General features: G+C 40.2%; 1 protein-coding gene across 1 annotated transcript; it reads right to left on the reverse strand.

The window, feature by feature from the left end:
- Window positions 1–3,845: 3,845 nt before the first annotated feature.
- Window positions 3,846–37,912, reverse strand: GAD1 (glutamate decarboxylase 1). The gene is made up of 17 exons (XM_068138612.1): window positions 37,789–37,912; window positions 36,434–36,569; window positions 34,504–34,566; window positions 29,164–29,322; window positions 28,246–28,488; window positions 25,662–25,752; window positions 20,798–20,910; window positions 19,280–19,395; window positions 19,098–19,177; window positions 18,839–18,893; window positions 17,697–17,813; window positions 17,486–17,550; window positions 14,231–14,309; window positions 12,687–12,836; window positions 10,348–10,455; window positions 9,518–9,607; window positions 3,846–7,927 (listed from the first exon to the last, which is right to left on the reverse strand). Exons 2-17 carry the CDS (start codon window positions 36,501–36,503, stop codon window positions 7,754–7,756), a joined length of 1,773 nt encoding a protein of 590 aa, XP_067994713.1. The 5' UTR covers window positions 36,504–36,569; window positions 37,789–37,912; the 3' UTR covers window positions 3,846–7,753.
- Between the last annotated feature and the right edge of the window lie 15,137 nt (window positions 37,913–53,049).

Here is a 53,049-nt window from a genome sequence, read left to right on the forward strand (position 1 = left end):
TCTGTGGTGTAATCTAGTGATTTCAATTCCTTTTTTTAACCACTTTGCTTAATGGAAACAGTCCTGGACTGAGATACAGAGTAAATGAAAAAGTCTTCAAATTCCCCTGAGAACCTCCATATCACCTCTGGACCACTTCCAGTACACTAGTGATTGTACACTTAGCAGCATTATGTATAGAAAATCAACATGGGTTCTGAAGTCATTCAACAACAGCTTAGCATAATTATTTACATTACAGTCACAGAATTTCTGGAAGAAGAAACAAAACAAAACACCACCAACCTAAAATTAAGCCTTTGGGAGAGGAAAAATGTAGCAATTACAGGTCTAGTAGCTTTTTGTAACTGACGCATTCAAAAGGAAAAGGTTTTGTTGGTCTCTGAACTGCAACATTAGCTCTAATGCTGCAATCAAGCTGTGTGTACTCACTTAAGAAAGCAGAGGGAGCTGTCTGACGGCAATTCTCACTGCTTAGGAACCAGGTCACAAATTAGCAATCTGTGACTTATACCTTGCACAAAGATAGGCCTTATATCCTTGGCAAGACAAGACAATATGCATTACATTATACTAGAAGATAATGCTGGTAATTATATTTTACTTACAGAACAATTATATTTCACCAACAAGGAGTATTTTACAGCAGAGAAACTAAACCTTGTTCCTCTGTAGTGGGAAAAAAACCCAACCCTCATCTTAAAAAATATGTAAAATAATTGAAGAACCATTATGATGCAAACAGTATAAAGAAATATATTAGCACCGAAACATAACATAATCAGGTAAAAGTAATATACTTATTAAAAGTGTGACCAAGAGAAGTGAATGCACAAAATTATTGCAGCTGCACTACCGGCAAATTAAAACAGTGAGTTATTAAGTCATAGTTACAATACATTTTCCCCAAAAATAGGAAATCCTCCTGTAATCAAAATAAGTATGATTCTTTGGTTCACCACTGGTAAACCCAGGACATGGAGATCTCACCCCACTGTCTCACATAGCTGTACTCTTTGAAATAATTAGGGTCTATGCCAGTGTGTTTAATGGTCACCCGTACTGTGTGTGTGGCAGAAGAATGAACCAGCCAAAGAGACAGTAAGAGAAATAGTACTTCGTGTATAATCTCACCTTACGTCCACAAGCACAAATGTCAGTCTTACTTTGCAGGAAGCCTTCCTGAAAGTAAAGGAAGAAGCTTAATTGAGATTAATGGCCTTTTTTGCTGGGGCCTGTGGAAAGTCCTAGTTGATAAGACAAGGCTTTGAATGGTGAACATCATTTATAATGCATGTGATCTTTAGAAGACATAAGAAGCACTGACCAACTTAACACTTACATGAGAAATCTTATGCCTTTCTCACTCTGATTTTTAGAGACACTTTCACCTGCTTAGTTTAAGTTATCACTCAAGTTTTTATTTTTCTGAAGGGAAATATGCTTGTTTCATACATCTGCATTATCCAAACTTTTGTTGATGCCACACAAAGCAAATGCAGCCTCAAATCAGCTTACATTGTGGCCATAGACAACAGCTTCTGTAAATCTAAGTTAAAGTAATTATAATTACATTTGTTGGGTTTGCTTGTCATAACATTTTCTACACTTTCTTGAAATATTAAACTTAGGTTTTCTCTGTTTCCTACCACCTTCATGATCTTAGGCGTTTTTGCTCATGTTGTCATAGCACACTCCTTCCTATTTAAAATAGGCCAAAAATTTTCACACAGTAATTTCTGCCTCAAACGAACTGTTCTCATACGAACTAAACTAGTATCCTGTTAAAACAGTATGTAATTTAAGAATGCTTAGTTTGCTACATAAAATTCTTCACCTTGGAAAGAAAAATGTTCTTAAGAAAACTCATCCTGCTCAAAGGGTTCTCATTCTATCCTACAGCAATCAAACTCAAATTTGTTACATACTGTTAAAATCAGAGATCGTTCTATGGATAAAGCATAAAGTGGTATACCAAAAAAAAAGAAAAACAAAATGTAACTCACAGAATAGAATGGCAGGCTACCCCATGATCTGGTATTGAGTAGAAAATTTTTAATCACCTTCTCCATGTTATACATAATACCTACCAAGTATGTATCACGCATAGATATATAAAGACATATGTGCTAAAAGCTTTACTGTATTTACACTGCAAAGGCTTGCATTTTGTAATTACTATGTTTCACCTAAATCCTTGAAGATATGGCATTCTTATAGATTTTATATTTCAATGTTCAACTTCAGCTTCTGGTGTATTTTAAAACATCTGTGATTCTGTATTAAATACATTGAATTTGTTTAATGTTGCTGCATTATACATAGGCTCATTTTAGAGAATACATGAATTTCAGTGGTTTTTCCTACCTCAGACTTAGAATCTCATTTTACCGTTTTATTAGGAGATGGTCTTTCATTTCCAAGAATGGGAAGTGTTGATTCATGCAATCAACATCAAGGATTAGGTTCCTCTTGTACACCTTTATAAAATAATTCTTATGAAATATGTTTACTTAAATCACAAAATAAAGACTCCAATCTCTCATTTATTTCTGTTTCAAGGAAACATTTTTAATGTAAAAGACTGTGCTTAATGCAAAAGTGGCTGAACAAAGAAACCCAGTTCTAACTGACTCTGATAAGAATATTCACAGAATTTTTGCTATGTAAACTTTAAATGCTTTTGCAGTCAGGCACCAAATATTCCATGGTACTGATTCCATCGTCATTGGAAGGGGTTGCCCAGGGAGGTGGTTGAGTCATCGACCCTGGAGGCGTTTAAGGGGAGATTGGACGTGGCACTTGGTGCCATGGTCTAGTCATGGGGTCTGTGTTGACAGGTTGGACTCGATGATCCTCGAGGTCCTTTCCAACCTAAGTGATACTGTGATACTGTGATCTCTCTATCATTTCTTGCCTGACAAGCACCAAAATGCTGAAACATACACAATGCTATTCAATACACCTTTAGGCCTGGTCTCACTCCACTTTTTTTCCTTTTTTTTTAAACAGGAAAACATTTTTTCAGTCAAGTGGAATTCTAATTCAACAAAAATATCCTAGTACTGATTATGTGCAGATTTAAATACGCTTAACGAACACTGAGATGAACCTGTACCGTTGTAAAGTGTGCAAAGTTAAGCATCCCTAGAAATAAGACCTGCATTACAAGAAATAAGTTTTATAAATATATCCACAGGTCCAATAGCAAAGCTTTTTATCACAAGAGCTCGATCTTACTCATTGTACCCATTCCAAAGTTCCAGTTTACTTTCTTGAGCAGGAAGTTGTAGTGAAGCTGGTGTTGGTCTCTTCTCCCAAGTAGCTAGCAATAGGACAAGAGGAAATTAGTTTAATTTGTGCTAGGGGAGGTTTAGATTGGACATTAGGAAAAACTTCTTTACTGAGAGTGGTGAGGCATTGGAACAGGCTACTTCAGGATATAGTTTAGTGGTCATGGTAGTTGGGTTATGGTTGGACTTTATGATCTTAAAGCTTTTTTTTCCCAACCTTAATGATTCTATGATTCTTGGGTACTCTGTATAAGCTGGATGAGAATTTCAGAAACTACATAAAACATGACACAGAAAGACGTTTGGATTATCTATTTTTTAGCATTTCTACACAGTACCAGTGCCTCGACAGCCCTATTCAAACTGATCAAGGTTCAGAGCTTGCAGTTCTTCATAAGTTGGGACAAGCTCACATTCAATTCACACTTAAAACTAAAGAGCAGCCTTAACATTTGCCCTATTATTTTTGATGAGTGGAATAACATTGTATGGCTATTGTCTCATATACTTAAGGAAACAAAAGAACTCACAAAAATCATGTGAAGCAAATCAGACAGTTTTAAGATCGACTTTTATTGAAAAATTACAACTGCATTGCATATCTTCTTAATAACTTCAACATTTCTCAAACCACAAAACAGAGATTCTGTTTAGAAAATCCCTTCACATGTTACCATTCAAAAAACAGATTATTAAGTCAATTATGATTTTAAAATCCTTTGTTATTCCCAAGGCCCCTGGTTCTGTCTGAATGGTATAATTTCTCTCTATATACATATATAGATATCTAACAATACAATCAGATTTTTTTTTTTCATTCAAAATCAACAGCTGCTGTTGATTTTTATTCTGTGGTCATTCTTTTCCAAATAAGTTACATCAGTGAATAAGCACTGCAGCCACACCTTGCCTGTTGTTTGTTTGACCTGCATTCAGCCCCACAAAATTACAGCGACTGTGTGATTTTAAAGGCAAAATTGCTACCTTAGAGTATATTTTAAACCTCAGGAAAACAAAGCAACTCACCTGGAACTGCAATGCTTCGAATTAGTCAACATCTCTATACATCTTGATCTCTCACAGTCAATAGTGTGTATATTGAAAAGCAGGAAAATCCCAGGCAAGCTTTTGTCTGAGAAGCTGTAACATATTACTCAGATGAAAAATACCTACTGTGGGGAAAACACAGATGAGTTTTCTTACTGATGGCCATAACTGCTCTGTTAAAACCCTACCAACTCAGAAATTTGAGTCCTGTGCCTGTGAAAGCAGGTATATGTAACAGGGAAACACTCCAGAGTGTGATATTAGAATTAAAAGCTTTACAAAAATCAAATTGTAGGTATCATCTGTGTCAAGGCACAGCACTGCAGAAAGGCAAGATAAAATGCAGCCAGTAGGAAGATTAACTCCCTGTCTTTGGAGAAAACACCTCTGTGTTAACTGTCTCACCTCTGAAACAGGCAGGAGGAGCTCCATCATTTCCATCCAGCTGCAAACCATCAATGGCACTAGATAGAACCTCTGATGCTTTTGACAGCCAAAACACAAGATACTCTATTAACTGAAGAAACAGAAGTTTTAGTGAGCAAAACATTGCATATGTCCTGAAGAGATCTAGATCCACTTCTGACTTCATCAGAGGACTGTCCAAGGCTTACTGTATGAATTACACTAAACTGAATTACAATCTTTCCTAAATTTTGTGATCAGTTACATAAGGATGACTCTCTTTACCTTGCTTTGAGATCTGTGACGTTGAAATATCAAGGTTAGAGATTAAGGATAAATTGAAATCTTTACAACTAGTTGCTGAAATATCCTGACTAGGGAGGTGGAGTAAGTCAGAAATTCCTACTTAAGAACTGAAGAAATCACAAGGACTATAGTGCTGCTGTTGTGGAAGACATAAATCCCTAGTGAAGCTAGGTCAGCAGTTATGCATCTTTGCATTGATTACACCTGTTCTTATTGTTTCTCATACATAGCAAGAACTTAGGGAAATCTTTCAACCTTCTGTAGCTGCCCTTTGAATAATGTAAAACTGTGACAAAGACCAAATTTCAAATAGAAGCCTCTACATAGAAATATCATATGTGCTCCCTCTTCAAAACAAACTTACTCCTGTGCTCTAAAAACAGCTCCCAATGAGAGGCTGTTTAGTTGCGATGAATAGCTGATATCTATAAAGAGTAGCATTTAATATTATGGAAGTTGGTACTGAAGTCAAATGTTCACACTGATTACTTCTGTATTGCAGGCCTCAGGTCATACAGAGTGGATGTTTACATCAATAATGTTAAGTATTGAAGACATGGTAAGATACCAGGGAAATAAGGTATTAAGGAAGATTGAGGTTTAAGATCAAGAAGGCAAAAAACTAACTACACTGTCTTGAAGAAAATAACAATAACAGAAATACTGTGCTAGTGAGATTACTGGGGATTTTCATCACATAAAACAATGTAGATAGAATTCTTAGAAGCCATAGTCATAAATCCAAAAGACAGTGATATATTTATAGTAAGTTTTAGATTCAACTCAAATAATCCCAGGGAAAAAATTTATAGAAGAGGGATAAGGAATGATTCTATGAAAAGCTGGAAAGGTGTTATATGATATCACAGAATATGGCATTTACCATGGCAGCTTCTTCCTTCTCCCTGCTCTGATGCAGCCAAGGGTATAAAACAGCATCCTTAGAAGATTGCCAGTGGAACATGCAGGATGGAAAGCACTCCTGGCTGTAGCTGTCCTTCCACAGAACTGAAGGGGACCAGAGAGGCTGCAAAAACTGCATAGCATGACTGCATTTCCCTGAATTACTTTAGAAACATTTAATTTTATTACTGACTGGGGGGGGGAACACCAATTAATTACTGATTTTCATAGAAGATAGCAATGGAATCATATATTAAAATATTTTAAATTAGCATATTCCATTTATCAACATGACAGGAACTCAGTAGACAGAGGATTATTGAATCATCATTTTGTTCCACTATTCCTCTTCCAGTATGGAGTTTTTCACACAGTGGTATTGATGATCTAAGGATTGAAACTGAAGAAGCTGCAGATGGCTCTCATTTTTATACTTTGAAAAGTCCAGCCAGTTCAAATTGTTATGACAAACCAGCTGCATTTCAATATTCTGAGATAACTTTTGGTTTTATTACCTTTATGAACTCCAAACACCTAGTGAATTCCTTTTCACTAAAAGAATGTTGCTGATTAAAACTCCCACAGAGTTTAGTTAAAACTCATTGAACTTAGCCCTGAAATGCAACACAAAAACAGGGGCCTTGGTTAGCAAACAATGTTCACTAGAAAAGCATCCAGAACACTGAACAGACAGTCTGACATTACAATAAATAAAACTGAGAATTCTAGTAGATTAAAGGGATCTCATTATTTGTCAATCTATACACAGTGTTAGAATTCCTTATATTCAGTAAAATCATCTGTAAGTTATTATTTTAAGGGCACTAGGATTTAAATGAAAGTGTCAACTAATATTTTTTGTATTTTTTTTCTTTGGCTCACAAAGACACTAATATACCATAAACATTATTTAGAACTTCAATAATATATAAATAGGATACATTACAAATGGAAGAAAATACAAGACAACTCTTCAGCATGGTAAATCTCTGCATATAAATAAGCAAATATTTCATATACCTACAATTCAACAGTTATCTTGATGTAAAACTATTACATTTAAATCCTTTTACACAAAGTCATTTAACAATAATATACACAATCTACACAAATTAACCTCTAAAAATACAGCAATAATATACCTGTTACAACAACTGCTACTATTATCCCCTGATGTGACACTAAAGGGGAAATGCAACTATTTTACTTGAAGGTGCTGTTAGATTGCTGTTTCGTACGTGAGAGAAGCACCAACAATAAGATTTAATACTGTTATACTTTTTCTTTAGCTCCTAAGAATCTACATTTTAGGAATGTTTCTATATGTCTATTTTTACCTGCCATAAAACATCTGTAGCACATTATCCACATCATTAGTTGAAGGAAAAGTTAATTCTCTTAAAGTGGAAAACATGCTGTGGCTTAGATCTAAGTTTATAACCGCTCTGTGTGTGTGTGTGTATATATATGTATGTATATATATATATATATAATTATATATATTTATTTATACTGTACATATATACTGTGCAGTTATTAATTTGCTATTTTAGTACTTAATTATTTCCTGCTGACTACAATAAACAAGACCAATGTAAGAGTCAATAGTACTTCAACTTCAAGATAATACATTTTCCCTCAGTAGTATGATCTACCAATAAATGTTTCAGTAGCCTATAGTTGTTAAGGATGTTACAGAAAGAGAATTTCCTTAAAACATGTTCTGCAGAACTGGGTAAAACAAAATAGCCAGTGCTGGAAAACAGTGAATTAGAGAAATAAAAAATTCAACCACTGTACTACAGCTCCTGCCCCAATCTCTCAATTTCCTCAATGAGGAAGTCAATGTCAGACTTAGTTGCTGCTGGGTTTGAGATGACCATTCGGAAGAAGTTGACTTTATCACCCTGAGGCTGATATCCAACCATGGTAGTACCTGACTCCATCATCAGTGCTTTGATTTTGGGTGCCACCTTTAGCATTTTTGTTTTAAAGAGAGAAAAGGAGAGAGGGAGAGAGAAGAAAAATGTTATCCTTCCTTTGTATGTCACAACAGTTAATGATTCGGAAAAAATAAATAGATTATAAAAGCACTAGTTTTTATAAAAATACCTGTAACTGGAAAAGCTTGGAAAACCACCCATGCAGGATTAGATATTTAAAATTTACTAAAATAATATCCATCTTTTTTTATTAATAGACTAAAAGCACCCTACAGTATTCACTGTGCAATAATTTTATTGAATGTATACGCCATCTCCTTGTCCTGAAGAGTTTTTGTTGTGAAGAAATGCTCTCTGCCTTTTTATGAAAACCTACTCCAGAACTGCCTTTTTGAGGGTAATGGATGTTATCCATGATAATATTGTGGATTCTCAAAGTAATTTTCCAGGAGTGCAGGATGGGCAACAACAATGGAAAGATTTCCATAAGATCTTTGTCATAAAGTATATTTTCTGGAAACCTTCCTGTGGTTTTGCAGTGCTGTGCATTATTTACTGCAATCTCTCTTTCTCACTTTAATTTACAAGGAATAATGTTCTGTCTTAATATGTGGTATTGACTGAGTCCAGTTTTTCCATCCAGACCATCTTTCTCCTTCTCTGCTCTCTGCCAGTCAAGGTCAGACGTCTGGTTCTTTTACTGTTTTGTAGGATGCTTCATAATGGTCTCTAATACATAGCAGAGTCAAGTCAAATGTTTCATCCTCCTTAACAGTCTTATCTATCTTTCCCTTTTCTCCCTGCTTTGGCAGTATCTTTCTCTAACATGTCACTGGGTTGACCCAGGAATTTCTTTTCTCTCCTGTTCCTTTTTGCCAGTGTGATGCAGAGATAAATTCTTCTACAAAATGTCCCAAGTTTGCCCATTCTTCTCCTTTCCCAAAAATAATTAAAAACTAAACAGAAAATTGCAATTAATTTTCACTTCTATAAAGTCCTTCTTTTGTCTGCTGAACATATTTCATTTCAATTTTAAATGCTGCTACAAAGTGATTGTATTTCACTTCCCTCATAAGTAACACAATGCTTTTCCTGGTGGTGCCTTTATGATGCCTTTCCTCTACCATCTCTTCAAGTAAATTTATCCCAGAGTCTTCCAAAGGACACTCATTTCCACTGAAATGCACTAGTGCAAGAGTAGCCAAGCACACTTAAAAATCAAAATAAAGACTTGAGAAGGACTTAGAGGTTTCCATGTCTTTTACCTGCCCCAGCATTTCAAGTAATTACACTTCTGTTTCTCTTGTTGATATTCTCTCCTATTCAAAAAGCATTAGAATGTCTTGGTGCCTAGCTATGTTTTTCAGAGTAGAGAAGTGATACGAAACACAGAATAACTGAGTATGTTCTCTATTGGGTTTTATAGGGAAATGTGACTTCACACTCAGTACAAGCAGGAGACAAAGGTGAACAAATATCAAGGTCATAACAAGCAATTGGAGAACTGATATGCTAGAATTTGGAATATGTGTCAATGCACAGATACATTGTCTTTAATTAGAAGAATACTTTGAGTTGTAAGACATGACTACATGTTTTCATTTAATAAAGCCCACATACCCTGTGTAACTTTTCTCTTCTCTCTTCAGAGTCTGGCATGCCCCTGAGGCTCGGCGGAATATACCAAAAACATACATTTGTATGCTCTGGCTACAAAAACAAACACACACATACATCAATAAACAAAATAATACAGATCAATCACACAGTAAAAGCCACTCAGTAGCATATTTTAGCACAGACATGGAAACCAAAATATAGTATTAACTTTTCTAGTTCTGCATGTTAAAAATAAATGGATTACAGTAATGCTGGTTGCATCTGCTGCCTTACCTTCCCTATACATTGCCTATATAATGTCTCTATACAATTCCTATACAATGCTGTGGTGTTCTAGTGGAATGAAAATGCTTTTCACCTTCATGCATCTCTAAGAGAAACTGGTTTCTAGGATCACAGCAAGGGCAACCCAATTTTCCTTTTTTTTTTTTTTCTTTGTTTCTTTATTAGTAAATGGAGAGAGGAAAGGTATTTGTTAATCTATCAACCAGGAGCCTATGCAGTGGCACCAGCAACAGAACATACAGCAAAAATAGCAGATTCTTAGTTATGCATGTCACAATGTTGAATTTCAGCATGAGTCGGTTATATTGTTAGTCTTCATGTCCTAAACTGAGAAGCCATCTGCAGAAGAGAAGGAAATAAGTCTGCTATTTGGGGTACAAAACCGCATGCATTTGGCCAAAAAATGGCCCAGATGCCATGTAATTTTTTAGAAAATAAGTGTATTTTTCTAGATGGCTTGAAGAACTGTGAGAAGTATGAAGATTATTTTCAAAATTGCATGCAGACTTGGCTCCTACACACAGGATAAATGAAAGAAAACTTACCTCCCCTTCAAAAACCATCTCAAATTCTTCTCTGTTTTTTATTTTAGTGTAGAGATATTCTGCCAGCTCCAGGCATTTGTTGATCTGGTTTTCAAATCCTACTGTGCCCTATATTAAAAAGAAATCAAATATTAATTATATGGTCATTTTTACACCTCTGATGCAATTATCTTTTCAGACAGGCTTCACTCTTACATGCCTTCAGTCAGAAAATATTTAGCAGTATTATGTCTTGTAATCGAAAAGTAAACACAATCAGCTCTACAAAAGTGGCTACATGTGGCCTAACTGTAATCACTTGGGCTTGATCTTGTTTTAAGAAAATGTATTTTATAATAACCATGGCTTTTGATATTTGAGCTTTGGGGTTGGTTGGTTTCCAAAAATATTGTTAACATTAAATCTTGGCTATCCACCTCTTGCTGAAAGACTAGGAACAGAAAGACTGTTCAACTCGATCAAACAGGTAAGAGTTATGAAATGACTTATTTCCTCTGAACAGCTGGCTAGAAATTTGTATTAAAAGAAGTCAGCAAACAAAAGTCTTTACTAAGATTAATTTGCCTACCCACTGATCTTTGGTCATATCTGACTTGTGTTGAAAGATCATAATCCCATAAAAATTAAATTAATGCTGATAATAAATTATAAAAGAAAAAAAAAAAAGAGTTTTGGAGTTTGTTCATTTGGTTTTTTTAGGTATACTTTATACATGAACGAATAAAGAAAAGTACCTTCTTTAATTACTGTATATATTGAGTGAGTTCTTTGTACTGAATAAAATTACTGAAGCTAAAGTCACAAGAGTATTTCTGGACCTTGGCTACAGATTTCTACTATGAGTACAAGAGTATGATCTCTTATGGTGCCTAATGCTGAAGGAGAAATGTTCATAGTTCCTTATATTTTGTTTAATTAACCATTTTGTAATATAATGCAAATTGCTAGAAAGAGGTTTTATCCAATATTTCAGAATCCATCCAAGAAATCTGAATCCATCTGAAGACACAAACAGGAATCCAAAGTAACTAATCTCCAAAGAAACTTAGAAATTTTAATCTGTGTTATTGTTAAAGAGTAACATCCACAACTATCTTACTTTTGAATTTTACACATGACCTGTACCCATATTGGTTTCCACTCTTCTTTCTTTCTTTGTTGTGAAGTGCTCTACTTTATTAATGAAGTCAGTTTAACAGGTGAATTAACAGCAGAGGTAGGATCAGGATGCTAGTTTTAACAAATGTGTTCGGCTGGTATTTAGAAAAAATGTTCAGTCTCTGCTTTAACAGTCTGTAGTCAGCAGTTGGTAATTAGAACCATAAACAACACACTCCAAAGTTGCTAGTCACAGCCCTATTCTAATGCATCATAAGTATTTTCACATTATGAATTGCAGTACCAAAATTATTTATTTCAGAGGAAGAGCTGAGCCTGAACAGTAATTGTTACAAGTATTTTGTGTTGAAGTATTGTGTTTCTTTTCCTGACATACTTTAAAAATAAACAATCACATTTCTAGAATCACTTTAAAAGTAACTGCATGTAAAGTTCTATTACTTTCTTCACTCAGTCTTCAGTATTGAAAAAATCTGCATGAACTTTTATTATCATGGGTTATTTACTCTCTAACTCTAAAAGTCAAAGTTGTTTTATAATTGTACAGTTTGACATTAGTCACAGTTTATAAAAAGCTATCTGACTGAGGACAGGTTACCCAACTGCACTCCCATGTTGTCAGCAGAAGAGTAAGAATAGTAACAACATGACTGCAGGTAGAGAAATAAAAATGAAATGTGTTTTCTTGGCTACACGGAGCCTCATTCTGTGAACATATAAGTCAATACTTAAATTCAACCATCACAGGTATACCACAGTAGTACCAGGGAATCAACTCTTAAATCATCAGCTGGGCAGAGCTTCTTAAGAAAAATGTTTTGTTTTCAAAGCTGCTTTGTGGAATCTACACATTGAAACATGATGATCAAATGACGTGTAAGTCATGAAGTCTACTCTGCTTCTACCATAAGTAATCTGTCACAAAATGCTTATGTAAGTGTATATACACTGTTTCAGTGTCCTCCCCTCACTAGTTTTACTGCAGAACACATTAAATGACTTAAATCTTTCTTCTAATATCCAGATGAGTTTATTGATGACTAATGTTCTGCAATTGAAATGGCACTTTACTGATTTAATGCCCAGATACCCATGTATTTAAAGATTGTAATTAGACAAACATTTACGCTGCGTTCCATCACATGAGATTTAGAAATTAAATAATTACATTTCTGGGTGGTTTTTTTTTTTTTTTTTTGAGATGCACTTTTGTTGTTTACCTTCGCTTTCCACATCAACCAGAATTTGAAAATGTCCACATGTCGACCACACTGTATCGCCTTATCCCCAGTGTCATATGATACATCATACTGTTTGTCTGGCTGGAAGAGATAGCCTGCACACATCTGATTGCAGCCTTGAAGTATACCCTGGAATGAAAAACATGCTTAGTGGCATACAGACATATGAAACTATGTGTTAATAATAATATTTCAAATATATACAGAAGAGTTCATTAATGGGTCAAATTGTAAAATAGTGACTTTGTTTTGTAAACCTGAGGCACAAAAAACTCAGGGGCTTTTAAGAGAACCACCTCAGGTTATGGAATTATTTTTTGGGTTTTACGAACTCACACCTGAAAAAAAATTCTCACATTCATTTAGTTTTTCCTTAGCTTTCTTAGTTTTTGCTACTAACTTTGTTCACTTCACTTCAGACTACAATTTTTGATGTGTTAGATTATATACTGAAATAAAGCTGTGGTCTCTCAGTACAGCAAATAGCTGTACTGAAAAGTAATTGAAGGCTTCAACTTTACATATTGTCCAACTTTATTACCCTTGAGATTAGTGATATATAGAAGTACCAATTACCTAAACCAGATGTTTTTTTGCTTACTAATAACTATGGGCCACAGATCAGTAGGAACCTACAGATCGGTGGTAAACATCTCTGAAAGAAACAGAGAGGAACACAGTCCTGTATGTAACATGCAAGTCTTAAATGTGACCTTTCTGAAATGGTTTGCATGTCCTTTACAGTTTATTAGTGGTTCTTTGAAGAAGCTTGAAGACACTGGTCTATCTGATAAATACAAAAGCATCTAACAAAGTTCTCATATAGATAATAATAAAAAAAAATTGTCAAAATTCTGCAATAGTTATCATACGAACTATTGCACATGTGCCACATGTGCCACTAAACAACAGCTAGGTCTTCTCTCCAATAAATTCCAAAGTGTTTTATAAACAGAAATAAATGCTGCAGTCTTCAGTTCAGAGATGGGTCACCTGGAAGAGCAATGGCAAACCTAGGACTGGAACCCACAACTCCCTCATCCCAGTTCTATGCACAGGGACCACTTCTTCAGCAAACCTCTTCTACTAGCAATTGACATACCAGAAATTGTTGCACAACAGAATTTGTCCTACCCACAGATGATCTTACTTTTTTTTCTTTTATCATCTAAAGAAAATACACATTGCTTAAAATAATTAAGACACTAGTCTTGATTTCATTGACAACAATGAATAACCTAGGAGAAAGTCCTACAAATATATATGGTGTCATAACAAAAGAATAATGCTTTCTTTTTGACAGATTAAGGCAAAGAAAAGTTGCTTTTTATTTAAGCAGTTTAGACTGTGAGGTCAGGTGAAGTATATTAGCATGGCTGTGGTGTTAATAGAATATGCAGATTCAACAGCTAAAGATATGACCCACATTGTCTACAGATTTAACAATAACAAAACCAAAAACAACTTCCCAAACATAATGTAAATCCATAAATATTGTTAAATATTAGAAATATAAGGCAGACCTTCTCCCGGACAAGAATGGCAGAACATTGTAACAACACTCCCATCATTTTGTGTGGATTCCAAGTGACTGAATTGGCTCTACAAAAGAATTACATAGTCAGATATGTTTGGAAAACAGAAACTTAACCTAAAGCTGCCACATCTGTTTTCTACTTTCAGCTGGAAACATATGGAATTTTTATCATTATTCTTGATCAATAATCTTGCTATGGAGATTATTAGCATTTCAAGTGTCTTCTCTCCCAGCTATACTGTCCAAGAAAGGATTCTGTGTGTGTTAATATTGTAGTATCAGACTTCCAGTTTATATTGTTACTAATACCACCTAATTAGTGCCAGACTATGCTGATTAGCTGATATACAAACGTCATCCTCAGAAGATTCCACTTCTAGAAACAGATAATTAACAAAATTAACAGAAACAGTTTGACAAGTTATATCAGTTCAAGGTACTGACTGGGGGAAGGGGTTGTCAGAGAAATGAGACAGTAATATGAGTTCTGTGAGAAAACAGTTCTTTACTGAACAGCTGCTAGACAAGTGAAAAATAAGGAAAAAGATACTCTTCATGCTTATCTTCTTTTCCAGTTGCAGCCATAAGAGGCCTTTTCTGTAACAGCTTGCCAAGTCCATGGACTGTTAAAAGGCTATAAAAGTTTACATTACAATCTACCATTCCATATGTAAACCTTAGAACTATTTACATGTAAACACGGGTGGAGGCACAAGATCACCTGATTTACTAACCAAACAGATGAGATGTTCTGCATTTTCCACACACAATCCAGACAGCTTAATGGTGACACTAAAATGAATGTGCCAACACTATACACCCATTGACCTGTTCACCCTAAGTAATTAATTACCAAAGATCCCCTTGATTCATTGTGTGTTTCAGAGAGAAAAAAAAAAGTGCATAATCACATTTCATTGACTGTGCACGTGTTCTTGCAATGTGATTGGAAGAAAATTCAAATCTATTTCCTCCTCTTCTACACCCTTCTCTCAGAGGGTCTGTGCTGTACCTGGGGAGCTCACCAAACCTCTCAAATCTCCTGCTTAGGCAGTGCAAACCAGCAAGCATATAGCTCAGGAGGCAATTATCTTTTAAAAAACTTCATTGACTACTTCAGATGGAGTAGGCACAAAACAGGCATATATACAACAGTTCCTTTCCTTTTGAGAGCACTAGAGTTTCACTTTAGCATATTTATTTAACTTTCAGTGTTCCAAACAAAGACAATTTGAAGTAATTTTTTCCAATGAGCTTTAGGTTTATTTTAATATGAAAGCACCACTCTTTACCCTGAGTAGCCAGCCAGAGGCAACCCTACCTCGGGCAATCCCAGCTCTGTACCATGGCAGTATCCCACTCCTCCCATGCCCATGTCGCTGGGCAGGCAGAGTCCAGCTTTAGTGTTAAGCAACAGACCCCAGCTGAGGCCTGTGACAGGCAATTACACAGTTCATGTGAGCCCCATCCCATGTTTGAAGATCTGTATGGCTGAGTAGGAAATAAATAGTATCATGCTTTATGGCCTGCTGCTTTCTGTATTTGCTAATTAATTGAGGATGTTAATTAGCACCTCTGGGTTAACCTCGGGTCAAAAGAAGTGTGCCAAACTACTGTGACCAAACCTGTGTGCCTTAAGGAAATTACTTTGCAATGCTGACCTCATATTAGACACATTGCCATAACATGAGCCACTAGAAAATTGGACTGGGAAGAGCTTGATGCATTAGAGGCCTCCTGCCACACCACACTGCTGTCCCTGCAACAGAAGGATCTGCACAATATTCCTTGTACTTCACTTACTGCATGAGATGCCACCACTAGGAAAGTTTGCTTTCTGTAAGAAAGAGCATTTCTCACTGCTCTCATTCTATGCCTATACATAGTTTCTGCATCCAGTGTGGTTGACTCAAGGAAGCAATTTGGCACTAATTTGTAGAGTAGAGCTTGTTTCAAATCTTTTTTTGCTTCCCTGGAAGCTGACATCTGCATTTATAGGAAAGATCTTATGCTTCTGGTTCTGCGTTGCTTTCTTGATTTTTATTCAGACAGACAGCCTTTTGTGACAGAGCAGTTCTACTGGAAATCTAAAGGCAAACATGCCTACAGGGCCATGGGGCTGTAAACAGAGCATCTTCTACAGACTAGTCATCATTGGATATAGGAATAACTGTGCCAAAGACTACATGTGGGACCTCATTTTGAATTGTAAGGGCCACACTCTCGCTCTGCTATACTTCCAACATAAATGCTTTGCTTTTGTAAATTTGATTCAATTAACTGTGTAATAAAGGTTGGCTTCTGGTCTCATTGGGTATCTTGGTAACCTGCATTATGTGCTTGGGAGCACACACACACTGTTTTCTGCGGACATCCCTCTGGCCTGTACAAGAGCTTTCTGCTTGTATCATGTGACCTTCATATGGCATCAACTCCTAGGCTCTCTGTGTGGTGAATATCCATGACTCTTTGTGGACTTCCTGCAAGTTCCCTCGTCTTCAGTCTGGCACAGTAGAATTGTACCAGCTCTGTGCTATCACAGTTATTTCCAGCCTTATAGTACTGAAATTTGCCCCTAAAAAGTCTCTGCAAATTCAGCTTTTACCATGTGTTCCTCTTTTTGTTGTATATACAATTATATTTATGTGTGTTTATATCTAAGTGGAGTACAAACCCATGCATACATAAATATACACACACAGAGACATATAATCTAATTTCATTTACAAAACACCTATTTTTTGGCAGAGCATACATTTGATTTTCTGGAAATAACTGCAAACATCTTGCAGGAGAGAATCTACAAATGTTAACTATATCATGTTTTCCTATCATAGGTATTCATGCTGAAACACCTTCTCTGGATCCCTCATTTCTCACTGCTGTTCTCTAAGTCCTGAATTTCAGAGACTGACTAGCTCTCACACTTCGTTTTCTCCACAAATCAACCTGCACCCATTCTGAGACTATGCATTGGGCAATCTCCCTTTCCTTTTACCAAGTAATATCCTTTTCTTCCTTCAAATAGGCTGCAACATTTACCTTTCACTCAGCTGTACCTTGTTGTTTTCTTCTGTAGCATCGTTTCATTCTTCCTAGGGTGGACCTTTCCTATCTTGCTTTTAATTTAGTGTTTCAACTCCTTAATGCAGCAATTTCATCTTTTCATGAATTTGTGAAGGGTCATGTACCTTATGAAATTATTTTAGTAACAGTATTGCAAATAAATGCCATGTAGTACCTTTCTATTCCACTCAATTTATGACGATGTTTACGAGACATTAAGAGCCCACCTCCCCAGGCAGCCTGGATGAGATAGAGAAAAGAGAAGATTCATTGTTCTGTAAAAGCCTAACATATAGTAATCTAATAATAAACATTTTAATTCAAGATTAAATGCATAAACAAAAATCCTCTTTTGCCCAAATAAAATACTTTGTTTAGTTACTTACATCTACATGGAGCCAGAGATTATATTTTTCACATATATCTGCAATCTCCTGTATTGGATCAAAGGCTCCATATACTGTTGTGCCTGCAGTCGCATTTACAAAGAGAGGAATATATCCCTACAATAAAACCAGAATTATTAAATACAAAAAATCTAACCTCTTTCAGTGGAAAAAAAAAACAATATTAGAAATCTTACTATCTTGTTTTCTAGCCAAAAAAATGTGTTTCTTCTAAGTGAAAGCAAAACCAGAAACTAACAAGTTGTATACATGTTAGGAACAATGTCCATTTTTATTGTAGTGTAGCTTCACAAAATTAACTACTCAGAAGACAAAGAATATTCTTTTGTCTAATGTCTTTTAGTAAGGAACTTCAAATGTTCCAGTAGAAGGTTGGCAATAGTGAAGCAAAGTTGAGACTTTTACAGTGGTATAAAGGCAAATCAGTTAAATGTGATTTGAAGGTTTGAAATTGTTCTTTCAGTCTTTATCTACCAAGAAACAGAACAACGCAGAACAAAGCAATCCAAAACAAAAGCAATAAATGTGGACCTACCAGATCAAAGTAAGACAATTTTGGATTTTAAAAAATGTGAATTGCAATTTCATAGAGTGATGAAGTATAAAGAAGCTAACAAATAATTAATAATCTTCATGGCTCTAACTTTGGTGGGTTTATACAAAATTAATGGATTTTTCATTGCATTGATTCAACAAATAACAATGAATACCTCAAAAAATAAAACCTACTGGCTATATCTACTAGCCCTGCCGGTTCACACTTGAAATCTATGGGAATTTTTAGGAATTCCACAGAAATGTTTTTGGCTAAACTTTCAAGTCTTAATAAAAGCATGTTTACTTCCATGTTTTCATACATTTTCCTGTATATTTTGAAATACAAAGTTATTTTGGGGAGTCATAAAATACAGATGTGATTCAGAAATTAAAAATACTTTGGTTTTAAATAGTAAATGGAAACCATAGCAAGACATAAGCAGATCAATCAGTCAGCTATGAATCTTACTATAACATTTTTGTATCATTATAATGTTCTCTTTTAATGCTAGCCCTCAGCCTTCAAAGGAAGAAGTAATTTTACTAAGCCAAATAGTTAAGCACTCTTTTTTAAAAAGACAAACCTTTTGTTTTGCTTCCAGAATTTTTGCCTCCAAATCAGCTGGTATTATTTTGCCTCTGTAATTATTGTAGAAACAGAAAGACAAAGGAAATTAAAGAGTGCATGTGGCAACACTAGTTACAGTTCAAATAATTTAATAGGATATTCTCAACAGGCCATTAGCAACTTGACACACTGTACTGAACCAGTCCTTAAGCACAATACAACAAATTTAACAGATGAACACATTGAATATATCAAAACCTTAGCATTCATCCTACCTTTCATTGCATTTTATCAAAATCACGTTGTCTGTTCCAAATCCAAGTGCAGCCCCAGCTTTCTTTATTGAGTAGTGACTCTGCAGCAAAACATACACACATTTAATGGAGAAGTTGTTTAATGATAAAGCGTCTGCACAATATACATCAATAAATTAGATTTAGGAGTGTATTAAGCTCACATGTTCTGAGGTAAAGAGAACCAGTTTAGGGACTGCAGCCATGCCTTTGGTTTTGACTTCAGGGAAGTACTTGTACCGTGCAGCCATTATGCTGTACATGTTGGAGATAGCTCCTCCTGTGAATGGATAAATGAAGGAATATAAAATAGTGCTAATGAGAAAAAACACACATTAGAGCAAAGGCATACAAGTCTAATTTGCATTATGCAATGATAGTGGCAGTGAACTATGCAAATATAAATCTCCGAAATGCATGATCATCTATCTAAACAGCACAGGGACAGAACCTCTAGAAAGTCATAGTCACAGTCAGAATTTCCTATCCATCATCTCTCTCAACACATTCCTAAAAAGTTCAGTTATCACTGTGCTGGGATTGCATGACAACTTCTTGTAAGCAATCAGATTGTCTGAGATTGAAGAAATGTCACATACTGGATGGATTTATTACATCTCACTGTAGATATACAGGTAGATGCATTAAAGGTAGATTTCTACCCCGAGCCAGTTATTTTAGGCTTCCTTACAGTCAGTTAAGGGAAAGAGGCACTTTGGAGGCTACGATTCAATTAATCTATTTTGACATTTACTTTTGAAGAACTTGAATTGAGGGAAAGCACCTATTTCTCTTCGTTTACTGATAAAAAGACCCTGGAACAACTAGCTCAATTCTACAACGAACTTCAAGACTTAGTAAGATGAATCTCATCCATAACACCTCAGGTAATTTCTTCCTCTTATATTTCTTCAGCAACAAGAACATTGAAAAAGATCTGTATTTTTCTAGCAGATGGGACTGGAGACCGAGCAAATGTGTGTCCCTGGATATTACATGGGCTGTTGCAAAAGGAGGTGAAATTGTCTTTCATCCTCTTAAATAGGATGATGTTCCTCTGCACCAAACCAAGAAATCTGGAATACTGCTGGGCACCCATGTTGTTCACACCTGGGCCCAGGACCTCCACATGGTTTACAAGTCTTACTGCTGACAGCATTTGTATCACTTTCATGGGAAGACATTTTGTCTTGATCTTCATACTAGTGTGATATTTGTGAATCTAATCAGATTAATTCCCAGATAATATGTTCCAGAAAGTGACAGACAGTCACAATCTTTTGCTGACTGTAAGCCCAAATCCTAACTGATCATCACAGAAGTCAGTATTTGATTCTTGAGAGCTCTCAATCAGCAGGAATGGTGGTTCCTCAGCACTTCCAGAAATAAGCATAATATATAAGGGTGTTTAAATGACTAACTATATAGAAGAGCTTGTAGTCTAGTTTTGTAATGTTGATCAGCCATGATACATAGACATACTAAAAAAAAAAACCAAACAAAAACCCACCACCCACCACAATTTCCCAACTTTTTGTGGTATGTTTAAATAAAGCATTTCTACTTCTAAATATCTGGTGCACTGTTTTGTGTTGCAGATAATGTGGGCATTCAGACACATCTTATGCTTATTTAAACTTTTGAAGTTTTAGTCAAACCACCAAAACATAGGAAAAACTCACCAGGTGAGAATATTCCATCACCATCTTTATTTGACCATCCAATAATTTCTCTCATCTTTCGAAGTGTTATTTGTTCCATGAGGACAAAAACAGGGGCAATTTCATAGGTAAACCTATATGGATTTAAAAAAAAAAAAAAAAAAAAGACAACCAAAGAAAATCAAATATAGATTCTAAAAACACACAACAAATTCCTAGACTATGATTCCCTCTGAGAATGCTTAAGATTCTTGAAACCTTTCCTATAAATTGAGGTTCTGATATTGCAATCATTACCCAAGCAAAAAATCCTCAGGAAGACAATACTGGAAATGGCAGTTAATAAGAACTGCAGTATTAGCTCTTTTGCAACTTTACATATAACCAACACAAGATTTAACACTCATTCAGTGCTGCTGACTGCTGTACAAGATTTTACTTTAAAACATCTGTTTCCCAAAGTACCAGTTCCACACTTGTGGAATAACACTGTCAAATCCTTATGAAAACAGTGAACTTCACTGAGTTAAACACAACCATAATTAGAAGTATTGAGCTAGGGCTTCAAAGTCTAAATACAATTAATTATGTGGATTTATTCTGTTGATGATTTCCTAGGACAACTTATTTCTGCAATAACATGTAATCAATAACTGTCGAGACTAATTATAAATGATGATTTTTCTAATTACCAATTACCAAAACCAAGTCATCAGTCAACTACTGTATCCACTTAATGAGGGCAAAAATACATTGCATGGTCTGGTATACCCTGATGCCACAGAGAGATACTTGGATTGAAAGTGACAGCCATACAACCATTTTTTGGTGATCAAGGTCCATGGATAAATTGCTACTGCTGTAAACAAATTCTGTTTGCTCTGTATGTCACTCCTCCTCCTATTCCTGTCCCTACCCCACCCACCCCCCCAAAAAAAATTAAAAGCTAAAAAAAGTATAGGAGGGAAGGAAGCAGAGAGAAACCAAACAATCAACTTATTTGCAAAAGAATCTATAAGAATATGATGTTCTGACACTTTGGATCTGACTGATGTATTCCTCTTGAATAATTTCACCAAAATATGTGTGCAGCCTCTCTAATATTAAAATGACATTTTGAGAATAGGTACAACCACCCTCAAGGAGACATGATATGAAGTAGGGAATGTGTGTCTGGAAAGCTTGTCTTTTAATTACAGCTACATTGGTGAGGTTCAAACATTTTTTTTTATTTCAATCCATCAGAGAAACACTCCCACTATTTAAAATATATTCCTTTAAGCTCAAACAACATTTGAAACTTGTTTAATTGTTGTAATTGTTCTTTTCAGAGACCTACTTATTTGGGGTTTTTTATTGTTAGAACCACCAGAGACAGACAGCTGAATCTGAACTTTGGAGCTGCCAATATTTACAAAGATTAAATTAGTAAATCAGTATCTGCTAACATTGGGTTTTTCCTGGTTTGTTTTTAAGCATTGTAACTCTAGGATGCATTCAAATCTTTATTTAGGCAGAAGAAGCCTGGAGAAGAGGAGGCTCAGGGGTGACCTTATTGCCCTCTACAACTACCTGAAGGGTGGTTGTAGCCAGGAGGGAGTTGGCCTCTTCTCCCAGGCAACCAGCACCAGAACAAGGGGACACAGTCTCAAGCTGCGCCAGGGGAGGTTCAGACTCGAGGTGAGGAGGAAGTTCTTCACCGAGCGAGTCATTCGGCATTGGAATGGGTTGCCCAGGGAGGTGGTTGAGTCATCGACCCTGGAGGCGTTCAAGGGGAGATTGGACGTGGCACTTGGTGCCATGGTCTAGTCATGGGGTCTGCGGTGTCAGGTTGGACTCGATGATCCTCGAGGTCCTTTCCAACCTAAGTGATACTGTGATACTGTGAACCAACTGAATTCAATGGAAACTTGCCAGTTTAGAGATCACTGAAGTCTAATAAAAGATACAATGAAGACAATCTGTTTTTTTTTTCCCCACAAGTTTGAACATGTTTCAATTGTTGTCCAAACACCTTACACACTGATCCCTACATCCATTCCAGAACACTTAAAGGTTTGTCTACGTATACATATAACGTTAAGCAACTTTTTTAATATATATAAAATATCAAATACTTTCTGAGTCTCCAAAGACTGACAATGAAATAAAAGACTGCAGATTATTATAAATTGTAAAACCAATTCAGCTATATTAGAACACAGATATGATTTTAAAAATCACGTCTTGCTACAGTTCACTCTAACTTGCTTGTTTTGAACTTAAATGATTTTGAAATATTCAGTTAAATGCAGAAATGAGTTTGCCTTTTGTGTGACTGTAGAGCCAATCTCCTGACAAAAATATGGATCATAATTCTTGTGCAATTACAACGTACACAAGTATTTCTATGGACTAACTAGAACAGTCATAACTACCTGAATAAACAAATGGTGTTTTCTGATAGTGGCCAGTGCTGGATCAGTCCTGCTCTCACCTAAAAGCCAAATCAATTATCAGGCCAAATAATTCTAAGAACCTCTTCTCCTGTTTGTCAGTACATAAAAAGCATTCTGAGAATAAAGGTAAAGCATTTTACATTACTTTTCTGTTATATTTTCATAAGCGTAAGTGCATAATACTGAAAATATCAATGTTCTCATCTTGGCTAACAGCGGGCATGAAGAGAACTTCCAGGCAATGTTATTGCTTTCTAACCTCAACTGGTTGCTGCATGGTGAGCAAATGCCCTAGAGCTGGATAGATAATGGAAACTTCTGCCATTTCCACCCCGAAGGCTGTATGATTAGTGATTGAACTATGAATATCACATTAATACATTATTTCCAAATCAACATGGAAAGCTTATTATGTTTAATATATTATCTTCACAGTGACATTAAATTTTATAATGATAATGTTAAGACTACAGATGTTGTAATTACTCAAAACACATTTGCAAAACAAATTTTTTAATTGTTCACAAATATTTGAGCCATTCTATAATTCTATGATTTTAAGTATTGTTTATAGATAGAAAAGAAAAAATGTCAAATGGAAAGTATTCCCTACCATATTCCAGTGTTACTGTCACTTGTATGTTACATCTTATATAGCTGAAATAGGTTATATCAGTTTCTAGGTAAAGGTCAGAACCTTCTCTTCTGTGCTGGAACACTGATCAAAACACTCAGAGCTCACAGAAATTATATGGTTATTTTTAATAACCTTCTCTGGCAGTTCTTTGAATCATATTTTACAACCTCTTGCTTTAACCTTACTTTAATTAACTGTGTTGTTTGAAATGTCAACCTTTGGTTTGCTGGAGGGGAAGGGGGGAAAAAAAGGTGCACACAGAGTGATCTTGTGTTTGCTAAACCTCATACAAGCAAACAAATCCTCTATTTTCAGGCTCTCAGAGGAGTATTTTCAAATGTGTTCTTGTTTAAAGTATGAATAGATCAGAAATTCGCTTTACAGAACTATTTAAAAATAAAGAAAAACAGCTGCTCTTTTAAAACTGAGTGCAATACTCTTAATACTGTTGACAATATTTCATAACACTATCACAGTCTGACACAGAGCTGAATTCTGTTGTATCCTATCAGATTTGTACAATTTCACTGATTACAAAAGGATAACTAAGCTAGTGAAAGAACAAGGAATTTGCACTAAAAAGGCACTTTAAAGGACTTTGCAATACTTGGTTTACAATTTAAATATCTGTTGTTGGGCTTTCTTCCCAAACACCTTTTAAATCTGAATGTCTCATATCAATTTTTAGCAAACTGTGAACTCATTGAGAAAATGATTATTACAAAGAGCAGGCTGGTTTTGTCTGGAGTACCTCACATGTTTTTATTTATGTCTAATGTTTCAAAATAGGCACATCCCATAATCTACATATTGCTGCTTGCAATCAGCTATACTTAATGAACCCTATACTCATGGATAGGCAAATGAAAATATTGTTTATTTTGCAATCTGCAGTTATATTTCATGTGTTTTGCCTATTAGTACCAAACTATCCAAAACAGAGGTTAGGGTTAAAGTACATCCAGATCACTGCACTAAAACAGAGCAATTTGTTACCTGTCAAGTATTTGGTCTCCCATCACATTTTTGAGCATAAATATATTAAAAACAATCAAACAACCCAACCCACAACACCTAGAAGGTTTTCTAGTTTGCTGGGTTTGTTTTCATTAATCACACTCTTTGTTGAAAAAATTCAACATGATACCTTACATTTACATACAAGCTGCATTAATTTTGAGGTCAAGAAAATATGTTCTAGATGTAAAGTGTTACCCTTTTTTGTACTTACATTTATTTATGGACCACTTTGATGAATCCTAGATTAATCCCTTTGTTATCATCAAATTAATTTTCAATGTTACATTTTAAAGTCATTTTTAAGTGACCCAGAAGCCACTTCACTTCCAGCAAATGAACAGGAGGTGGTGCCCAAAGCCTGTTAACTCTGAAGTCTTCAGGAAAAAAAAGACAATAAACTTTTGTATTCTATGTATACATATTTTGTATTCTAGTTTTAATACATGGATAAGTGCAGAAGTAGTTTAGAGACAAAGCTTACCAAAAAAAATGGGGAAAATATAAAGAAGATCAGCCCAAAAGAAGAAACATCTGATGTTTTTATATTAGAATCATCACCTAGTTTACCGTGTGCTCTGGAATATTTCTGTTTATCGGGAAAGTAAAACTGTTCAGCTTTATGTAACTGTTTAGACTGTGCTACTGTTACAGTAAGAAATATAAAAGATTGTTTTATTGAAAATACAGTAGTTATCACTTAAAATTATACATATCCGTGACATGTCTACTATTATGGTAAGTAGCAGCCCCTGTAAGCACCAGTGACAGACGCTGACAAGACACTGCTTACATGTTTGTGTTAGCAGTTGATGTCAACCACTCTCCAGCCAAGCCAATAATGTCCAGTCCTGTGGACAGCTGATTGAAAAAGCGAGGATGACCTGGAAAGATAATTAAAAGCAATTTAAAACAACTCCACAGATATCTCTCGCATTTCCATTTTAAACCGTCCAGCTCCTCTGACACAGACGACAGGATTGCACTCATAACACACTTGCAGTATATAAAAAAAAAACGCTTTGGCAGTAGCGCCTGTATGGAACCATTAGCGCTAAAATTAAAAGAGAGCACCTCAGAACCGTCTGAGCCTGTAAATCACCTCCAGAATCTGTGCAAGGAATCGGACTAACCCATCTCCAGAGCCGGCCCTGACCACTACTGTGTTGTGAACTGGGAGGCCATGGGGAGATACTTGGCAGTAAGAACCTGCAGGTGATGGTACCATTTGCATTTGAATGGAGGAGAGGAAGGCTCATCCACTTGCAAAAAGGCTGTAGAGATAATTAGAGAGGGGAGAGGCTGCACGGCTCCACTTTGCGAGGTTCTGGCTGGAGACGTCCTCTCGCAGCAGGGCGCTGACGGCCCCCTAGAAGCTCCTTGGCATGGGCGTTTTCCCCACGTGGTTTAAAAGGTGGGATTCACCTCATGAACAAAGGCTTTGCTATCGGGCTGAAATCAGGCATATTCCTGTATTTTAGACAGATTTGCTTAAACAACTTCTATAAGCAATAAACTCGACTCTTGGGGATCTACTTTTGTAGCATGAAGATTTGAAATTCCTAAACAAAGATGATGGACTTGGGGGTGGGGATAAGGTGTCATGATTTACCACTCATCTCTGCTCCCTTGGGATAGGACACGCAGATAGCACGCTGGGGACAGCCCAGCCCGAGAGGGTGGGTCAGCGCTCGACGCTTGGAGGGACCCTGTCACGTCGCATTTGGCTCAATATTGGGAACATCAGCATCTTTTTGACATAAAGAAAGAAATGTGAATCCGCTCCGAGCGGTGTCAGCAAGGAGCCTTTGGAAGGCGCGAGCCTGCCGGCGCTGCCAGATCTCGGCACGTCCTGGCTGCCGCTGGAACTGACGGTACACAGGGACGAAGCGACAAGGCTGCTCCTGCCTCGGGGAGCCATAGCTTGGCTATTTGTTTTGCAAATCAGCACTTCGCTCCCTTGCCATGACACGCAGTTTGAAAAGTTATTTTAAGAGGCATTTCGCTGACCTCTCAAAGCTGTCATCTAGTTCAAGGTCTCCGGAAGCTGGGCTGCCTGGAGAGACAATATTAGCCTGGGAGACCGGGAAGACAGGGCGTATGTCCTGGTTTGTCACGCGGTCTGAGCAACTCTAAAGCTGCACCAGATGCTGCTTTGAACAGAGCTTGTATCTGATCGGATACCTGCATCCCAGCTCCTGGGGACAGGTCTTGCCGGTCCTGCGAAAGCTCCAGGGCACGTCCGGGTAAAAGGCTGGCGATAGTGGAATAACGGTGCAAGCAAACAGACCGCAGTGACTGGCTTTGCTGCTAGCCACCTGTTCCACAACCCACGGGGTTTGGGAGTAAAAGAGGCTCTCCTTTGATTAAGGGCACAACATCAAAACATGCCTCTGACGCTCGTGGATAAATCAAACCACCATGGGTAAATGGGAAAAGATACGAAGTCAACGGCCACATTTCTTGTCGAGATTTTGTTCCTTGAATGCGCTGCGTTGGGTTTTCACAGCTGCAGAGGGTAGCTCCTCTTCCCTCACCTGCCATAGTACGCAGATGCCCCAGACAGAGACCCTCAAACAAAAGCCTCGTCTACGAGCTCCCGCCGCTCCAGCTCCGCGGAGGGACCGCTGCCCTTCCTGTCAGCGGCGCTCGCCCTGTCCTCTCGTGCCGAGCCGTGACGCTGGCTCGGGACCGGGGAGGAGGAACACGGCTCTAACGCCGTTAACGCTACGCTTCCTGACCTGCCGAGGTACGTATAGCAGCCAGGGCTCGCTGCCAGCAGAGCTTTCTGGTGGTACAAATGTAAAACTTTCCATGCCAAACGTCCTGAGAGAACACAGACTTCTCTCTAGAGCTTGGCTACAGCTCACCCTGTAAATACTGTGATCATACAAGGGCATTTCTATCTGATTTAGAGGGATCTGGACAGGCCGGGGCCTCCTGGGTGAAATCCACAGGGTTCTTTTACTGATGATTCCTAGGATTTCAGTCTCTTTTTCATTAAACGTCTGTCGAACATAAAGAAGAAAAACTGCAAATTGTGTCATTTATGCTCACATTTACCTAATTATACTGCTCCCTGGAGATACAGGCAGCTCGCATTTCATCAAATAAAAGAGATTACATCTTAAAAACTTGTTTCTGGGCTCTGCAAACAGCCCTGCCCGCTAGGGACGGATAGAGCATCAGTAACTTAACTTTCTGAGCAGAGATACTTCCAGCGCTTGCCAACGGCGCTTGATTTGAGCCTCCAGGAAGGCAGAGAGGTGAATGTGGAGGGCGTGTGATCTTACCTCCATGGGCTCAAGCCTGATCCCTTCACCGAGACTAAGAAAAGCCCCAGGAGGGACTCTGCGGACGAGTGCGCAATAACCTACCTGTCCTCACGCCGTATTTCAGAGTGTCTCGACAGTCCACCAGGATCTGCTCCAGGGACTCGGGGTTGTCCGAGAGCTCCAGATTGAAGCCTTCCATACCCTCCAGGAGCTGGTGCGGATGATGGAAGTCCAGCACTTTGGTAGATCTGTCAAACGTCTTCCTCACATAGTTGAGGAGGATGTCCACGACCTCAAGCAGGAACTGCATGGTCTGCTCCTCGCCATTCTTGGCGGGCAGCAAATCTGCGGGGCAAAACGTCTGTCAGCTCTTGCTTTGGGAGGAAGAGGCGAAGATGACCCAGACTCGGCCGCCCGCAGCTCCCTCCAAGCCTCGAAGCCCTCGCCTCGGCGCAGCCTGGCTGTGAAGCCCGCCGCTGCCCCCAGGTCTCCCGGCCCCCTTTGCCCTGTGGGGAACGGTGAGCATAGCTTGCCCATGGCAACTACGAGGGCACCTCCGACGCACCCTACAACGCTGTGTAGTGAGTGGCACACACCTCGCGGGGGCTAAAAGCTCCTAAAACCCGCACCTGCCCTTCTTCCGCAACACTTCCTCCCACCCCGGGATTAATTTCCTTTCCCCACCCTCCTCGTCAAGGGCCCTGAACAAGGCGATTTCATTACTATTTTACTGAGAAGGACATAAAATATTAAATTACTCTCCTCCCGGAGGCTGGATCTGGAGTCACCCCCCGAGGAACTGCCGGGGCTGAACTTCAGAACATCAGCCCAAAGTACGTAAAACTGTATTTCAGGAAAATTGTACAAATCACCAGTGCGACCGTCAACAAATACACACAGCTTCCCACGCAAGTGGGAAAGCACGGCCTGAACGTGGCTGCACCTCCAAGGAAGGTGAGGGCAGACTGCTGAAGGACGTGCCCCGAGACGGAGCAAGCAGAAGCTGTAAAGAGCATTTACCTCTGGCATACAAATTGGAGAAGTCGGTCTCGGTACGCCGGAACCTGGACTCCTTCTCGCTGTTCTCGCATGCCAACAGGCTCTTAGAGGACTGCCTTTCCTTCAGGGAACTGACGATTCGTCCCTTGTCTTCCAGGCTGTTGGTCCTTTGCAGGAACCCTACATTGTTATTGCAAGGTGCACAGGTCAGAGTTTTCTCACTTCCCAACATGTTCAGAAATATCTAAAAGCAGTTCTCCAGACAACAGTTCAAAGCAGTGTTGGCTCTGGATCTGACTAATGAGGTCAGGAATAAGAGTATTTATGGGGATTATTTGCCTCCAGGAGGGAGAGCTCAAAATGCCATCAACTGCAAAAACTCAGCCATGCACAAAAAAAAATTTCGTCATTTAGTGCAGTAGTAAATTCTTATTAAGTCGATCAGACAGATTCCACTTCAGTAATCAGCCACTGGAAGAGAGTTCAGGATGAGTCAATGCTATTACAGCCTGTAGGCGAAGTTTATGGACCTAGCAGACAGGGGCAATGATGTGTGCCTAAAATCAGGGCCACTTTCAGTTCTCCTCATGGTGTCCTCACACACAAAAGGCATGAGAACAAGCAGGCATCTGGAAGCGCTGAAGCTCTTAAGAACATCAGCACTCATCAACCCTACCTTCCTATTATGAGTACGTAACAGTACATGTTCAGGAGATGCGGATTTTCCACATGGAAAAGATGCTTTCATACTAGCACTAATCACCCCCCGTGGTCCACAGAGCCCTGCTCTAACCGGAGACGCATCCCTGGCGCCCAACGCCTGGCCACAATTGGTGCTATCAGATGCAGCAGCAAGAATAAATCCCCTCACCTCACAATTACGGCGGTGAGCGCCAAGCATGGCCCGTGGAAAGTAACGAGACATGTCTATTGTAATAAGGCAGGGAGACCAATTAGTTTTCAGGATTTGACCCGTTACATCCATGCCCCCTAAAACACGCATGGTGTTGAGTTTTTCATTATTAAAGGCGGCAACGGATTTTGACCTCACAGGCTGTAGCTAGCAGCCTGCTCTGTTTGGAGCAGATAGTACAGCAGCACTGGCCTTTTTCCCCCTTTAATTTATTTTCAAACAAGTAATAATAGAAAGCTCATGGCGGCAGCGAATATCCACCAGAGAGAAGGAAAACCAACTCTGTAACTTCGCTCACGGACGTCCACTGACGCCACTTCTCTCCAGTGCACTCCACTTTCCAGCTATGTGCCCCCATTCCCCTGAGCCCCGACAGCGAGACGCTCACCCCCGGCCCACTCGGGGCTTCTGTGGCTGGGGCACACCCGGGGGCTGCACTTCCGTGTGAGTATAAGGCAGTGAGCCGGGATTCGCTGGGCGAATAGCTCACGATAGCCGTGCTTTGGACCCCGATGCCAGCCTGATGGTCCCGTAAGAGCTACCGAAAATTAAGGCTCCAGTCTCTTCTGCAGCAATCGGGCACCCAAACGAATCCCAAGAGGGTTCGTAGGCAGGTGTATTAAGCTCATCCTTTCAGAAAACACTTCACGTTTTGCCTTTTAGTATTGATATTCTATTTGTTAGTTTCTTTCTATGATGGTTTTAAGAACAGAACTTATATGATAAAAAAATAGTTGAGGGAAATTCTCGATGTGCTTAAGAGTAGCCGTGCTGGATCGATGACGTTTTATATTTCATATTACATTTGTTGTTACTGCTTTTAAAGGTCCTTGCCAGCTAGTGCTGTTCGTCTCCTCTTGAGGTGGAGCAGCTGATACCGAAGCAGTCTAGACTGAATTCCGGAGAGATTCCTTTTCCCCAGGTCTCGTGGCTTCATTTTGCTTCATTTTTTCCACCTGTCTTTTTTTCTTAGGCTTTCGGTGTTGAAGCTCAGTAGGAAGAGGTACGTGAAAAGAGGCGTTTGCAGCAACAGTGGCTCTCCTCCCGGCACAACTGGCCTCTTCTCGGCGTGACGGGCAGCGCTTCAGTAACAGAGACAGGCTCTGCAGTTACCTCCTGTTCGGCTCGTGTAAGGCTCAGTGAGGCTGAAGGGTCTGATCTAAGTAGATTTGAGACAGGGAGGGGGCGGTGACAGCACGCCAGGGTCAGCGAGCTCACCCCTTACCCCAATGACTTCAGAATGAGGGCTTCCGGGCCCGGTTACTGTGCATCGAAACCGGCGGCGGGGATCAGCTGAGTGCCGCACCGGCTTCGCACGGGGCCCAGCAGCGTGGAGGCTGAGCGGCCACGCGTGGACCGGCGGACCGGCTCGAGGGCGGAGATTAATTAAAAGAACAAATAAACACCACCACCAAAAATAAAAGAAAAACAACAAAAAAAGAAAACAGACATAAGGGAGGAACGCTCTGCCGACCGGCATCAGCCCATCTGCCTGTAGATAACCGTCGTTTGCCCAAGTCCTTCGGCCGCGGCAGAATCTAAGGGATTCGAAAGGCCTAGTACACGGGGGAGTCCAGAAGGGGCAGAGTCAGCCTCCTGATCGGAGCTGCCTGACCCTCTTGTTCTCCGAGCTCCTCCCCGGGAGTGTGCAGGGGGGCGCGGCAGCCTGCCCTCCATGACTCTTTCCACGCCCGAGGGGAAGCACATGACTGTAGGAAACCTTTCATCTGTATCCAATGTGAAAAGCAAGGTTGGTGTATGAGAGATTCAGCAAGCAGCAGCTCAAGAAATAGCGTCCGCGCTGCTTCTCCTGCAGCAGCAGAGAACGCAGCTTTCCCCAGCAGCAACGGCGGCTGCCTCCCGCAGGTACTCCACTGACCGGTATTTTCATCGACGTGCTGTAAGAGACTGTTTTCAAAAAGCCGAGTGAGCCCAGACTGGCGAGAGTCCCTCGGTCCACAGGGTGACGATAAGTCCGGCATGATTCCACATCAGATCCCGCAGAAGGCAGGTGTGTGACACCCTTCCCCAGCCCGGCCTCTCTGCCCTTCAGGGACAGACCTACCGGGCTGGGTCCGTGGCACGTCTGGGAAAATCCTGGCTCCTCCGCGACCAGGTTTCAGCACCGTCTGCGTGACTTGACAGCATAAATTCCACCGACTCCGGAGACAAAGTGAATTTCTCACTCCCGTGACTGCTTTTAAAATCCCACTCTTCTGCGCTGGGCTGGGCACCATCATCTTGCTGGGGCCAAGCAGCTGAAGACGCACCTGAGCAGTTTTACTACGTCGAGTATTTCCACTGATGCCAACCAAATGTTGGCAGGATAGGTCCCAACAGCAGCAATAATTGCTGAGGTGGGAGTGAAAAGAAGATGGGGAAGATCTGCCCATATTTAGCTCATGGTGACAGTTAATTAAACCGCTTTAAAATACGTTTGGTGGGTGTGTTTGGGTTTTTTGGTGGTTTGGTTGGTGGGTGGTTTGGGTTTTTTTTGGTTGTTGGTTTTGTTTGGTTGGGGCTTTTTTTTTTTTTTGTGTGTTTTGGTTTTTTTTTTAAGTGGATATGTGCAGAGGCAAGAGCGTGGGGGTGTGGCAGCAGCAAGGCTCTTTTCAGGAGGTGGCTTTCAAACATAAAGGAAAGGACCTAATCCTTAAATAGGTCAGTTGTTTGAGAAGAAATGACATACACCTTGGATACGTAATTACTGAAAATGTCAAACACATAATATACAACACAGGTGGAAGAACTGACTCATTGTTCAAGGCTTGAGGTCAAATAAAAGGCAAGTCTTATTTAAAGTTTGCATTCAGAATTAATCGATGCCTCCATGATGCACACAGAAAAAACAACTCCGAGCTCCCTGGTTTACTATAGCTTTATCACTGCACAATATTTAGGGTCTGGAATAATGTCTTGTGAAAGGACGAGGGTGATAGCACGCTTAATTAGGATTCTTGGCACCTTTAATACATCACATTATATGTTTACCAAAGGCAACCTTCCTTCCCTGTCTTTGTGAAGGTATTGGGAGTTAACCGGGAGAGTTCGTACAAGCAAAACTAGTGGTCACGTTCACATTCGATTGTTTCGAAATACCGTTGATATTGAGAGGCTGTTTTGGTGGTGGGTGTTGGTTTTTTTTTTCCCCGTGTAAAACAGAAAAGAGCCAGAAAGGGTAAAACAAGCACCAAAACCGAGCCAAAAATATAGCATCCCTGCTTGTTTTGAACTCCCGTCACAAAGCCTCTTCTACACTCTCTGTTGCCTTTATCAAATCCAAAATGGTGGGATATTTAATTTTCAGAGTATCTGATCTCGTGGAGAGAAGAGGCGATGTCCCTCTGTAACCCCGGTAGTCTAGCAACACGGAGCAAGCCTAACGGTGCGTTACTTTATCAGTTCTGCTTGCCGGGCTAAATTAAAATGATGATGAAAAAGCCCATCTCTCCAGCCACTGAAGGGACTGGTAGGGAACGGTCCATTAAACCCAGATCAGGAGCTATTTATAGAACTAAGCGACTACTCGTTAATATCTCCTGCGGGTGCCAATGAAATCTCTACTAGACACAGGGCTAAACATTCGCACCATGATCCTTTTCAGTTCAGACTTCCAGGCAATAAAACGCTTAGCAAATGAGATTCGACTTGGGCAAGTAGGGCAAGAGGTTTATATATATATTTACTTTGAAAAAAGGCACGTTTCTCAAAGGAAGTAATTTCCCATCCGCCCAAAAAGAGATAGTTGGAAAAAAATTGGGAAATAATTAATATTCATAAGGGCACGGACTAAACTGAATGATTCTCCCCATCAGAAAATGAAGATTTGACTGTTTCTCTCCGAAATCAAAGGTGCCGCTGAGAATCTGGAGAAGAAAGACAGCTTGTTATCTGCAAATTAATCTCTTGCTATAACGTTGCGATCTGATTGTGCATTTGTTTTCCTTCCTGCATTTCATGTGCCTGCAGCGCTATCTTACCAGAACAGCAAGCTGACGAATTGCTCTTTAATAAGGCTGTCGTTAATCTTTTTTTTTTTTTTTTTCCCCAGGAGATCCGTATTTTCTAGTCAGATAAGGTTGAAAAAATCCAGACAGTAAGAGGCGGCCAACCCCCCCGGCTCATTTTTCGCTGCCGGGCTTTGCCCTTCCCCCGCTGGGGGCTGCCGGCTCCTGCCCACGCCTGGTTTATCGCGGGAGGGGCGGCTAGGCTCTCAGCTGTCCGTCCCGCGGCGGACAAGGCCTCGGACAACGCAAATCCAGGGGAGGGCACGGCGGCCGGGGGGTCGTGGCCTGGACCGCGGAGCGGGGCCACTGTACGGCCGGCAGGGGGCAGTCGAGGTCGGCGCTGCCCCAGGGCTGGAGGGCCGCCGCCTGCAGAGGCAGGGCGCGGCGCGGCGCGCAGCACGGTGTGAAGCGTGTCGCACGGCGAGGAGCGGGCGGACTTACCGCATATCTTCAGCCCGATTTTCCTGGTGCACCCGTGAGCCACGCCGCACCAGGAGTCGTAAGCTGGAAGAGAGAAGAGAGTCGTTTCCCTAGGGCCCAGAGCCCGTCTGCCGTGCCGCCCACCTGGCTCCCTACACACACCCCAAAACCCTCTCGTGGGGAAAAACGGTGGCTTCCTGATCTCGGCGGCACAGCGGCGTGCCAGGAGCAGGTGACAGCGAGGTGACAAGCTGGCCCGCCGAAAGGAGAAGGAAAGGCACCTGGGACACAAACGTCTAATAATTTACTGGCTGGGCTCCAGGGAAGCGGCGTCTTAAAATAAAGTGGCGTGAAATAGGGTCACTAAAAAGCTCAGGAATTAATTGGGTGAAAAATGGTATTTGACTACACGATCAGACTTGCATGACTAAATCTCCGCCGGACTAATGAGCCGCCGACGGCCAAACTAGGGACCATCCCGGCCGGGCTCTTGCCCCGGAGCATTCCCCGTGCCCCGCGGTTCAGCTGGCGTGTGGAGGCCTACTACTACCTAGCGGCCTCGGGGCTGGCAGCCCTTCATTCGCCGGCCGTGCACGCCCCAGGAAACTCTGCCGAGATGCTGCTGAGCGCGGGCAGTGCCGGCACGCGCCCGTTCCTACGGAGGTGACGGGGTCCCTCCCAGCCCCCGCGAGACGCCGCCCGGTCACTCCCCGGTCAGCGGGTAGCGAAGCTCGGAGCATAGGTGCTGGGCACGTCGGCCTCGGCTCAGCTGAGTATCTCCGGACACTCGCCTGCAGCCCCTGAGCAGCCGAGGGCGACCGGGGAAGAGGGCGCTGACAGGGCCGAAGGGTCGTTGTGGTGTGAAGAAGAAAGGCGAGAGAGTGGCTGGGGCGGCTCACCTACGCGGGGAGGGCAGCACTCGGGCTCCCGTGGGGGAGAAGCTGGGGAAGAGCCCCCGGCGATGCTGATCAGGCGAAGAAGCCTTCTCGGCAGGGACGCTCCCCGCACGAGCAGGCGAGGAGCACCGGGCGGGCAGGGTGGGGTGCTGCTGTCAGAGCTTATTTCGTTTTCTTCCACGTTCCCGGTTAATTCGTTTTCTGCACGTAACCCCTCTGCCGAAGGCAGCAGTGCTTGTCACCCGCTCTTGGAATAAGACCCGATGCTGCTATTCGCCCCCTGCCCCATTCATTCCGGTTGCAGAATAATGACAACAGTGACTCTGAAGCTCGTGCCTCGTAGCCCTTTTAGGGTAAAAGCTATTTCCCGCTTTGCTGTGTCTGACAATCTTTCATTTCGCACTGCTGCCCGCTCTTTGTCTCTGATGCTTTATTGCATCGAGCCTCTTTTTTATCAGGCGACGGTCTGAATTGCCTGGCAGGGCTATCAACTGATTCTCTATCCACCTGCAGCAGCCTCTGCTTTCCACTCACTTCTCAATAACTCAAGGCGAATTCAAAGCAATTAGGAATACAAGGCTTTGAAAAGCTACAATTAGCATCCAAATTTCGCTTGATTACAGGCTTCAGCGCAGGCTGAAAGGAAGCTGCAACATTAGCATTTATAAAATGGGGGGAGGCACACCCGCTTTAAAGCCACTGGTGTAACTTCGTTCTTTAACTGTTCATTTTCTCTATGTTCTTTACAACATCTCGATTTTTGGGCCATCTGGGGGTTCAGTTTATTGTTTAAATAACACAAATGTGGCTGCAAGATAAAGGCAACGTTGGCCTCTAAAGCGGGATTTTCCTCTCAGTATTTTATTCGCCATGGCCAACCTTTTCTGCTCCCACCAGGAAGGAGGTTTCTTTGTGTAGAGCACTTTCCGCACCTTACTTAACGGTAAGGAAAAGGGCTTCACAGATTTATAGTTTCGTTTTAAAATTGGTCTTTCCAAACCTAGGTGGAGAAAGCCTCCCAAAACACGTTAAACGAGGAAAATAATAAAACCTACCTGTGGGTCGTAAATTAGTTGGGGTGGGGTCCGGAGCGTCGTTGGAGGACGAGGGAGCAGAGGAAGCCATCTCTTCAGAAGAGCCCCACTGCCCGGAGCCCGGTTTTCCTCTGAGGGGTGGGCAGCAAGGAATTTGCTGAAAAGAAGAAAAGGTTGGTTTAATAGTCCAGTCTCCTGGAGAACTGCACCGGAGTCCCGTCCGGAGGCCGGCGGGCAGCAGTCTGCTGCCCAGCGTGAGCCGCGCAGGTCCCGGGGAGGTGCCAGGACGGGCAGAGCCCGGCGGGCTGGAGCCAGCTGCGCCGGGGCCGGGCGCAAGGGGCGCGCCGCGGAAATGCCTCGACAGGCTGAGGAGAAAAATCGTCCTTTAGCTGGATGCCAAGGCGCTACCCCCCGCGCCTGAGTGGCGGGTTTAGCAGAGCATGAAGTCTATCGCAATTATATCGGTGGCCGCTGAGCAGAGCAATTATGTGGATCACGTCAAATGAAAAACCGCTTACAAAGCGGGCTTCGAAATTATCAGCCCAAAGGACCTACACTCCCACGCGGAGCCCGTTTCTGTTCGTTATCATCCGCGCCCCAAAACACACGCCAGGCTAAGCATTCAGGAAAGACTGACAGAAAGATCCCCGCCAGCACAAAGGTGCATTTTGCCCAGGTCCAATGACAGGCGACACACACGTGTATTTTCACACACATGTTTCAGTAGATCGGGACCAGTACGTGCTCCAGCACTAACCAGCGCTCTCCCGTGCCCGCGCTCTCTTCACCGGCACAAATGCAGGAAAAGGCATGTCTGGAGAGGGAAGGTGCTGGACCAGCCCTCGCTCCTCGCCAGATGTTCATCTCTTTCCTGACGGACGGCGGTCCGATAAGCAATACAGTGTCGCTGATTGAAAATTGTCGGCTCAGCGCGACTCTCGTCTCTTTGTTCTCGTAGCTACCTGATATTTATTTTACTCCCCTTGTAAAGAAAATGAAGGTCGCGGTAACCAACGAACGCTTTCTTTGTTAGTGTCTTGTTTTTTTCAAGTCGGTAGCTACTGATCCATTTCCACTGCTGGGCGGATTTACGCCCGCGTGTAAACGCGACGGATCAAAGATTTTAATGGAAAACATATATTTCGCTTTTTCTAAGAGGAAAAAGAAAACCAAAAAAAGGAAGAGATTCTCTAGAGAATGCCTGGAAGCGAAGTAACAGGTTAATACAATGTCTAAGGCTCTGTCTCAAAATACCCATTATCCCTCTCTAGGTAGGACAGCCAGCAAACCCGGTTTTAGGGGGAGAAAAAGCTCCAGATCCTGAAAGAGGTTCCCAAAGGTTTGAAAAAATAGGGTGCTCTTTAGAGGAGACTTACCGAGGGGGCGAGCGGACACTCTTGCTGCCGGAGTCCAGGCAGGCAGGGCGACTCCAGCCTGGGAGAGACCCGCCGCTTATAAACTCCGCCAGAAACGACGTCGGAATACCAATCGCGCCGCGGAATTTAATGCGAGATGACCTTTTTTTCCACAAGTACTCGGATTTGCCTTTTTAAAAGAGTGAATCGCCGGTTGATCTGCTTCGACGCAGGCATGAGTCACAGGGCTGCTGCCACCCCCTCCGCACGGGGGCTGGGGACCGCCGGGGCGGCCGGTTGGGGAGGGGCAGCTCACCCAGCCCCGGGGCAGCGGGTGGAGTCCCTTGCGCGGACGGTGTCGGAGGCTTTCCCTAGGTAGGCACTGGCTTGACCCGAGGTCGCCGGCTATGCTAACAGGCAGCAGAGTACCGGCGGACTCCCGCTCTGACCGTCACTGCAGCTCCGGCACTACCCTGCATACAGTATGTGCAGGCACGGAATGAACCAGGTGAGCTGCAGCTTAGCAAGCCCCCCCTGCCCCGTGTGAGCTGTATCTTAGTACACACTCCCCTTCTCTGTACCGGGGGTTCGATGTGCTTCGCGGTCTTGCCCGGCGGTGCCCGCGACCGGCCACCGGCAACCACCAGATGGTGGCAGAGGCACAGGCACCGCTGCTCTGCTTGTCTTCCCGGCCGCAGGGGAACACCTGGGGTCCTATCACCTGCCCTCAGTTGTTGCCCTTAGATTGCGATTTTATACCATGTACCCTTTGGATAAAACGATAAATATTAAGATAACGTGGGGCTTTTATACCCCAGACAACCCCAAATCTGCGTTTCTCCATCCGATACGCTTTGCCAACGTTTCGCAGTGGTGACCGCGGTGCTACATTTCATCATGTCGTGGTAGCTACGCAGATGCCTAAACTGAACCTTTCTCACAAAGATGGCTCGTAAGGGGCCGGGAGGAATCTGCAATGAGACAAGAAGAGGGGAAACAGACTGGTGGAGCCAGAGAATTTAATTCCTTGTGAGTGGGCTGTGCGTGCTGGGCAGCATAACCAGCAGGAGGAATGTGTCCTTCTTGAAGGACTCGAGTGAAGAGTGAAAACTTATAAGCTCTTTTTGGAAAGGAGACCGACTAACTGACAGCATTAAGTAGCCAAGACGATTGCTTTGCCGAGCACACCTACTGTCTAGGAGCCGGATGTTTAACGAAAACGCTGACAGCACAAAAGCTGCCTTTTAAAAAGCCAGTTTTAAAGGTATTAACAGCCCTAGCTGACATGACGTTTTCTCACCTATTCCCGTCTATCCTTTTCAAGGTGGTTTCAACAAATCGGGCAAAATGTTTGCTCAGTACAGAGCGTGAGAAAAAAAATAACTTCGGGTAAATGTCTTTACAAACATAAACATTAATAGGAAATGGTATTAAGATCGCAGTGCAAAGAGCCGACGCAAGATCACACAAAGAACTCCAGCCACTGCAAGGCGCGACCCTGCTGGGTCTGTGCCCGGCAGGCACACAGCGTGTGGCACACTGTACGCGCTCGACCCTTTCCTTCTGGTCTCCCAGCAGCGCCTGTGGCGGGAGTAAACAGGCGTGTTTGAACATAAACATTTACACCCTGGGAGAAGCTGAGGTCTGTCCGCAGACAGTCCAGACCAGCGGCCTTTCCACGGCTCGCTGGAAAGATGACATTCTGGCACCTCGATGTCACCGGCGCCTCTGTGGGCCCGGACCCAGTGTCCCAGCTCAGCACCGCGGACAGCGCCCGCCCCTGCCAGCCCTCCGGCGCTGCCCCGGCCGGGTACGCAGCACCCTTCTCTCCCAGGCCGGCAAGAAAACGACGAAGCCCACCGGGCCCAGCAGAGCTCTCCCGCCCACGTGCCCTCTAGGTGGTGCTGTGTCTCAAGCACAGGCCCCTCAGCAAAGCCTGCGCAGGGTCTGCTCGGGAGGGTCCGCGGCCGTTCCCAGCCGCTGCTAAGAGCGTTTTCTCGTCCTCGCAGCAAACCCTGGGGCTCCACAGGTATCTCGAGACCTCGCTCATGTACAGCGCGGTTGTACAACGCGCAGGGAAACGCTTGGTAACTCTAATTTGCAACGGACCACCTTAAAATCCGACCCCAAACCACTCTGGAGGCTTCATTCATTACTGGCCAAACCAGCTGAGACCTTTGAAACGTCCTTGTCAGATGCACACGCCCAGGCGGGGCCGCTCAGAGTGGTATGGGTTTCAGCATGATAGATCAGGGCCCTCCCCTCCAGCTGCGCTGCTTGAGCTTTCTGCTCAGTCCATCTTTGCTGTTTTCTCTTCCCTGTGTCACAGTGGGCGTGCCCTAACCCACAGTACCAGCAAGGCAGCAGGACACAGATGTGTATTTCCCTTAGCTGAAACTTGTAACCAGTGCATTGGTTAGAATTTTATTTTAAAAGCCAGATTATCCTTTAAGATCAAGTCCATCCACAAACTGAACTTGCTAAAATAGGAATCTTGAGTACCCCGGGTAAGACAGGACTTAAAGTGATGTATCACAGTATCAGTCAGGGTTAGAAGGGACCACAAGGATCATCCAGTTCCAACGCCCCTGCCATGGGCAACAAAGACCAATCATTGAATATGCAATAAACTGTGGGTGTATAAAAGTGACTGTTGAACAGAATAAAACAGTTTATTATTTGTTTATTATTTGTATTGTAGCCTGTACACTTGAGGAGCCATGTTTTAAGAGACAGGACCAGCTCCTGCCTACACTGTAACGAGTTCACAATGTAACTACATGCCAATAGAAAAGCAAATATGGGACATATTTGTGACATAACATATCTTCTTTCTTCTTATTTTGGCCTCTAGTCAGGTTATATATGCATTTATCCACAGTAAAGCAGGAAATTAGCCTTCTATGAATTATGATTACTTTTTTCCTCTGCAACTGTTCTCTCTGTTGCCTTTTAATTGTAATTTTGTTTGGACTGTGAATATTTTAGCTGGTTGGGATGAGAAATACTCTTTCATTTAAAAATGTATCCAACAGAATGTACACTAAACATCAAGAATTGAGTATTTTGGAACTTTTCTGGTATTACATGCAGTGCTAAAAATACAGATGTAAATTACTGTACAACAAAATCAAGAACACCAAGAAAATATAACAAACTATTGCTTGAATTGTTTGGCCCTATCTAGACAATTCTACAAATGGAAGTGAAGTTAAGACTATGCATTTATGCTCCTATTCTACAGATAACTTCTGCTGGTTTCTTTGGAGTTTATGATCAGTCAGTCACTGATATACCCAACTGTCCCATATTTAAGGATCATGTCCATCACTTGAATTTCAAAGACATTTCAAGATGAGCTGCCAGATAGAACATTTGGCACTGCTGTGATGAAGGGCATTTAGAAAAGTTTAATCTGAAGCACATTGTTTTACATACTTTGTGGCTTCCTGTTTCAAGATGTCCCCTTCCTGATCCACACTGGCACATATTGCTGTCCATTTTGATCTGCTTCATCTGAAGAACAACCCACATCCTGAAACAATAGCATCTAAATTCTCAGTACCACAAAGCATACATGGAATTAAGCAAAGAACTGCCTTGCTTCTAAACTATAACCAAAAAAAGCCAAGCAGAAAACCTTATTTATCTAGATGGATTCAATAAAATTAAGTTGGAGAATTGTAACTGCAGCATGAAAGAACAACAGAAGTGATAATACACCCAGTAAGTTCACTCTCTACCAGTTTTAGGGAATTGCAACTGTTTACCCTGTGTTTGAAACAAATCTTATTTCCTACCTCCCCCACTAACCTTGTAGAGCCATGACAACTAATGCCTAGACTTTCCTCTTGTGACATGCTGTTATAATTATTAAATGTCTCACTGAATTATATCTTTTTATCCCATTGGAGGGCATCAGTTTACAACAAGAACATTCAGTAATTTCAGTAGTGCTGTTGCAGGAGATAATGCAGTTTGGTTCTCTAATCTCAGAATGAATTTGGAGAGCTGAACTCTGGGATCTTTCAATACATGATTTAAGCATATTTCATAAATAATTCTCACAAAAAAAAAGAAACGTGGGCTTTTCTGCTACTTCAAAAAAAAAACATTTCTCAAATCATAGCTCAGCCTCAGGTATGGGCTTTCCTAAGTCTCAACAATCTTTAGGATCATTAGAGTTGTGAGCTTAACTAGGGTTTTGGGTTTGTGGTTTTGTTGTTTTTCTTTTCCCTCTGGTGGATAAATTGGATTTTGCCTGAAGAGTTTGTCAGTTCACCCTGAATAGTCATCAATACTAGTGAAATAGTAGTACTGGAGCACTGTACCTGAAATCCTTCAACATTCTGGTTTCTTTTTACCTTTAATATTACAGAAATCTAAAAACCAAACAAACCAAATCCAACTCCCGCCCCCCCCCCCCCCCCCAGTTTTTCCAAAATGGAAGGTTAAGTGCACCTGATTGAAATGAAAATGGTTTAGGCAGAAAATCAATACCTGCATTTTATTAAAAAGTACAAACATAGCACAGAAATGTAAACAGGATGATATGAAGAGCTACAAAATTGGACAACTGTTACACTGTACTCTGAGAAGCCAGATACTGCGTTTGTCCACTAAAAAAGTCTAGACAGCCAAGTAAGAAAAAATTTTCTCTCTGTTTAAGTAGTTCATATTCCTTAATCTGAGTGGATTTAATTAGTGCTCTCACAATAGATTCCTATTCTGAGGTAATGAAGAAGCGCATGAGCCATCAGCCATTACACATACTTCTCTTTTTAGTATTAGTCCGGAAGATCATGAGAGCACAGAAGGGCAATTTCAAGGAAAAAACACTTTTCCTACATTAAGAGATGGGTGATTTAAACTGAAGATTTTGGGTCCCAGGCAAAAAATCAGATTACAGTTGTCATGTTACAGAAACATATTCAGATCTATTTATGTAGTAAATTCCTTTCCACTAATTTGCTCATTCAAAACTCCCTGCAAATCCACATTTACCTCATACTCTTGACTTCTCTTGCTGGCATTTTGATAGCTGCACCAGGAGAAGATGACCACAGGAAAAAGAAGAGCTGCTTTCATCTGGGGCCCTGTTAGCTACTTATCACTAGAACAAGAGACATAACTTAGCCATGTCACCTTTAGCAGTTCTTATTCAGCCATAACACAGTTTTTAAAAGCTTATGCATCTCAGATAAAAAGCAACATTGCTTGGAACCATGAAGCATATATATATATATATATATATATATATATATATATATTTTTTTTTTTTTTTTTTTTTTTTTTTTAAATGATCTTCAGGGATACTTAATATTTGCAAGGGTTTAAAGGAAGTGTCTGGGAAAGCATTCAAGTGAGTACAATGAACAGTGCTCTGGTTTCTGACAGCCTTGCTCTCCACAGGGCAGAGGTAACAGATTACTTGTACTCCTCTCCGGCTGCAATGGGAAAACACCAGTCCAGGACTTCATTCCTCAGCATCTTCTACTGGACATCTTTTTCTCCTTCAGAGATTGATGATCTCTTTCAACAGAAGTCTAAACAAAATTACACTAAAGGTATGGTGAGCTAGCAAAAATTCTGCAATTTTGACACATATCCCGGCTCCTGTTAGTCATGCCATACAGAAAAGTTTAAAGTTAGAGATGTAGTTCCACTGGCTTCTTACTTCAGAGAAAATTCTGTATAAAGGTTTTAGGGAACTGAATACTGCTAAAAGCCCACTTCATAGCTTCTCTAGGATGTAAAAAGTCCAGAATTCCCCCCTGTGGTATCTGAACTGTTAGACCTGGAATCTGACTTGTGTATTGGTATTAATCCTCAGTGACTTCAGATATTAACATGTCTATTGCTTGCTAGAGGCAGGCTATGAATCACTGCAACAGATTGCAGTCTGCAGTAAGCAAGACCAGTATGACTGCATTCTGGTTACTGTTCTTTAATCATTAGACATAAGAAACAAAATCCAATATATTTAATTAAATACTTATTTTCCTTAAACTGTTTTTAGCAGGTCTGATTCTCAGACAGTACTGAGAAGTCCTGAAAAGCATTACTAAAAGCCTTCAATGCCTTCAGCTGAAGAAGTAAAAATCCCTTTACTATGCTTTGAATGTTCAGTTTTAGCTACGCAAAGTAACTTCTATCATCATCAGAGTCATTAGGCTGATTGTCCCTACAAATTTGTAATTTTGATTAGCAGGACAGAATTAGTTTAAGTAAAACTTTAATGCTCTTCATAGACCCTCCTATTAATCCATTTGTCTTTGCTCGCATTTTTGTGTCAAATTCCTCTATAAGAGTATGTGAGTTCCTCCTAGTCTCATTTATGGACTGTCTATGATGGCAACATGGGAATCATTCAAACTTCAGAGTAGCTTAAGCACTCCTGATTCCCAGAGGGCCACTTACTGAGTATTGTGACATGTACCTCATTTTTTTTCATGAGCATGAGACTGTGAAAGCAGATGACATGCTCATTTTGAAGGCAATTAGAAAAAAAATACCCACAATTACTCTTCTCTTTCACTCTGCAATAATTTCCTAGAAGAAACATGAAGAAAATGGTGGCAATGACAGTGACTCTAGGAGTCACATTAGATGCCAGAAAGATACAGAAACATTGTACTTTGTATGAGGTGAAGTACTGGAGAACTGCAACACATGAAGACCTCTTCAAGTAAAATAAATTATCTCAAAATCTAAATTTTCATGTTCTTTATACTCCTAAAGCACTGGAAAGCCTTGTTAAGAGCAATGAGTATTTGATAAGCATGTTCTCAGTCGCGTTTACGCAGATCTACATCAGGAATTAGTGAAAGAAAAACAACACAACATACCACTGCAGCCAAAGGCAGTAAGAAACCAACATAAATTTCCTTACATAGGCACATCTACCTAAGCAGGAGAAGATTAGCCAATTATTTATCTGAGACATAATAACTTAGATAATCTCATTATTACTCAAGCATTTATTTTTTTTTGGTAAGAGAAAGACCACACAAAGCATTTATTCAGTAACATGTAGATGCACCATTGGTAAACAGATTTTTTTTCTTACACTGAGGTAAAAGGAAAAAATACCCTTAAGGTTATAGCATGGAATAGCTACTATATGGTCTTAAACATTAATATCAGGTCTCAGAATTTTTGCAGTTAAAAGCAATACTAAACTTTAATGTACTCATGTGCGTAATAAAATATGTTTATTGCTTTTCTTCTGCCTACCCCAGAACAGCATGTTTGGTTTTCATTAGCTGACTTTACTGAATGTGACTGCAGTTAGTCCAATTCTCTATCTTCATATAACTTAAAGTTTTGCACAATTAAATTCTTGCTATTTTTTAAGAATAAACTGAAAATACAGTAAGAGTTGGGTACAAGCCTTACCTGAAGTAGCATGGCTCCGTCACAGTATATTTTCGTCATTTTAAAGCAAGAGGGTTGCACTGTCAAGTTAGATGCATATCTTTCTACAGGCATGCCAGCCAGCTTTATGCAAACTCTTAGAAGCATTTAACTTATTATCTACTTCTTTCAGCACTGTAACATGGTTCACTTAGTCCTCACCATGTGGACACCAACTGATTTGAGGTAATACATATGGCAAGCATACCACATAGATGTCTGCATTAAAAAAAGCAGAAGATATAAGCACAAAATGTAAAGCATCTTGAGTTTATACCTCCAATCTATTTTTGAGATACTATACTAAAAGGGATTTTTTTTTCTCTATTGAGCATATCTGAATAATTTTTAAGTTTTAATGCCAGTTCAGAAAAATCAGCATTTTATTAACTAGAAAGAATAACTCATACTATATCTTGTTCCCTGTAATTTTAAAAAGCATGAATACCAATTCATATAGGTCTTGAGCAAACTGTTCTCTTAATTAAAAAAACAAATAAACACCCCAGCCAAAAACCCCCAACAAAACCCAAACAAACAAAAACAACAACAAAAAGAAAAACTAAGTTGTGTGGACTCTAAAATGAATATTAGTAATTCAGGAATCATAATCTCAAAGAGGTTGATCATTTTAAATCCTTTCAATTTGAGAAGGCACTTCGCTCTGGAACACAGCTGGTTTGCTCACCTCTTATCCATTTCTGTTCATTCTACAGCACATTTGTGGCCAGAGATGATTATCTGTAGTAAGTTTACTCCAGAGTCTCAACCATATAATCTTTTTACGCAGACCAAATTCACCAGGAGTGTGAGTATAAATATTTCACACCACAGTGACAGTTACCATCACTATTATGTTACCTCTGCCTGTAATTTTTTTATGAATGTTGCCAATAAATGAACACTAAGTTGGTACAAGTCACAATTTCATAAATTATTATAGATTTACAACTGGCACTTATTCAACAGTGCTATGTTGTCTCCAAATATGGACAAGAGACTTCCATTGAAGATACACCTTTTTACAAAGACTTCAGGTAAAGCTTTTCAGGGCAAATACTCTTACAGCTATTTCATTAACGTCAAGGCTATAAAAACCATAGCAATTTTTATCAAGTGCTGTTTTTACTTTAAGGTAGAATTTATGTCACTCAAAACTACATAGCCATTTTACAGAATAGGGAGCTTTGTATAATCATGCTGGAAGATTTGTTTTTCCTTGTTCAAGTGGTACAAATCTTAACACTCCTGAAGTACTATGCTTTGCTCAACTGACAATCTCTGACAGTTTCCAGATGTCTTGCTGCTCCAGGGGGAAAATATTTTATCAACTACTTTTATCAAATTTTCATGTGTCACCAAGTTACAGAACAAAGTAATTTTTGCAGGTGTAAGTTTAAAAATATTACAAGGACTGCAAGCATTCTAATACCTGATATTAGAGAAGATTACTGTAATTTATAAGGAAAATTGTGACTATATAGTATACTTCAACATGCCTGTTGGACAATAAAAATCATCAACTGAAAAACTGTAGAATCTTCAAACTAATTTTTCTTGGGATCATCAGAACTTTCTTCATTTTCTTCATTGCTGCTGTTTGAACAGCTAGTACTCTCTGTGTCACTATCACTGATTTAATCACTTGTTTCTTCATCATCTTCACTCTCCCCACTGGCAAGTTTATGTGCTTCTTCTGCCATAAAAATATATACAATCATTCATCACTACACTGCCTTTTATATTAAAAAAGAAGTTAAAAAGAAGCAAGTAGGGCAATCAGTTTCACCTATTATCAGTTAAATAATTAAATATTAATTAATCCTTTCTAGTAAGTGAAGAAAGACCTGTAATGATTGGGTGGCAGACTGCAGCGTTAAAGATATAAAGTCAGCTTGTATCCTGAAATGTGCTGTGACCACTTTGCACTTGGAATGGGCTCAATGTAACCAGAACAGCTGGTCACCAGAAAAATCATTTGTTTATGTGAGAATGCTCAGATGAATCAAGCCCCTGTTTAAGCTTCTTTGGTGTTCCTGTTTCCTGCAGCTACACAGCAACAAGAGAATGGAAGATTTCCCCTTTCTACCTCCTGCCCCAGGTATCCTATATCTGAATTGATAATGTACTAGGAAGTCTTAATCATGAGTAAGTGATGTAATCTGAAGTAAGTATGTGACAGAAGACAACATGCATCTAAACCAGGCCTGGGACTATCCAATCTTGTTTGTAAACAAATCTTTGTAATTCTTCTCATATGACAGAATTTAGAGGGACATCTTGAGGCTAATATCCTTCAGCCTAATACCCATTTCATTACAAATGTGGTTAGCATTTTGGCACAATTCAATTGATCACAGGTAACATCTCCAAGCATCATCAGATGTCTTTTTTCCATTTGCTGATTTTTATATATTCTCTACTGGATGTTCTCTGATGAAGGCTAAGAGTTTTCTTGATTTCCCTTCTACTTCAATGTTGGGTGAGCCAGATTAGTTTAAGGTCTTCATTGGTGCTTTGGACTAAGGTAGCCGATCACACAGAGGCAGATGATTTGAGCTCACCTAGTCCATTCTACTTGTTCTGAAATTAAAAGACTGTTTATAAATTTGCAAGATTTCTGACTACTACTTCCTTTAATATACTGTAAAATTAATACTTGCAATTGAATACTAACAGCTACAGAATGTTTACTCTGGCATAAGATGTAATAAAAGTGTTTTCTAAATTGCTGTCTTTTTAAACACAAAGCCAGGTTCCTACTGGTACAATAGTTCTCAATGTTTATTTGTGAAAGGCACGAATACCTCTGCAATAAATATTGTAGTTGTGATTCTCAAACCTAGTCAGCAACACTTTTTCTTCAAGAAGAGGAAAAGCTGCTTGGCCTTGGCATTTTCTGGTTTACAGGTCAAACCTGCAAGCTGACAACATATTACACAAATATGTATATGACGACAAAATAAACAGAAAAAACCCAACAGGAATAATTCTACCACTTCCGGTAATGGAAGTGCAATTGTATCAAAGAAAAGCTTTACATACACATATATCAGAAATGGATATTCATAACCTGAACAATATCAGCTTACTGCTACAATCTGTGCTGTTGGGTAGTAAGCCAAAATCACATGTAAATCTAGGTCTGGGAATGAAAGATTGACTAACTAGGTAATTCATACTGACAAGAATTGACAAGAATTAAGAAGTATTTACTGCAGACTGCTGTTTTCCCAAGGGGACTTGTTTTCGAGAAGTTTGGCCCCTTCTTCCTTGGAAATGATAGTGAAAGGGCGTATCTGCTGACACTTTTTGAGGCCAATAATCTCCCCAAAATTTCTCAGAAATTCTGGGGACAAAGCCTTCACACAAGATGGTGTTAGAAATAAGAAAAACAAAGCAAAGTCAAGGCAATGAGTCAGTACTATGCATTTTAGGTTTACCCAGCTGGGAAGGCAGCAGGAATGAATAAACTAAAACACATGATTTTGTACAAGCCTGCACATGTGTGTAGAGGTCCATACAAATGAAAGCAGGCATACACAGGTGAAGAAAATTAGAAGAGGATGCATGTGCTCAGAGAGGAGTATGTAAGAAAAAGACTGGATGGAATTAGAAGGGAGAAATCTCATGCATTTTCCTTAAGAGATAACCACCTTCTCCCATTCATTCCCTTAATTAATATCCCTTCTATTTTAAAAAGTACCAATTATAGTATCTCTTGCAGTCTCACTATAGATACTAATTTAAACTCAGATCACCTTAGTCTTAACTTACATGTAGCTTTAAGGTCTTCTAACATTAGAACAATGTTAGACCTGAAGAAGTGTTTCTACGTCCAGTATTTACCTAATTTTTCTTGGATATACAAACAGGTCTAACAAAAGACATTACCTCTGTCCTCATACTTTGCCTATGTCTTTAGTTCATTACAAATATCAAAATGCTGTCCCAAGAGTCATTCTCACACTTGTTCTTTCCTTGTTGGCATGATAAATATTTAAGACTATCATGAGAAAAGGAATAATTTCAGCAAAAATGTCCAACACAGCCCCTCCCCATAATGGTTAATAATTTTTAGATTTTTTTTTTCCTCCTGGGAAGTGAAAATTGAGATTTAAATCCCTGCAGGAAAAAGGAATTGAATTTCAAAAACCCCCAGAATGTACAACTGCTCAGATTTCAGAAAAAGGGAGAACAGCATTCTAAGACAATAATTCATACTGTAATTTAATTCAGACATTCAATTCCAACTTCTTCTAGTTTTGATTTCTAGATACGAGTAGTATAAGTAATGTTTTAATAGTGGATAATTGAATTACTTAAATAAATAAATAAATGTATTTCTATAACCTGAGATATAAAATAAAACTTTACCTGAACTCCTCTGTAGAATTTCTCTAGAGCACTTGAATCTTCTTGCCTGTCACACAAAGTTGTGGAGGCAAACAGAATTTCAGACTTTTCAGCTTCAGAGTACAAACTTGACTTTGGAACAATTATTCTGTTAGCACATCTGACATCAGGTGCTAATTTCATGTCAGCCTGTCTATAAGGCATACACCATGTATTTACCGAACTCTGTAACACATGGGAAAATGCCAAGTGGTTTTTTTTTTTTTAATTTTTATTTTTCCTGTTATTATATAAAATACTATTCTCCACAGAGCTATATTCAACATACAACAGGACTAGAAAGCATGGTTCCCATAGCCTGAAGCATGCTTACAGGCAAACGCTTTACTGAGACGAGTACTCATCCCACAGGGGAAACTTTCTCCATAAAGCAGGATAAAAACAGGTGCCAAAACAGCATATTCAGACCTGGGGAGGGGTAGAAATAAAACAGGTTTTTTTTCACAACTGACCTGCACAAGTTGCTTGTAGGATCTACTATATATTAACCATCCCAGCTGAACAGTCATAAACCATGGGTAACTAAATAAATATGATGTGTACCTGTATTTTCTTATATCATCTGGGGAAGAATGCTGGATGAATTCTTATTTTTCCACACTTTTGGATTAAATAGTCATATATATAAAGGAATTTTCCGGGGGGGGGGGGGGGGGGGGGGGGAGCATGTAAATGTAAGAAATGCTAAAAATTGTGTCATTATTTCCCATATATTCTCTACAGAAAAAAATGGGTTGGTTGGGAAATTAATATAAGTGAAAATAAAGGACAAAATAGTTCTGGACATAATATGATGCATTATTAACTTGCTCTTGAAACTGAAAATTCCTCATTTATGAAGTACCAGAAAGAAATAGTCATTTAGTTTTCTCTCTTTTTCTTTCTCTGTTCTCCACACAGAAAAAGAAATTTTATCTCATGTTTAACAGGCCTTACATTATCTATGCTTTTCAAGGAGTATGAATAATGAATTTTTTTCTTTCCAATTAATTTCAAGGCAACCCAGATGAAAGTTGGGTTCGCTGGCAAAAATAAGGTTTTACAATAGTTCCAAATTTTAAAATGTGTTTATTTTTATGTCATGTCCAGCAGACAAAACTATGCAGCTCCTACATTGATTTCTCTGGCTGACAGATGCCTTTTCTCCCCTCTGTTTGTGCTCACCCTATGCAATGGCAAGATCATGCAGCTGCCACATCTGTACCACTCGTCTCTTCAAGACATCTACTGTGTATCAGAAAGACAAGCTGGGATAGGAAGCACACAGTTCTCGGCACATCTTGCTAACCTGCAGATTCAGACTGGTCATGAACTGGTGAAGGAAGGAGCGACAGCTTTTATTAACCAAAAGTACATTGTTTTGCTTAGCACTTCTTGTCCAAATCCTACACTGCCATATAATAAAACCCAATAAGTTTCCACACAGATAACACAAAATACACTCTCCTCTGAAATGATAATAATGTTCCAACAAAAATACAGTATTTTTTTGCTTTTGCTGAAACAAAGATAGCGAGCTCCCAGTCTGTACCATGGCAAAAAAATAGGTTGTGATCTGAACAAGTGTGCCAAGAAAGGTTCTTTTACCTGCTTATTTTTCTCTTAGATATAACTTATAATGCAGAAAGTTCCTACTCAGCAAGTACCCCTATGGTGTCAGCAGCATGATTCTGTTTGACACATTTTAAACGCTGTCAGCAGTAAGTCATACTGATTGTCTCTCTCAGCAATTCCACTCACAGATATTTAACTGCCCTTTTAAATGGTTCTTTGAGAATGACACTGAAAACAATACTTAAGCAACTGAAAGTGCTTCAAACAGCGAGTGTATGAAGTAACCATGTTAAAGCATAAGGAAAGAGTAGTTGTGTTTATTGAACCTTCAGATCCCCTCAATTAATTGTCACTGGACGTCTTATAAACAGGACATCATCAGTAGCTTCCACAAACACCAAATCATCATGCCCACGATCAAATCACACAGTGTTTATGTTGTTGGTTGTAAGGGTAGTGAAAACAGAGTACTCCAAGAAATAACCCCAGAGACAGAAGACTCAAATGTGAAAGTTCATGCTACAGCTACAAAACTCAGAGAGAAATGATTTAATGTTTTACAAGGTTTTCCTTAATCTCTCAAATCCAAATCAACAATTTTAAAAGTAAATTTGTAATAATATAGGAACATGACAGAAACAAGTTTCTTTCAAGAGAGTTTAGTAACCACCCTCTGAGCTTCTGCATAATAGTGCCCACTCCAGAAGTACATACTACTACCCAATGGCAAATACAAACATTTGAATCACCATTTTTGTCCAGAGGAGGTACTGTTTGAGTAGTCACCAGTCTCAGTGCCTCAAGCAGAGCCAGAAGCTGCTGCTACATTTGCTTACATATCTTCCTGGTGCTTCTCTGATAGCAAACTTAAGCTGAGGAACACTTGAGCAGTACATGAAAAGCAAGGCAGTAGTCGTGTCAACTTTAGGAAACTTTACATATAATTTTGCATTATGCTACAGGCAAACACTTTTTTAGTCCAGAAGGTGCTTGTCTAGAGTAAGTATAGTTTTCAAGATAACCCACCTGTGTCACCTTAAAAACCAGGCCTTAAACCTGTTTTATTACTCTGAGCTTGCATTCCTCAGGCTTGCATTTCAAAGGCTTTTGTTTTCTTCTCTCCTTTCATTTGTTTTTCAAAAGCTCCGGACATATCTGATGGATTCCCACGTTTCTCTGCTTGTTTTGGAATATCTAGAAATATTCTCACAAGCTGTATATTTCTTTCACATACTCTTTTCGAGCTTTTTCCTTGGTTAGTGGGTACGTTAAACATAGAAACGGAGTTACAGTCTCAAGCGTGTGAGCCTGGCCTCGAGAAAGCCACTCCACACTATCTGCGCAGGAGTGCAAACACTTGGATGAGTCATACACCATGAATATGTAGTAGGTAGGAGGAATAATTGTATTAGCTAGGTGTGATTTTGTGAAAGCTCCGGTGTAAGTAACTGCAAAAACTTCTCCTCGAGGCCCCTTTGGACTTTGGGAACAATTCCCAATGACTGCACCTATTTAGCGCTAAATAAATAGAAACACTGCTTCTGGTCTAAGAAGTTTTTCCATTCTGGAGTCACCTGGAAAGTTAAAGAAGTGTATAAACACTAAGTCTATAGTCTTAAGCATACAGAAGTTCCTTGACTGAGTAAACAATCTCAAACTTCATAAAAAATACAGAGGTAACAAAATAACCACTTTAGGCTGGAATGTGTTATCCTAGTATACACATTATAGTCAAACAATCTTCCTATAAGTCTTGAATTACAAAGGATAACTTCTTTTTATTGTACCTTTCTAGAACTAATGTCCTTACTTTTTAATTAATTATGCATATCCATGAAATTGTGACTCTCTCTCTTTGCAGAAAGAAACAGATTTCTTGTAAGATATGTCAGAAAA

The sequence above is a fragment of the Melanerpes formicivorus genome, unplaced genomic scaffold (genome assembly GCF_026170545.1).
Source record: "Melanerpes formicivorus ecotype bairdi unplaced genomic scaffold, bMelFor1.0.p_v2 SCAF_5, whole genome shotgun sequence".
In the NCBI taxonomy this organism is placed as follows: domain Eukaryota; kingdom Metazoa; phylum Chordata; class Aves; order Piciformes; family Picidae; genus Melanerpes; species Melanerpes formicivorus.

Bases quoted from the DNA above. Each gene is read 5' to 3' on its own strand.
- GAD1 (XM_068138612.1), bottom strand. From the start codon at position 36,503: ATGGCTTCCTCTGCTCCCTCGTCCTCCAACGACGCTCCGGACCCCACC. The intron at 20,911-25,661 runs GTAAGCAGTGTC...AAATCCATATAG, and splicing joins TCAACTGCTAACACAAACAT to GTTTACCTATGAAATTGCCC. The intron at 10,456-12,686 runs GTAAACAACAAA...TTTTTAATATAG, and splicing joins GGTTGATGTGGAAAGCGAAG to GGCACAGTAGGATTTGAAAA.